Source organism: Chelonoidis abingdonii, chromosome 7 (genome assembly GCF_003597395.2).
Source record: "Chelonoidis abingdonii isolate Lonesome George chromosome 7, CheloAbing_2.0, whole genome shotgun sequence".
Classification (NCBI taxonomy): Eukaryota; Metazoa; Chordata; order Testudines; family Testudinidae; genus Chelonoidis; species Chelonoidis abingdonii.
In genome coordinates, this window is record NC_133775.1 from 111,571,940 (window position 1) to 111,643,848 (window position 71,909).

At 46.6% G+C, this 71,909-nt stretch overlaps 2 protein-coding genes across 2 annotated transcripts in view; one reads left to right on the forward strand and one right to left on the reverse strand.

The window, feature by feature from the left end:
• The window catches only part of KIF20A (kinesin family member 20A), a 13,140-nt gene extending 6,936 nt beyond the window's left edge, over positions 1 to 6,204 (forward strand). Inside the window, 10 exon segments of the mRNA XM_075068316.1 lie at positions 9 to 80; positions 713 to 856; positions 945 to 1,110; positions 1,428 to 1,589; positions 2,424 to 2,563; positions 2,691 to 2,793; positions 3,822 to 4,023; positions 4,525 to 4,616; positions 4,946 to 5,083; positions 5,786 to 6,204. Coding sequence (XP_074924417.1) covers positions 9 to 80; positions 713 to 856; positions 945 to 1,110; positions 1,428 to 1,589; positions 2,424 to 2,563; positions 2,691 to 2,793; positions 3,822 to 4,023; positions 4,525 to 4,616; positions 4,946 to 5,083; positions 5,786 to 6,106 — 1,540 coding nt within the window. The 3' untranslated portion in view covers positions 6,107 to 6,204.
• Positions 6,205 to 11,765: 5,561 nt separating this feature from the next.
• CDC23 (cell division cycle 23) lies at positions 11,766 to 41,892 on the reverse strand. The gene is made up of 16 exons (XM_032794737.2): positions 41,705 to 41,892; positions 41,371 to 41,443; positions 35,206 to 35,343; positions 34,495 to 34,537; positions 33,473 to 33,578; positions 25,326 to 25,458; positions 18,218 to 18,395; positions 18,029 to 18,126; positions 17,670 to 17,751; positions 16,936 to 17,089; positions 16,281 to 16,400; positions 15,902 to 15,977; positions 15,374 to 15,435; positions 14,854 to 14,932; positions 14,637 to 14,756; positions 11,766 to 12,578 (listed from the first exon to the last, which is right to left on the reverse strand). The coding sequence occupies exons 1-16, from the start codon at positions 41,839 to 41,841 to the stop codon at positions 12,408 to 12,410; spliced, it is 1,770 nt and encodes a 589-aa protein (XP_032650628.1). The 5' UTR covers positions 41,842 to 41,892; the 3' UTR covers positions 11,766 to 12,407.
• Between the last annotated feature and the right edge of the window lie 30,017 nt (positions 41,893 to 71,909).

Genomic DNA, 71,909 nt, shown 5'->3' on the forward strand with positions numbered 1-71,909 from the left:
CCCTGCAGTCACAGCATCTTCTCCATTCGTATTCTGCACTTACAGGGAAGCAGCAGTGAGATGCTCCCCAAAATCAGCGAGTGAGTCTTGCATTTCTTTGTATGGAGCAGGGAGGTTGGGGGTTCCTGAAGGCTCAGAGTTCTCACATCTTTGCTGCTGTTTCGGATATCTGGGGTCTTCTGGAGGTCATTCGGTGGGGTGACTGGGAAGGAGCTCGTTCCCATTGCACAGCTTGGGGTTGACAATGGAGAGGGCGTGGGGAACTGCTGTGAGAGGTGTTGGAAAGCACTATCTGAGTCACCAGGACCCCACTGAATTGGTGTGAATATGGATGTCTCGCTCCCATCTCAGGGGTGTGGGGTTCCCTGTGGTTAAGCTGCTGTTAATGGATTTGTCTACCAGCAGTGTAATAAACTACAAATGCAAGCTGGCTCTGTGCTTGGAAAGCAGCTGCCAGCTGGGGATCAGGGATTTCTGGCTGTCTTGGCCCCACATCCTGATTTTGATGGCAGTGTTGACTGGCACAGTTTAATAGACTCTGGGTTTGTGATGACAGCTGCCCAAGCAGCTTCTGCACCTACTCAAGGAAATTGGAAGACAGGCTTTTAAGGGGAGGGTGAGCTTAGAGCAGGGAGCATGGAATGTTTGGAGTGTGGGGTTGGGGCAGGGCCAGTGGGACCAGATCACAGATATCTCCCTGGGTTTCCCTCAGGTTGTCCCTGTGTGACCTTGCTGGCTCAGAGCGCTGCAAGAACCAGAAAAGTGGGGACCGCATGAAGGAGGCAAATAACATCAACACCTCCCTGCACACGCTCGGCCGCTGCATCGCTGCCCTCCGCCAGAACCAGCAGTCCAAGTGAGTGTGCACAGGAGATCTGGGGGAGGAAGGGGATTCCCCAGGTGCTTGACTGTTGGGCTTAGCAGGTTCTCCTCTTTCCCTGCAGGCTGAAGCAGGGTGTTGTTCCCTTCCGGGACAGCAAGCTGACCCGTGTGTTTCAAGGCTTCTTCATGGGGCGTGGGCGTTCCTGCATGATTGTCAACATTAACCAGTGTGCATCCACGTATGACGAGACCCTGCACGTGGCCAAGTTCTCGGCCATAGCCAGCCAGGTCAGTGGGCCAGTGCCTAGGGGCCAGGGTGCCCAGTAGTGCAGAAGTCACTCTGGATTTTCCAAGAGCCTGCATCTCTGGCCTGGATCTCAGGACTCCCTAGGGTTAAGGTCCTATGGGAACAGGTTGCTTCTTTTCACTTTTGAGGGCATGGGGAGGGAAGCAGCGTACCTGGTGGAGTACACTGCCTCCACAGCATTCCTAGACCCTGCTAACCTGAAGAACAAGACAATGGCTGGGGAAAACAGTTGCATATGGGCCACCCTGGTCCACAGTCATTGTGAGGTCATAACAGTGGACTTTTATTTTCTCTTCAGCTTGTTCAAGCTCCTCCCACAAAGCTGGCACTGCCGTCTATCCAATCATTAATGAAGGAACACAGCAGGCGAGACAGCAGGAGTTTAGGGGCAGGCTCAAAGCAAGAAGTGGAGCCTGATGAAGACAGTGAGGATGATGAAGTGTCCATGTATGATTGGGAGGTGAGTGATGGTTTATCTGCTACCCTGTGAAGCCACCCTGACCTGCAGGGATGAGTCTGTCTAACCCGCAGCCTTTGGGAGCAAGGAGGTGGGACAGGGGCTCAGGAGCTGTAAATTATTGGGAACAGGAACAATATACCTATCTCACAAAAGGGACCTTGAAAGGTCATCACTCCAGTCCCCTGCCTTCACAGCAAGACCAAGTACTGTCCCTGACAGATTTTGTTTGCCCCAGATCCCTAAATGGCCCCCTCAAGGACTGAACTCACAACCCTGGGTTTAGCAGGCCAATGCTCAAAGCACTGATCTAGCCCTCCTCCTGCCCCCGCTCAAGGTGGTTGCTAGCACAACTATTGAATCAGTGAACACTGGGAGGGTCAGAGAACCATTAGTACTAAGCCTCCCAGGCTCTCTCAATGCACAAAGGACACTTGAATCCCTGTCTCAAATCAGCTTGGATGTGACACTGTCCCATAAGTGGAGCATCTGCTGAAGGTGAAACGGCAACAGCTGACAGTGAAGGGCTACTGGAACGTCTGGAGTTAGCTTTACTTAACGATCTGACCTTGGGAAAAGGATTCTAAGCAGATCCACTGACTCAGTGACGTGAAATTGGGAGGAATTGCAAATCCTCGTGAGGACAAATAATGCACAGTATGAATGATCCGCGGCCCTTCACAAAGCAGGGAGTGATCAGTAATTCAGTGGCAGAACCGAGACCAAGGGCCAGCCCAGTGAAACCTCTACTGGGCATGGGAAACCTTTTCCATGCTTGGATTCCCTGATGCACAAGCATAGGTAGAAGGCTCACGTTGTTTTGTGCCCTCCTTGCAGGACCTTCCGCGAGCAGTGGAGGTCCTGTGGGATCTGCTGGTGCAGGAGCGGCAGGACAGGTTGCACCTAGAAATGCGCCTCCGTGAGGAACTCTGCAATGAGATGCTAGAGCAGTTGCAACAGAAGGAGCAGTGGTGCAGGTACTGTCATACTGCAAGGGAAATGGGAACTCCTCCCTGCTAATCACCCCTCAACTCTGGGCCGCCCTAATACATCTCTGATCTGGTACACATGGCATCAATGTCACATTGTGCCCTCTCTCTGCAGCCAACACTTGGACACGCAGAAGGAGCTACTGGTGGAACTATATGAGGATAAGCTGAACAATCTGAAGGAGTCAATGACTGATTATTACCAGGAGAGGATTCAGGTATTTGTGTGTATGTGGGGGAAAATGGACCCACTGTAGGGAAGGGGCATGAGGAAACCAGGCTTGGGAGCAGAGCCAGAGATGTGAGAAGAGCTTGTCTGAGCCCAGGAATCTTCTGCTGTGACTCTCACACTAGCAAGGCTTTCCAGCCTCCCATTTGGTACTTTTATGTGACTGTTCCCATTGTATCTTCTGCTCCTCCCTACAGGCTTTGGGCTCTGGCTAGAGCCCTCTGTAGTCCCCAGTTCCAAATTCTTGGCTGCTGTTTTATGTAGCACAGCATCAAGGTCTGCTTGGGCCCAAACTGGACCGAAACTTAAGCAAGTTGAGTTACCACTGGACCTGACCCTGAACTGGAGTTGCATTCACAGCATCTCCTGCCCTGGGGTCAGTATGCTAGGAGCTGCTGCGTGTGCTCTGTGAAGTGAGAGGCGCTGAGACTCCTTGGCCCACTCGCTCCATAGCACACGTAGCACAGCAAAGGGGTGGTGGCAGGCAGGAGCAGAGCACACAGCTGTCACTGACCCACACTTGAGAGGGTCCAGTTGTTTACCCAGCTGAACCAGACTCAACACTTGTGGTCAGGTCCCATTTGGTTGCAGGGCTCTAGCACAGCCACTGCTGGGCAAGGGCTAACAGGCAGCCAGTCTGATGAAAAACAGCATCTTTGCTTCCTGTGTTCTGAGCATGTTGCAAACACACCCTCCATTCTTAGTGTAAATTCTGGAGAAAATAGAAAAATTGACAGATTGTTAAGAAGTGATAGATTTTTCTTCCCACCTATTCTTATTGGCAATGGTGGGTAGCTACAGAACTGTTTGGCTTCATTCCATGGAGCAGGCAGGTGTTTGGGAATATGCTGCAGACCCCTCTTGAAGGTGCAGACCTTTAAAATGCCCAGCTGGGAGTGTTTATTACAATTTAGTGAATTGCAGCCCACGTGCCACTTGGGCTTCCTCATGGGAAAGTTTGGCACCTCTTCCCAGTAAAGGGGCTTGGCTTTGAGCAAATCTGCCCTTCCTCCTCAGGAGCGTGATGAAAAGATTGAAGAGCTGGAAGCTGCTCTGCAGGAGGCAAAGCTGCAGTCAGAAGCCCTGGAGAGGAAACAGCAGGAGCAGCCCCTGCGCAGATCAAAACGAGTGGTAGCTGCATCCACTCTGCAGCAGGAGCTGCTGGAAGTTAAAGCCAAGCTGGAGCAGTGTCAATCAGAGCTGACCAATACTACTGCAGGTGTGGCATTGGTGGCTCTCCTCAAATTGCTGATTAGAAATGTGCTCAGGGCAGTGGGACTGGAAGTCTTGAGACCAGAGTTCTAGTCCCAGCTCTACCATGTGACCAGCCCCTTCACTTCTCTGTCCTGCTACTTCTCCACCCAACCTTTGTTGATTTAGATAAAGATGGTGTTTGGGGCAGAGACTCTCCCTATATGTACATATAGTGCCTCGCATATTGGGACTTCTAGGCACTGCAAGTAAGAGTTGGGGGGCAGAGTTAAGAGAAGACATTTCCCTCACCCAAATAAAAGGAGAAGCCATGAGTATGAGGAGTCTCAAATGGAGCAGTTCTAGATCTGAACTGCCTGACCTGTGCACTTCTAAAGTTTTGGTTCAGTGCACCTGTGGCTGCTTCCAGTTGTTTTACAGGGCCTTGGATTATACAGAACCTAGATCTCTGTGCTGGGATATGTGCATGAGATGTTCTTTTTTCCACTCTGCTCCTGGTTGTTTTCAGAGTTGCACAGGTACCAGAAGCTGCTGGAGCCACCTCCTTCTGCCAAACCCCTCACTGTGGACGTGGACAGGAAGCTGGAGGATGGACAAAAGGTAACCGCACCCCTGTGAGGACATGGGAAATCCTTTGGAGGGCTCTTACCAGTTCACAATGAACACTGTGTATTTCACCATCACTTGTTTAGCTTCAGCCACACCCTTATGGGAGCCAGTGTTCTGCTGGTAACATTCTCCTCTGGAGTGTGGGAGGTATTGCCTCAATAATTCAGGGAGCTGCTGTACTGATCCCTGCTCCAATGGGATCTTTGAGGGGTGAGATGTAGGTCAGGGCTGCTGTGGTATGGCTTTGCCTTGAGGACTGGATGTTTGTGTCCTGCCTTGCTAAGTCTCTTGCTTAGACTGAATTTCCCACTCTCCTGCAGAATGTGAAGCTGCTGCGGTCAGAGCTGCAAAGACTTGGGGAGTCCCTCCAGTCTGCAGAGAGAGCATGCTGTCACACCACAAGTGCAGGAAAACTTCGAGAAGCCCTCTGCACCTGTGATGACATCCTGGCTAGACAAGTAATGTGACAATTGCTTGTTGTGGGGACTGCATGGGATTCAGCCTAGGCACTTGAATGTCACCAAAAACTTGGCTGCCTAAATCTACTGAACTGTACATTTATTGGGGGCAGGATGGAGAACAGAAAGGAATCCCATGTCCATTTCCATGGAGGGCAGATCAGGATACAGAAAGCCACCAGTTAGTACTATCCCTTATGAACTGGCTGCTCCACTAACTTATTTTTTCATGGGATCTGTGTTTGAGCCGCTACATACGCTATCTGCTGAAAAAGTCCCTAACCCCACACTTTCCCCCTTGCACCTCGATCTGGGCCCCAGCACAGTAATGGGTAGCAACTGTTCCTAGCCCTTTTTGTTTACTGGAGGCCCTGGCACTAGCTAGCTATGGTAAAGGTCAACCTGAGGGCAGGGAGGGAAAGTCAGAGGGCAATTTAACTACAGCAGAATGTTGGCAGTGGGGTCGATTCAGCTTTCCCCAGCTGCACTGCCCTCTTGGTCCAACCCAGGGACTGTTAGCTTGCCAAACTAACTGCTGCATCAGGGCCAGCAAGAGCTGCTTGGCACTACATGCTCCTCTATAACAGAGTGGCTTATTGTGTGAGTGGATTGTTCAACTTCTGAGTGCTTAACAGGGAGTTCCCATCACCTGTGATGGGACCATCAATGTAAGAGTAAATATTGCTGGCTTCTCCCTCTCAGGACCAAACACTGGCAGAGTTACAAAACAACATGATGTTGGTGAAGCTAGATCTGCGGAAGAAGGCAACCTGTATTGCTGAACAGTACCATACTGTGCAGAAGCTCCAAGCCCCTTCAACATCTACTTTAAAGAAACGCTTCTGTGCTAATAGGGAAAACCTGCAGCCAAGTCAGCCTCCTGGCAAGAAACCCTTCCTGCACAGCTTTCTATCTCGCTCACCCACACATCCTCATATGGCAGAGAGCAGCCCCTATAGCTGCATCCTGCGTGGCCGGCGATCACCAGCGCTCAAGGCCCTGCCCTCTAGTAAAAAATATTAAGTGGGTGAGTTGATGCACCAGTGAGGAGTTACTGTTACTGTCCCTGTCTGTGTGTATAAACTACCATATTTAGTAATTCTTCACAGGTTTGTGCAAACACTGCATGTGACTCCCAAAGATGGCTTCAGGTGGTCTACTCTGTTTCAGGCCAGCTGCTATTCCAGTCTATATGGAACAGGACCTCAGGTCCAAACTGTAACATTTTTTAACTTGTGTATTCTGTAACATAGGCTATGCATGACAATAAATATACAAACATTGTGTTTTACTTGTACAGAAACCTGCCCACACTAAGTGTCCTAGTTGATAGTACCAAGCCTATGATCCCCCAGAAACATCACCTGTTTTAGCCTTTCTACAGCCAGGTCAGCATAATGTGCCTAAAGTAGGTTTGAGCTGCTGCTGTCACCCTGTAGAGGGGAGGCCAGGACCTGAACCCTTCATCTATGTCTACACTGGCAATGAGGTACCTGTGCCACCTGACTGGCTCAGAGACAGTTTAGGGGCTAGTTAATTGCAGTGTGGATTTTCACACTTGGGCAAGCTGTGGGACTCTCCCACCATACAGGATCCTAGAACCTAGGCCCAAACAGCTATACTGCAATGAAACAGCCCCTTAGCCAGGGCTACCTGTGGGCTTAAGTGCAGCATAGATATACCCTTTCAATCTTACTGTGTAATTGAAATACCTTGCTTCACATCCAATGAGTACTTAGTTCTTAGATGCATTACCAGTTCTTTATTTACACTTGAAATAAACATGGGCCCTCCTTTAATTATTTGATGATGCCAGACTGGGCTCTAATCCTCATGAATAGCTTTAGGCTCTCAGAATGAAATCATGACTAACACAGATGTCCTCAGTCTGTCTATGGGGCAACTTCATGTGAGTCAGGCTGAGATACCAGGAAGAATCTGAGTGGAGCTAGGAAAAGATCAGGACCTCAGGGAACATTCCCCTTCCCACCACTGCATTATTTCTAGCTGTAGTTCCCCTGCCTTACCCCCTGGGGTATTCAGCCTTACTGCAGGAAGCCAGCTTCATCTACTGTAGCCAGACTTAGGTCTCCCTCCCCCATGAGAGAGGGATTCATCCTCAGTCAATGCAGCTGCTCCAACTCCAAACTACTAGAGAGAAAAAAATTCATAGATTCCAAGGGAACAGGGACCATCGTGATCCTGTAGTCTGGCCCGCATAACACAGCCCGTGGAACTTCCCCAAATAATTCCCAGAGCATCTTTTAGAAAAAGGCAAATTGGAATATTCTCTAAGAGAGCATCCAGTCCCCATCTGCAATATCCTCATCTGCTGAGGCAGCAAATGCACCTGTCTGTCACTGCAGCTACATAAGGTTTTCCAGGACTGGAAGTACATGGTGGAAATTTTAAACACCCCTGAAAGCTATTCAAGCAGCACTCCACAAGCTCTTAAACGAACATACTGCATTCACTAACAGCAGGGAGATCAGGCATTCCTACAAACTATGGTCTATTGGAACCCACCAAATCCCTGTGCTATAGGCCTGCTTTCACCTCAGCTACTAATACAGCAGACAGAAGGTAAAGTCCCCATAAAGGGATTTGAACAGTTATTCTCATCCTGCAGCTGGCTCTCTTGTACAAGGAGAGAACAAAACAGCAAAGTCACCCCAAGGAGAAAAATGCCCAAGAACTGGATCTTTTCAGCAAGCAATCATGTCCTACTCTACATATTGCGACACTGTTTAATTTTGTTGATCAGTTACCTGAGGAGCTGAAACAGTTTAAGGCCAGGTGATTGCTCAAACATCTCTGCAGGCTGCACTGGTCACATGAGACAGCAGGGCACACTAGGGCTATTGCAATGGGCAGCAAGAGGCTGTCATGGCTTCGGTCCTCTGGCTTGCTTACAGAGGTACAGACAATCAAGGAGTGGGCAAACTTTTTTGCTCAAGGGCCACATCTAGGTGGGGAAATTGTATGCAGGGCCATGAATGTAGGCCTGGGGCAGGGGGCTCAGGTGCAGGAGGGAGTGCAGGAAGAGGCTCAAGGCAGGGAATTGGGGTGCAGCAGGGGGTTGGTGCAGGAGGTGTTGCAAGAGTGGAGGAGGGGGTTCAGGGCAGGGGGTTGGGGTGCAGGCTTCGGCCTGGTGCTGCTTACCTCAAGCAGCTCTGGGGTGGCAGTGGCGTGCAGCAGGGTTAAGGCAGGATCCCTGTCTGCCCTGACCCGGCAGCGCTCCCAGCAGAGGCCAGCATGTGCTGCAGTGGTTCCTGGGGGCAGCATGGCGCAGGTGGCTCCACCACATGCTGCCCTTGCCTGCAGACACCACTCTCAAAGCTCCCATTGGCCTTGGTTCCCTGTTCCCAGCCAATGGGAGCTGAGAGGGGGAAGTGCCTGCCTGCCTGCCTCCCTCCCCCTTCTTCCCCCCAGAGCCACAGGGACAGGAGCAGTGTGGGGCCAGGCAGGGAGCCTGCCTTAGCCCCACTGTGCCACGGGGCTGGCAATCCCACAGGCCGGATCCAGCCCATGGGCCATAGTTTTCCCTCCCCAGCATTAGAGGGAAAACCTCTTTAGCACTGGGACAAAGCCCTCCATACTTTAAAAGGATTTCAGGGCAATTCTGTGCTCCCAACTCCTCCCAGGATTTCAGGGCAATTCTGTCTCAACTCCTAACAGAGAGCACCCACAGGAAATACTGGTGTTTCCCACTCCCAGTATACAGTTTTGCCCTTCGCCTGCTCTATAGCTCCTACAGTATTCACCGGATACCATGAAGGCAAAAGTCTCCGATGACTGGACATTCGCGCATTCATGGGCATGCATATACTTAGAATGGAATCAACATGAGAAAGCACTTGAAGAAGAATCTTTATATGTGGCAACATCCAGATCGAGATGGTGTTCACCAAATGATGCTATTTGGCTGATGTTCAGAACATTCTACTCCAGAGCAGGAAACCTTCAACCAGAAGGACTGGCAGAACTACATGAAATGTGTTTGCTATCTGGCATTTCAGCACCAGCTTTCTCCCCTGACAGCAACACATTCATCACTATTGCACTAGTTGGTAGTCCTGAAGCAACTGGGAATTTCCATTAGCTTTAATAAGAGTCCACTAAGCAGCAATATTAGGCAAGTCACCCTCCTACCCAGGGCCACACTGCATTTTTCCCTCGCTACAGTGACAAAATTCCTAACTCTCACATGTTTTCCTCCCAGTTTGAGAGGCCCTATGCTCCTTTCTGGGATCTTAGTACCAAGAGAAGGGTCCTTACTTCTGAGCTTACTCCCTTTAACTATGTGCCAACGCCAACTCTTAAGCCTGGATGCACAAAAGAAGTTAGGTGCTTAATCATCAGTTTTAGGTTCCGCAATGATGCACTGCCATTGCATCAGTTAGGAGGTTAGCAGAGATTCAGGCCCTTATACCAGATCCTCCTGATACGGTGTTTCAAGGGATGGCTCAGTGGTTTGAGCATTAGCCTGCTAAACCCACGGTTGAGAGTTCAATCCTTGAGGGGGCTGTTTAGGGAACTGGGGTAAAAATCTGTCTGGGGATTGGCCCTGCTTTGAGCAGGGGTTTAGACTAGATGACCTCCTGAGGTCCCTTCCTACCCTGATATTCTATGATAAAAGGACAGAGTTACTCTTTGACCTCATCCCCATTAAAGGTTATTTCAGAGTTCCAGATAAACCAGCCCATTCACCGCCTGTTTGATTCCCTAAACCTCACTTCACACATTCGATATCGTGAAACCATTCTGTCTAGACAGAAGATCATTCATAACATGCCCAGGGCAACCTATACCATCATTCTATGCTGTCACAGGTTATTCAAAAGAGTGTCTGGTTGCATAAGAACACGTTATGATTTAGCTACAAAAGGTGCCCCGACCATTTTAGAACACATTCTTCTAGGGCAGAGGTGGGCAAACTTTTTGGCCTGAAGGCCACAGTGGGGGAACAGAAATTGTATGGTGGGCCACGAATGCTCACAAGATTGGGGTTGGGTGCAGGCTCTGGGGTGGGGCTGGAGATGAGGAGTTTGGGATGTAGGAGGGTGCTCTGTGCTGGGACTGAGGGGTTTGCAGGGCAGGAGGGGGATCAGGGCTGGGGCAGGGGTGCGAGAAGGGGTGCAGGATCTGGCTGGGGGTGTGGGCTCTAGGGTGGGGCTGGAGGATGAGAGGTTTGAGGTGCAGCAGGGTGCTCCGGGCTGGGATCGAGGGGTTTGGAGAGCAGGAGGAGGATCAGGGCTGGGGTTGGGGCATGGGGAGAGGCTCACAGACTGCAGGCTCTGAGCGGCACTTACCTCAAGCAGCTCCTGGAAGCAGTGGCATGTCCCTTCACCAGCTCCTATGCGGCGGCGCGGCCAGGCGGCTCTGCACGTTGCCCCATCTGCAGGCACCGCCCCTGCAGCTCCCATTGGAGCGTGGAGGAGCCGGACGGGGGCCATGCCGCGGCTTCTGAGAGCCACGTTTGCATTCCCCGACTAGCGCCACAGCCAGAGCAGGGCTGAGCTGCTGGTGGGACTCCTGATCTTGCGCCCCGGCCAGAGCGGGACTGAGCCATTGGTGTGGTCCCCACCCCAGCACCCTGGCTGCTTGGGGAATACATAACTGACATATACAGAGCAACAATGTGGAGATGAGCTACATATTTACCAATGACTGTTCCTTCCTACAGGCCTATAGCTTGGATGCTCATTTTAGAAGGGCTATCCTGCAATCTCTATTCAAGTAGGACTCCGAGTCCTCAGACCCAGCCCTAAGAACAGACACTTGCTTGTTAGTCACCAAGTGAGGAATCTGTGTGGACAATCACTCAAAGAAGAACAATTCCTTACCCTTCAGTAACTGTGGTTCACGATGTGTTGTCCACTCGGTTTCTAGAGCCTGCCATCCTTCCCCACTATTTCCAAGTCCTATTCCTATGAGATTTCATAATGATGAAGGAACTGAGACAGTTGGAGTAGTTCGACCCTTAATGCCCTTAGATTGGAAGGGCACAAGCTCACCCAGAGAGCAGCCCCAATAGACACTGCTAGCCAAAAAAACTGTTCTCATGAGCATGGGGCACATGTGCACCAAGAGTGGGATCTGCATGGACAATCTCCAGAAGAACCACAGTTACTGTAGGGCAACTGTTCTTTACAGCTCAGAAAACAGAAACAGGTTGGTTTCTGTTCTAACAATCTTTCCCAGGCTCTGTCCAACGGAATGCCAAGATCAGATGTAAGTGAAGATATTCGACCCTTCTCAAACCTTTATCTTCTGGGACGTGCATAGAAACTCCAACCATTCAGACAAACCAAGCACCTGTAGAAATAGCTCCATATACTCAGTTTAGAGAATGAAAGTGAACAGCAATTGACTTGGCTGAAGTCAGACTGCAGGTCAATGGTCAAATTGACACTGTTCCAGGCCGATCTAACCACCACTTCTGTCCCAGGCAGTTGAAATCTAAACAAGATGCTGCACTAGTTTGAAGGACTCTGACTGCCACACAGGACACTGAACAGGGCTACTCAAATCTGAGCGAGGTAGCTACTAGCCACCTCCCCCCAGCCCCCCACCCCGCAATGAACTTATGGAAAATCAGATCTTTTCTATATTTAGTTCAATTGTGTTTGTTGTAATGGGAAGGATATTTGTGCCAAGACAATACCCAGGGACAGTAACATGCCTACCACCATTTAATGATGTACTTCCCACTAGCTGGTTTGCCACTCACCAGCAAAGCCAAGACATCTATCTGAGCCATAGACCTAACAGCAACCAGTTACTGGGTGAGGCCACTTAAGACTGACACCACCTCTCAATCCCCAAATGCTGTTTCCCTTTCATGGCAGCAGTGAAGTCGAAATGTCCCTCTTACTGTGCTTGCTTGGGTGCAGCTGCAGAAAAGAGTCCACAGAGAAGCTAGCAAGGGACAATTCTTGCAGTAGGCAGCATCAGTCCCACTGAGGCCCTTGAAAGGAGTTCGGCGAAGTCCAGAGTTAACAGAGCAGAGACAACACTTTCAAACATGTTTCAACTCAGGCAGACAAAACCTCCTCATCTAGGGAGCAGTTGCTTCTTACACACTTGGAGTGAGGCAGTGAGAAGCATAGTGGTTTCTGACATCTCAGCATAGGCACTTCACATTGGTTCCACAATGATCTTTGCCTGCATTGACAACAGCTAGCTTCAGCTATATGTTCTCAGGATTTCTACCTTCAACAGAAGGCAGTACCAGACCAAAGCTTCGCGGGAATGAGGTGGTTGTTTCTGGAGGATGGGTTCAAGTCCCCACTTGCCCTAGGCTGGCCCAGAGAAGTACAATTCATGGGGTAACTGAAGACAGGTTCAGTGGGGATACTCTCCGTGTGGGAGTGTTGTTGGATGACAGAGATGCAGGGAGGAAGAAGGGAGCAGAGATCTCTGTGGAGGAGGTTTCCCCTTGGTTGCGTAGTTGTAAAATCTGTCTCAGCAGGGCCTTCCCTTCTTCTCTTGTCTGAAAAGAGTCAGAATACTGCATTTGATACAGTCTCACATGATATTCTTATTGATAAATTAGGCAAATACAATTTAGATGGGGCTACTATACAGTGGGTGCATAACTGGCTGGATAACCGTACTCAGAGAGTAGTTATTAATGGTTCCCAATCCTGCTGGAAAGGTATAACAAGTGGGGTTCCACAGGGGTCTGTTTTGGGACCGGCTCTGTTCAATATCTTCATCAACGACTTAGATATTGGCAGAGAAAGTACACTTATTAAGTTTGCAGATGATATCAAACTGGGCGAGATTGCAACTGCTTTGGAGGACGGGGTCATAATTCAAAATGATCTGGACAAATTGGAGAAATGGTCTGAGGTAAACCAGATGAAGTTTAATAAAGACAAATGCAAAGTGCTCCACTTAGGAAGAAACAATCAGTTTCACACATACAAAATGGGAAGAGACTGTCTAGGAAGGAGTAATGGCAGAAAGGGATCTAGGGGTTAATAGTGGACCACTTAACCATTTCCTTCCAAATCTACAGCTGGCGCACTTCTGACCTAGACAGCCGCCGTTGTGTGTTGTCAGCTCACAGGTGGTGAGCTACTATCTGGCCGCAGTCCTTGCTGCCCTAAAGCTTGTTGTGTAGCTCTGTGCTGCTTAGGCCTCAGCTGGAGTATTGTGTCCAGTTGTGAGTACCACATTTCAGGAAAGATGTGGACAAATTGGAGACAGGCCAGAGAAGAGCAACAAAAAATTATTAAAGGTCAAACATGACCTATGAGAGAAGATTGAAAACATTTAGTATGGAGAAGAGAAGACTGAGGGGGACATGAGAACAGTTTTCAAGTATGTAAACTGTTGTTGCAAGGAGGAGGGAGAAAAATTGTCCTAACCTCAGAGGTTAAGGAGAACAAGAAGCAATGGGCTTAAATTGAAGCAAGGGAGGTTTATGTTGGACATTAGGGAAAAAGTTCCTAACTGTCAGGGTAGTTAAACACTGGAATAAATTGCCTAGGGAGGTTGTGGAATCTCCATCTCTGGAGATATTTAAGAGTAGGTTAGATAAATGCCTGTCAGGGATGGTCTAGACAGTATTTGGTCCTACCATGAGGGCAGGGGACTGGACTCGATGACCTCTCGAGGTCCCTTCCAGTCCTAGAGTCTATGAATCTATGAATCTATTAGTAGGTCAATTCCACACTTAATGTAGATTGCAGCAAAGCAGCTTCAGAGTCAAATTCAGCAGCAATGTGAACAATCATACAGTAACACTAGTTTGGCTCTCACTGGGGTTGCAAGACACAATATCACATAGTAAAGGACATTGGTTTTCCAGCTATTAACAGTAAGGTTTAAGGTAAAACAGACCCTTTAATATCCTCTTCCCAGCCCTTTGGCATGTAGGTTACTTGCTTTGCACACCTGATTATCTTACATGTCTATACTGCTACCTTCCACAGAACAGACTGGCAATAGCACAGACTTTAAGAGACTCAGGCTCTGGTCTTGTCTTCTCAAATTCTAGACAGCTTTGCTTGGGAGAAGGGGCAAGTTTTAGCCTGGTGATGTCCACAACATCCCTTCCTGTGCTGACATGGAAATCCAGAGTGTCCAACTATGGCCTGAGAGAATCTGATTCCACACATGCCAGGATACCAAGTACTTCTGTATTCTTTGCACTGTCAATGGGGAAGATCACAGATAACAACAAGAAACATGGGGGATTCCAGGAGCACATTGTACAGGAAGTCCATTAGTTCCTGCAGAAAGATGGCAGGGTTTCCTGCTAGAGATCTGCAGACCACTACAAGTCCTAAGTTATTTTTGTACTACTGAATGCCAAACTAGTGCAACCCTTAGCCCCAGAACTTTGACTAGTTACTAAGAAGCAACAGCAGGAAATAGGTGAGCAGCAGCACTGGGGGTCTTCTCACATAGATGAGGATCGTCCACTCCAGGTGGATGCAGCCCACGCTCCTTCAACAGAAGGACTGCTCTGACTCCCAGAAGAAACAGAGATCAAGGTAACAATCCCCTAAGAAAGAGACATTGGATACTGGCTACTCACATCATTGAATGCACAGCATTTCTGAGCACAGGCAGAGGCTTCATCCCAGAGCTTACACTTGAAGTAATATTGGGCTAGGTAACGGAAGGCAGTGCTCACCTCCAGGTGCTCCACTATCTCCTACAGCACAGTAAAGAAACAGCAAGAGCTGATTTGGAAGATAGTTCTACATCATTCTCCCTCACTTCTCCCTCCTGTCTCCCTACTATTGACTCACCCCACAGGAATATATATCCTGGATGTATTTGATGTAGCACTGAGCAGCCTGTTCTGATTCATTCAGCTGTTCATGCAGCCTGGGAAAGGAGAGAAATTGGGTCAAAAACATAGCATGGAAGAGACCCAAAAGCAAGAATTTCTGTCTGCCCTGGACAGGCCTTTAGAAAGGGCCTCTCCCAAACATGAGCAAGTTCTGGACCATGCTTTACTAGCTGCAGCCAGGCCCAGTCCCCTAGAAGCAGATAGACAACACCCCACGCCTGAGGGACAGGGTAACAGATCACCCACCAGGATAGCAACTAGTTACTAACATTGCCTGCCAACATTACTATGGTTTCTAGGTTCCTTAGCTGACAACCCATGCAAACAAGGCTCTTTTTCAGAGCTGAGGCAGGACATTAGGATAGGAGTTGTAGTTTCCATAGACCTAGGGATACCACATCTAAACAATACCAAGCTCTTCAGATCTCAAAGTCCTTTTCACAGAACACTGAGAATAAATTCTGAGCCATACTCACTTGGCTAGTTTCACCAATGCCATTTTCTCCACATCTCCCACAGCATACGCTCTCCAATAACACTGCAAAGGAGGGAAAAAGTCACACAAGCACCTCAGCAAAATGTCTTCTCTAGCATGAAGTGAGTTCACGCTGGTCACATACAGACCCAGTACTGCAATGCTCTCAAGCAGAGATGCATGAAGAGAGCTGGTTTTCTGGAAGGCTGCAGCAGACAAATTCACCAACTGCTCAGTGCAGATGGTTAGTGCAGAACTTCCCCTGAAGTCACAATTATAACAGAAACCTGCTAAGATTAGGCCCAGACTGCACACAGCTCCCTACTCCCACCCTGGGATCAAGGTCATGACTGAAGGAGGACTGAATAGCCATTCTGAGCACTATCCCACATCCATTACTTTTTAGGTATGCAGAGGAAGACAGCTCAGGAGGATCAGAAGTACTAAAGAGACTTGTGCCTCTGCCTGCTTCCCTGGCAGCCACCTGGATGCCCAGCCTGCCCCATAGCACATCTGCGCCCTCACTTACCTTTTTGGCTTCCACCAGCTGATTGAGTTTCTCATAACACTCTCCCAGAGCAACCAGCATACGGGAATCATTAGGTCTGTGAGAAACAACAGCCAGTCAAGCTACCTCAGAACATGGTATTATCTCAAGCTAAGTGAAGGATGGACCCTACCACTGAAATCCAGCCCTACATACACTACCTAACCACATTCTTCTATATCCTGCTGATATATGGAATACTAAAACTTTATTGATGGCTCTGAAGAGACTGAATAGAATCTCTACAGAACGTAATCACTTAAATGACACTGCATACACTAAGTCACTGATACCTCCTGCAACTCAGCTTATAGCATTCACTCCGAACTGCCAACAGTTATGGCTAAGTTCCCAGCTTTACCTGAGCTGGTGGGCCCGTCGGTAGTAATACAGACAGTAAAATGGCATCTTGAGGATCTCATAGGTTTGTCCCAGTCCATACCAGGCTCTGTAGTCCCTCTTGTTCACCTCTATTGCATGTCTGCCAAAGAAAAGAGAAAGTGGTGTAAGTGTTCAGAAACAGGCAGGATCCAAAGCAAGTCAGAGTTCACAGGGTTAGGAATCATAGAATATTAGGGTTGCAAGAGACCACACAAGATCATCTAGTCCAATCCCCTGCTCAAAGCAGGACCAACACCAACTAAATCATCCCAGCCAGGGCTTTGTCAAGCCGGGCCTTAAAAACCTCTAAGGAAGGAGATTCCATCACCTCCCTAGGGAACCCATTCCAGTGCTTTGTCACCCTGCTAGTGAAACAGTGTTTCCTAATAGCCAACCTAGACTTCCCCCACTGCAACTTGAGACCATTGCTTCTTGTCCTGTCATCTGCCACCACTGAGAACAGCCGAGCTCCATCCTCTATGGAACCCCCGCATAGAGGGGCTAGAATATGGACCAACAAAAGAAGGCTCCTAATAAGGCCACACAAGATACTCCTCCCCTTCCGCCCAAACCTGTCATTACTTCATGCACTCCCAGAGGCCATTCTCTGCCTTGCATAGCTCCTGCACACACACCTATAAGCCTGGATAGCTGCAGATGTGTTCTTCATTTCCATGTACTCATGTCCCATGAGGGTCCAGGCTCCAAGATACCGAGGATTCAGTTTCAAGGCTCTCTGGAAATAGAGTGCTGCTTTTTCATGTTGAGAGCGTAGACTATAGTAATTCCCTAGAGGATGATCAGAGGAAATCAAGTGAACAGGAAAAAGAAGCAGGCGATTAGGAAACAGATACAAGCTGCAGCATCTATTATTTTTTCCATATAAATTAGAGAAGGGAGAGAAACCTGTTAAGTCAGATCCAGTTCACTGCATAACTCCAAGCCCCAGTCTGAACTCAGTTTGGTCTCCAGTGCTCTTGGCCAATCCATTTCATTTGTGCGAACCAATGAAGCTCCCACCCCTTACCTTGGAAAACTATCCCACAAACTAATAAATGCAACTTATCTATTTGGGTACTAAGTGCCCAGAACCAAACAACAGTATTCCAGTATCTCAGAGCTGCATAGAGAACCCACCACCAATACACTCTACCAAAGGCCTGCATCATCATCTCTGTGCACTGCCAACACTGCATTGACTTCTTTTGCTGCAGTATCATCGCATCTGCTGTTTTACCATGAGTGACAGCTGCTTCAGCCAGCCTAGCCTCAACAGACCTGCTAACAATTCCTGTGGAGAGGGATCAGTAAGCTGCCTTCCCACTCCCTGTAGCCTGGGTGACAAACTAGAAGAAGAGCAGCCTCTCACCTATCACACAGCAGGTCTCCACACGATACTTGTCAATCTCACACAGATTGTGAGCCAGGTAGCTCAGCTCAGGCTTCATGCTCTGGTAGAAAAGAAGAAGGAGATTGCTGGGGGGACAAGTATGACACCACTTAGAGGGAAGAGGGGTAGGGAGATTAGAAATGCACACCAAGCATACCAGTCCACTGGGAGGAAGGGGAAAGAAGACAGCTGCAAGTTTATGGCCAGAGGGACTCATTAGCATTCATATGATTGGATAGACTTAATTCAGGTATTCTGCTAAGAAGCCATAAAATGCTTGCTATGTGAGCTGATGTAATTTATAGCATCGGAATATGGGTGAAATAAAGTTTGCTCACCCGGACATACAGCAGGTTGGAGAAGGTGTCCATGTTTTCTATCCTGTATGGGTCTTGTTTTCTTAGTTCATTGAAGATAGAGAGAGCTTTGTCTATATCTGCAGATGGAGGAAGGCAAACATCAGTGAGTGCTGCTGATTGATGCAGAGTTTGTAGCAGGAGGCACCCCCCTTAGCTGAGTTCACTGACCTCTGATATTGTGGTAGGCAACTGCAATCTGGGAAATGATGTAGGTGCTCTTGGAGAATCCTGCATCAATGAGACTCTGGTACTTCTGCAGAGCCTCTTCTATCAGCTGCAGCTCTGTGTAAATGTGTGCCAGGAAAAACTCCTTCATCCAGGTATCTGGCAAGGACAGGCACTTCAGCTGGTAACAACCAAACAAGACACACACTAAGAGGACAATCCACATCACCTCAATGCCTCTTGCAGAAAAGGGAAAACATCAGCTCTCTCTTCATCCAGTGGCTGGATCTTTAGAGGACAAAGGGCAACACTTCCCTCCATCCCGCAACAAAGCCTTCTCCTTAGACAAAAAGAACAGGAGTACTTGTGGGACCTTAGAGACAAACAAATTTATTTGAGCATAAGCTAACTCCACTCAGTGGTGCAAAGACCAAGAAACAAAAGTGTGAACTATGGGATTCTATCAACTTAATATCAGACATTCTATAGCAGGAATTCAATCCTGACCACAGATTAATAGATTTCTTTTAAGTCCAGAAGGGACTCTTAGATGATCTAGTTCAACATCCTATATAAAACACAAGCCATAAAATGTCATCCAGTTATTCCTGCACTGAGCCCAATAATTTACTTGGCTAAAATACATCTTCCAGAAAGACATCCAGCACTGATCCGAAGATTTCAGGCGATGGAGAATCCACAGCTTCCTTGGTAGTTTGTTCCTATTATTAAATAACCTCACTGCTAAAAACGTATACCTTATTTCTAATTTGAATTTGTCTAACTTCCACTGATTGTTTCTTGTTCTGACCATCTCCACTAGATTAAAAGGCCTTTTAGCACCTGGCATTCTCTCCCCAGTAAGATATTTGTACACGATAATCAAGTCACCACTTGATCGTTTTGATAAACTAAACTAACCAGATTGAGCTCTTTAAGTCTCTTGCTCTTAGGCATTTTCTCCAACCCGCATGTCATTTTTGTGGCTCCTCTACGGACCTCTCAATTTTTTCAATACTCTTTTTAAACTATGGCCACTAAAAAAACACAAAAACATACACAGTATTCCCATATCAGTCTCAGCAATGTCCTATACAGAGGTAAAATCATCTCACTACTCCCTTGTTTACACAGCCAAGTATCACATTAGCCCTTTTTGCCATACCATTGTCCTGGGAGCTGATGTTCAGTTACTGGTCCATGTGATGGGGTGTACCAACCACGCACTGGGCTAATGGGGATGGACCAATCACTGTGGGCCCAGGAGGCCGCACCCTGCTGCACATGCTCAAGGTAGAAGAGCCAGATAAAAGGAGGAAGCCCAGCTCAGTCAGGGCTGGCTGCAGAGGAGGAAGGATGTGTACTGCAGGTTTCTCCAGAGGGCCCGGTGACTCTTCAAGCAGCAGAGCCCATGGACCTGGACTACGCTATGGGTAACTCACCGACTGCAGAGACTGACAAGGACGCCAAGCTGTCACCAGCCAAGGAGACGCCTGGGATGCAAATTGTGGTAGGAAAGTGGCCCAGGGGCTGTAGTGGAAGCAGATGCCTAAACCTTCAGTGGGGAAGTCTTTGGCTTTATAGGGCCTTGGGTCGGAACCCGGTGGAAAGGGAGGGAGGGGCTGGGTTCCCCTACTACACCCCACAGATCACTAAGTGTGGCTGCTGTTTTTTCTCGGTCCCAACCTGGGAACCCAGGGACCACAGACTGTTTGTTCTGACCCACCCAGGGGCTATAGATGGATTCCTGTTCTGCCCTGCCCCAGAGGCTGATTCCCCAATTGCTACCATCTGCCCCATCCAGGAAGCTTATAGGCTACAGACTAATTGTTTGCCCTGCCCCACCTGGGAGCTATAGACTGACTACTGTTCTGTCTTACCCAGATGACCAGAACTCCAGTTATTACTACCTGCCCCCAGCCAAGAGGCTTGGGGACTATAGACTATTTGTTTGCCCAGCCCTGCCTGGGGGCTACAGGCTGACCATTGTTCCATCCTATCCAGACGGCCAGAACGCTAACTGTTCTTGTCACATGTGCTGGAGAATCGGGCATCAGTCGGGTCCTGCTAAGATGACTAATATGAGGAGAGCTGGGTGAGAAAACCCCACAGCCACTATGGATACCGACAAAATATTAAAATGGATGCTGGAAAGCCAGCAGCAGCAGGCTACACAGCAACAACAAGCCCAGTTGCTACAGCAAATGGCCATCCAACAACAACAGATGGCCCAGCACCAAGAGCAACAGCAGCAGTGGATTAGGGAGCTAGCAGCACAGCACCAATCTCAGCAAGAGCAGCTAGTTCAGCAGATGGAGGTGCTCCTGTAACTGAGGGGACCACTCAGACCTGCTGGGGTGAGCCAGGGTTCGGAGAGCACTCTGACTGGGTTACCAGTGAGGCTGGCCAAGATGGGGCTCGGATACGACCCGGAGGCCTTCTTGGTCACATTTAAGTAGGTCGCCACTGCAGCCTGTTGGCCTCCAGGGCACTGGGCTACCCTAGTGGCTCCATAGTTAACTGGAACTGCACAGACTGCTTATCGGAGTCGAGATCCTACGGAAGCTCTCGATTATGCCAAAGTAAAGGCCGCCATCTCAGACCACAAAGGGGTGAGCCCCGAAATGTTCTGTCAGTGATTTAGATGGGAAAGGTGTCCCCCTGGAGCATGACTTCAGGCAGTGGCTCAGTGGCTCCAGGATTATTGCTGGAGGTAGTTGGAACCTGAGAAGTTGACTGGGCCTCAAGTGGCAGAGGCCATCGTCCTTGAGTTTACACAGAGCCGCCCCCCTGTGGGGAAGGAGTGGGTCCACTGACATCGACTGACGACACTCGCAGAGGCTGTGTCCTTGATGGAGGATTACTTAGCCACAGAAGGTCCCTGACTTCCATCTCCTAAACCATGGAGTTCTGGAGGCTACAAGAGGGACTCAGATGAGAGATAGCTCAACTCTGAGGAAGTGGGACCCCGGAGTAGGCCTGGGCCATGGAGGGTAACCTCCCACCCGGGAATTAAGCGAAAACCCAACATGAAACCCCGAGGGGAAGAGGCACCATCCGGTGGACCTACACCAAACGCCACAGAACTCCACAACACAGATATTGAAGGATCGACGTTATGAATGTGGCCAGGAGGGTCACTTCAGACGTGATTGCCCTTTTATGGACTGCAACTTGGCTAGGTGTGAGTAGCAGACACTCAAGCCTCAAAGAAAAACTCACTCAAATTGATAATCCCTGTGTGGGCCAATGGCATCCAAGTAGCATATCTTGTCGACTCAGTGTGCAGCCAGACACTCACGTGGGCCGATCTAATGAAGTCACTGGATCAGACAGAGGCCCCTATATACCTCCAGAGTATCCACCAGAACATATAGCCATACCCCACCATGAGGGTAAAGCCAGAGGCTGGCTGTCATGAGGAAACCTACCAGGTTGGCCTGGCCAAAAAGCTTGCATATCTCGTGGTCCTAGGTCAGGAATGGCAGTGGTTCAGGGAGGTTATGCAAGAATGGGGGCATCGGCTGCCGGTGGAAACAAATCCAAGATCATGAGCAAGGGGGCTCCTGAACCAAAGAGAATAGGAAGGATGAGAGAAGGAACTCCCTGATCCTTTACAGGGTCCTGGACCATGTCCCATGGGAGGAGAGATGCTAGAGGAGGCGGAGCGTGAATGGCTGATGGTTTGATGGGGACTTCCTGAGGGAGCAAAGGGAGGACCCCATCCTGAGTGGTGCTTAGGAGCAAGTGCCCAATGCTGAGGAGGAAAGGGGCATCAAACTACAAACACCCCAAGAATTCCACTTCGAGGGTCACAATGAATGCCTACACCAGATAGCCAAAGATTGCCAAACCCAGGAAGAGATCTAATAACAAGTTCCGACATAACTTGCTGCGGCTGGCTCACTCGGTGCCCTGGGCCAGACACCTCGGGCAGGAGAAGACTACACCGAGTGGCCTTTAGTTTCTTCTGGCCAGGCATCCATGAGGAAGTGAGCAACTTCTGTGCCTGCTGTCCAGAATGCCAACGTGCTAGTCCCAAAGGGATATGCAAGGCACCCTGATCCCCCTTCCAGTGGGGGGAGAGTACCATTTTAAAGGATAGATATGGACCTGGTGGGACCCTTAGAGAAAAGCAGTTTGAGGTTCTGCTACATACTGGTGGTGGTAGACTATGCAATCCGATATTCTGAGGCTGTCCCCTTATGTTCAAAAACCACAACCGCCATAGCAAAAGAACTTGGAAATGTTCAGCCAGGTCGGGATACCAAAAGAGATACTAACCAACCAGGGAGCCAACTTTTCGTCCTGACTAACGGAGGAGCTGTGCAAACTACTAAACATCCGGGTCCTGAAGACTTCCATCTACCACTCCCAAATGGATGGCTTTATTGAGAGGTTTAACAGGACCCTAAAAATCAGTGCTCCGCAAGTTTGTTGAGGATGATCCAAGACATTAGGATGAACTGGTATCTGCCCAAGCATCTACAGGGTTCTTCCCATTTGAACTGTTGTATGGTAGGCAACCCAGGGGGATCTTGGACCTCCTCCAACAGACCTGGGAGGAACAAGAGTCTCAGGTTACGGGGTCAGTTCCATATTTACTGGAATTGCAGGAGCGCCTTAGGAAGCTCGGAGGATTTGCTCGTGAGAATTTAATGAAAACACAACAGACTCGGGAGCAGAGAGACAATCAGGGAACCCATCTCTGGACCTTCGAACCCAGTGATTGCATCCTGTTATTCCACTCATCCCTGGCCCAACAACAGGGCCCCCTGTCACAGTCCACTAGGATACTTAAACCCTTTTCAGAGTCAGAGGTGTCCAGGATAGAGTCCCCTATTCTGTAGGAAGGACCTGCATTCATTGTTGCTAGATATATGACCTTATACTTGACTTTATTAAAACGCATTTTGTGTGAATGGGTCCAGCTTACCAAAAGATCCAGATTGCTCTACAAACAAGGCTGCCCTTTCCTTATTTACCATTCCATCAATCTTTGTGTCATCTGCAGATTTTATATTTATTTCCAGATTACTGATGAAAATGTTGAACAGTACCAGGCCTCATACCAATCCCTGTGAAACCACATCAGAACCACCTCTATTTGATGAAGACTCTCCTTTGACAGCTACATTTTGAGATCCATCAGTTAGCCAGTTCTTAGTCCAGTTGAGACAGGCTTTACTGAAATTGTACAATGCTCTTTTTTTAAGATCAGAGTGTGATCTAATATCAGACACCTTATAGAATTCTAAGCATGGTGCCACCTTTTTGTTCTGTTTGTAGAGCACGTAGCACAATGGGGTTCTAGTCCATGACTAGGGCTCTGAGCAGTGCTTAATTTGTGCCAGGGCTGAGCCCCGGCAGTTCAAAGCCCTGGAACCTCTGGGCTTGCCACATCAGTTATGAAGTAAATCATTGCTTGAGCCCCAGAACCTGTTTCATTACAAATTAAGTACTGGCTCCAAGGCACTACAGCAATACAAACAGTGAACAATAAGTTGTATCTATGCAGTTACCTTCATCAACCAAATTTATTATCATCACTTTAAAAAAATGAAATCAGGTTTGACAAGACATTTTCCATAATACTATGTTGATTAGCTTTAATTATTTAATTGGATTTTCCATTATTTTGTCAGACCAACTGGTCTATTACTATCTAAGTCAGACAGGTACTTTTTGAATATTGTGTGACAAAGTTCCTCCTCTGCCTTGGTGGGTCCTGCGCTTATTGGCAGATTTCCTCACCTCAGTGTTCTCCTCCTCTGGTGGAACCCATAGTCTGGGTCAACTCCTCCTGTGTCTGATCAGGAGTTGGGAGGTTTAAGGGGAACCCGGGCCTGCCCTCTACTCTGGGTTCCAGCCCAGGGCCCTGTGGATCACAGCTGTCTATAGTGCCTCCTGTAACAACTGCATGACAGCTACAATTCCCTGGGCTACTTCCCCATGGTCTTCTCCAAACACCTTCTTTATCCTCACCACAGGACCTTCCTCCTGGTGTCTGATAATGCCTGTATTCCTCAATGCTTGTACTCCTCAATGATCCAGCAGTACACCCTCTCACTCTCAGCTCCTTGTGCCTCTTGCTCCCAGCTCCTCACACGGGAATCTCACGGACTAACTGGGAGGCTTTTAACTAGTTCCAGCCAGCCCTTGATTGGCTTCAGGTGTCCCAATCAATGTAGTTATCTTAATTGGCCCCAGGTGTCTTGATTAACCTGAAGCAACTGCTGTTTGGTTACCATGGTACCAGGGATTTGTGTAGCCTGGGGCTAACATACCTCACTATTTTACTGTAAGCCATCTGGCCTTGCCCCATCACAATTGGCACAACATTAGCACTCTTCCAGGCTTCAGGAACTTCCTCACTATGCCAAGATTTATCAAGATCTAACATTAACAGGCCAGAGATCACCTCAGACAATTTTTGTAGGACTCCTGAGTTATACAGGCCTGCTGATTTAAAAATATTCACCCCGGCAGATGCTGTTTAGTATCATCCTTAGTCATTAATGCACTGGAAAGTATGGTAGTTCATCCTCATTCAATATGAAATAATTCTGCTTCTTTCCAACAACAGAACAGAAAACATATTAAGCACTTCTGACTTTTTACTAAATTTTACCATTGCCATCTAGTAATGGGCCTAGGCAGTGTTAGGATTTCTTTCATTCCTGATATACTTTAAAAAAAATCTTCTTGATGTTCTTGCCCATGACAGCCAGAGATTTTGCCTTGAAGTTATTAGCTTCCCTTCTCAACTTTCTATACTTCAATAACTTCTAACTTATATTGACCACTGTCTACCTTTCAATTTGTTGTTATCATTTTTTCTAAGTGCTGCCTTCACTTACACAAGGGGTTGGACTCACATGGAAAAGTCAGAGATAAGAAAAATTGGTTACCATATCCTGCCTGCAGTAAAGCATCCCAGATTACGTGGCAGTAAATAGGTGCAGTATAGCAGTGATTTCAAACAATGTAAAGGTTCCCTTGCCTATTTGATGAGCTTCTGAACTAATAATAAAACCAAGGGCAATGCCAATCCCAGGACATTATTCCATCAACCGTTAGCTTTAATTTTGTGGTACAAGACAAGTTTTACCATCTCTTTGTCTGTGATCAGATTACAGAGCTCCAGCCAGGCTCCCCAGTGCAAAGGCAAAACATGGGCAGCTTCAACAAACACATCAATCGCCTCTTTCACCAGGTCCAGCTTCCGCAGCACAACGCCATACCTACGTAGATAAAGAGACCAGTGTAACTCTTTGCATCACCCACCTCTACTAGTTGTACCCATCTAGTCATAACCTCATACAAGTGACAGAGCTACAAGAAGGGAAAAATCAAATTCCCCAGTGACAAATTCCCTATTATGGTGCAGAAACAGCACAAGAGTTCAGTTTAACAGGAGCCTTACATCTTTATTCTGTAAAAATCAAATTGAAATAGCAAAAACCAAACCACAGAATATAAACTTTGAGTCCTATTTGAATTTTTCATAGTGGTTTGAAAAATGGTACAGAGAGAAGCATTAAAAAGTCACCCTTTTGGCAATTTTTCCATCAGTCTCACTTTTCTTTGTCCCTCATTTTGCAAAATACCTATTTTATGCCAGGACCTGTCTTTTGGCCACATGGTTGCTTCTCCCGTGTTGATTCCTTTAATACCAGTTATACATAGGTAATGCGTGTCTATAGAAACTTTCATAAAATTTTAGCAGATAGCTGTGAAATAAGAGGCCAGGAGTTCAAATGCCACACCTAACTAACCTTGTCATTGACTAAGGCCATAAACCCCAACCTAAAACCCAGGGAAGAGTTTCTGAACACATCCCATTTTAAAAAATAAGTTAGCAGAGAGCTTATGCAAGGTCACTGCAGGCCCACAGCCCAGGTCTCTAACAAGATTAACCCCAATTTTATCCACTGCACCACAGAGCCTTTCAGAGTAACTTAACCAGTTTTGGTTATCCTGACTTTAACCACAGTAAACCACTCTCCTGTACCAGAGCCAGGGATACAATCTAGGATTCCTGCATATCAGTGTTCTACAGCTGACTAATAAATGCTTAAGTAACCCTCAGGGAAAGTTTGCATCAAGCCCACCTCCAATGACTGTTTTAAAAGGGGCCTGCACTTCAGCAAGTAGTAAGAGTCTAAGCCATGGATCTAAAGGTCAAGGGGGTTCAAATCCTGCTGCAGTTTGTGGGGATAGGGGCAACAGTATGGTTGCAACTAATTCAAACAGTAAGAACATAAGAACGGCCATACTGGGTCAGACCAAAGCTCCATCTAGCCCAGTATCCTGTCTTCTGACAATGGCCAATGCCAGGTGCCCCAGAGGGAATGAACAGAACGGGTAATCATCAAGTGATCCATTCTCTGTTGCCAATTCCCAGCCTCTGGCTAATAGTCATTGATGGACCTATCCTCCATGAACTTATCTAGTTATTTTTTTCACAATATCCTCTGGCAAGGAGTTCCACAGGTTGACTGTGCATTGTGTGAGGAACGCACAGTCCTTTTATTTGTTTTAAACCTGCTGCCTATTAATTTCATTTGGTGACCCCTAGTTCTTGCGTTATTAGAAGTACATTTCTACCCTGCTATAACGCGACTCGATATAACATGGATTCACATATAGCACGCTAGCAGCGGGGCTCCGGTGGTGCTTTAAAGGGTTCGGGGCTCTGGCTGCTGCAGGTAGCCCGGCCCTTTAAATTACCGCTGGAGCCCCGCCACCGCTACCCAAGGGCTGCAGCAGTGGGGCTTGCTGGCTATTTAAAGGGCCTGGGGCTCTGGCTGCTGCAGGGGAGCCCTAGGCCCTTTAAATCCCGCTGGAGCCCTGCCACCCATACCCATATATAACGGCGTTTCAGCTATAATGAGGTAGGGATTTTTGGCTCCCCACGACCGCGTTATAGCGGAGTAGAGGTGTAGTAAGCAACACTTCCTTATCTACTTTCTCTATACCGGTCATGATTTTATAGACCTCTATCATATCTCCACTTAGCCATCTCTTTTCCAAGCTGCATCTGACTGCTGAGATTCTCGAGTTGGCTGGCAACGCTGCGCGAGATAAGAAAACCAGGATCATCCCTCGCCATTTGCAGCTCGCCATCCGTAACGACGAGGAGCTCAACAAACTACTGGGGAAAATCACTATCGCTCAAGGAGGTGTTTTGCCTAATATCCAGGCTGTGCTGCTGCCTAAGAAAACCGAAAGTCATAAAGCCAAAAGCAAGTAAAAGTGATCGACAAGAAACGGGACATCTGAATCTGTGCTTAAAAATTAAGCTGAAAAGTCCCAGTCTTATTAGTCTCTCCTCATATGGACACCGTTCCATACCCGTTATCATTTTTGCTGCCCTTGTCTGAAGCTTTTCCAATTCCAATATATCTTTTTTGAGATGGGGAAACCACATCTGCACACAGTATTCAAAATGTGGGCATACCATGGATTTATATAGAGGCAACATGATATTTTCTGTCCTATTATCTCTTTCTTAAATATTTCCAGCATTCTGTTCGCTTTTTTGACTGCCGGTGCACATTGAGTGCATGTTTTCAGACAACTATCCATGATGACTCCAAGATCTCTTTCTTGAGTTGTAACAGCTAATTTAGACCCCATTATTTTATATGTATAGTTGGGATTATGCTTTCCAGTGTGCATTACTTTGCATTTATCAACATTAAATTTTATCTGCAATTTTGTTGCTCAGTCCCCCAGTTTTGAGAGATCCTCTTGTAGCTCTTTGCAGTCTGCCTGGGTCTTAACTATCTTTAATAATTTTTTGTCATTTGAAATTTTGTGACCTCACTGTTTACCCCTTTTTCCAAATCACTTATGAATATGTTGAATAGGACTGGTCCCAGAACAGACCCCTGGGGGGAACCACTATTTACCTCTCTCCATTCTGAAAACTGACCATTTATACCTACTCCTTGTTTCCTATCTTTTAACTAGTTACCAAGCCATGAGAGCACCTTCTCTCTTATCCTGTGGCAGCTTACTTTGCACAAGAGCCTTTGGTGAGGGACCTTATCAAAGGCTTTCTGAAAATCTAAGTACACTATATCCACTGGATCCCCTTGGGCCACATGCTCTTTGACCCCCTCAAAGAATTCTAGTCGACTACTGAGGCATGATTTCCCTTTACTAATACCATGTTGACTCTTCCTCAACAAATTATGTTAATCTGTATGTCTGACAGTATTGTTCTTTATTATAGTTTCAACCATTTTGCCCAGTACTGAAATCAGGCTTACAGGCCTGTAATTGCTGTGATCACCTCTAGAGCCCTTTTTAAAAATTGGTGTCACATTAGCTATCTTCCAGTCATTTGGTACAGAAGCTGATTTAAATGGCAGGTTACAAACTACAGTTAGTAGTTCTACAATTTCACATTTGAGTTCCTTCAGAACTCTTGGTGATACCATCAGGTCCTGGTGACTTATTACTGTTTAGTTTATCAATTTGTTCCAAACCCTTCTCTAATGACTCCTCAATCTGGGACAGTTCCTCAGGATTTGTCATCTAAAAAGAATGGATCAGGTTTGGGAATCTCCCTCACATCCTCAGCCATGAAGACCAATGCAAAGAATTCATTTAGTTTCTTCGCAATGGCCTTATCATCCTTGAGTGCTCCTTTAGCATCTTTGTCATCCAATGGCCCCACTGGTTGTTTAGCAGGCTTCTCTATATCCTAGGGGATTCTCTACATCCTAGTAAAGAGGAGAGGATTGAAGTTGATTAAGCACAGGTAGGAACTGCAGAGAAACACTCAAATGTAATTGAATGGGGTTCTTTTTCATCACATGAAGGCAGATAACTAAAACATGACAAATTTTATAAGTCCTCATATACAAATGCTAGAAGTCTAAAATACTAAGATGAGTGAATTTGAATGGTATTAAATGAGGATATTGAGATTATAAACTTGGTGAAATGAGGACAGTCAATGGGACACAGTAATATCGGGGTACAAAATAGACAGGAATGACAGTAGCTTGTGCTGGTGTGGGAGAATGTCACTATATGTGGAAGAGAGCAGAGACACATATATACTAAAAATCTTAAACGAATCTAACAGTACCACAGAACCTCTATGGATAGAAATGCCATGCTTGAATAATAGAGGAATATAGTAGTAGAAATATACTACTAACCACCTGACCAGGATGGTCATGGTGACTGTGAAATGCTCAGGGAGATTAGTGATGCTACAAAAACAAACCCAATAATAACGGGGTTTTCAACTACCCCTATATTGACTGGTACATGTCACCTCAGAATGGGATACGGAGATAGTTTCTAGATGTCATTAATGACTACTTTTTGGAGCAGATAGTCCTAGAACCCACAAGGGTAGAGGCAGTTCTTGATTTAGTCCTAAGTGGGGCACAGGATCTGGTCCAAGAGGTAAATATAGCTAAACTGCTCAGTAATAATGACCATAATATAATTAAATTTAAGATCCTTAGAGGAGACAAATACCAATAAAGCCCACCACAGTAACATTTAACTTCAGAAAGGGGAGCTACACAAAAGTGAGAAAGCTAGTTAATAGAAATTAAATGGAAAAAGTCACAAATGTGAAATGCCTGCAAGCTGCCTGGAAAAACTTTCTGAAAATACTATAAGAGAAGCTCAAATTAAATTTATACTCCAATAAAAAAAAAACACAACAGTAAGAGGGCCAAAAAATAAAAAGCCACTATGGCTAAGCAATAGAATAAAAGGTGGCTAGAGGCAAAAAGGCATCCTTTAAAAATTGGAAATCAAATCTGTCATAAACAGATAGCTAAGGGTTAAGGTCTCTTTCACCTGGAAAGGGTTAACAAACAACACCTGACCAGAGGACCAATCAGGAGACAAGATATTTTCAACTCTGGGTGGAGGGAATTTTGGGTGTGGGTCCTTTGTTCTGTCTCTCTGTGCTCTCTAAGCTCTGAGGGTCATCACATATCTCTACAGGCTCTCTAATCTTCTGACTCAAATTAGTAAGTACAAAGGTAGAAAAACAGTATAGTCTTTTACATTGTTTTTCAGGATTTGCAACTGTGTATCTGGCTGGTGGAGTTTAATGTGTATTTGGCTAAAAGTATTTTAAACTTGGATTCTGTCTGGATAAAGCCGTTTATCCATTTCCTATAAGCTAATCGACCCTGTAAAATTTCATCTTGATTACAGAGACAATTTTTATGTTTTTCCTTCTTTTATTAAAGTTTTCCTCTTTTTTTAGAATCTAATTGATCTTTTGGTTATCTTGTATAAGACTCCAGGGAAGGGGAGTACTCACCAGGGAATTGGTGGGGGGAGAAGGGGGAGAGAAACCTGATCTCTCTGTGTTGTGTTTCAAGGCATTGAAGCACGGTATTCTTTCCTAGTGTCCCCAGGGCGGGAAGAATCTGGGAGGAAGAAAGGAGGGGGGAGGGAAATGGTTTATTCCCCTTTGTTGTGAGACTCAAGGAATCTGAGTCTTGGGGTCCCCCGGGGAGGTTTTGGGGAGACCAGAGCTTATCAGGGGCTCTACCCTAAGTCCTGATTGGTGGCAGTGCTATCGGATCTAAGCTGGTAATTAAGCTTAAAGGATTCATGCTGGTACCCAATATTTTGGACGCTAAGGTCCAGATTTGGGAATTATACCATGACAAAATCCTACTGAGGAAAACAGAAAGGAGTATGAACTCTGGCAAGTCAAGTATAATTAGGAAGGCCAAAAAAGAATTTCAAGAGCAACTAGCAAAAGACTCAAAACAGCAAATACATTGTTAAGTACATCAGAAGCAAGAGGCCTGCCAAACAATCAGTGGGGCCAGTGGACAATCAAGTTGCTAAAGGAGCACTCAAGAAAGACAAGGCCATTACAGAAAAGCTAAATGAATTCCTTGCATCCATTTTCATTGCAGAGCATGTGAGGGAGATTCCTACATCTGAGCCATTCTTTTTAGGTTTCAAAACTGAGGAACTGTCCCAGATTGAGGTGTCAATAGAGGAAGTTTTGGAACTAATTGATAAATTAAACAGTAATAAGTCACCAGGACCACATGATAGTCACCCAAGAGTTCTGCAATTTCACATTTGAGTTTCTTCAGAACTACTATCTGTCATATGTAACTTATCACTTAAATCAGCTTCTGTACCAGGTGACTGGAGGATAGCTAATATGATGCCAATTTTTAAAAAGGCTCCAACGGCAATCCTGGCAATTACAGTCCAGTGAGCCTAACTTTAGTACCAGGCAAACTGATTGAAAAATATAGCAAGGAGTAGAATTATCAGACACAGATTAACACAATTTATTGGGGAAGAGTTAACACAGCTTTTTTAAAGGGAAATCATACCTCATCAATATATTAGAATTCTCTGAGGGGGAGAGGGTCAAACAAACACGTGGACAAGGGAGATCCAGTCAATACAGTGTACTTGACTTTCAGAAAGCCTTTGACACGGTCCCTCACTAAAGGGTCTTAAGTAAAGTAAGCCGTCATGGGATAAGAGGAAAGGTCCTCCCATGGATCAGTAACTGGTTAAAAGGTAGGAAACAAAAGGTAAAAATAAATGTCAGCTTTCAGAATGTAGAGAGTTAAATAGTGGTGTCCCCCAGGGCCCTGTACTGGGACGATTGCTGTTCAACATATTCATGAATGATCTGGAAAAAGGGGTAAACAGTGAGGTGGCAAAATCTGCAGATGCTATAAAAATCACACAAAAACAGTTAAGTCCAAAGCTGACTGAAGAGTTACAAATGGATCTCACAAAACAGAGTGACTGGGCAACAAAATGGCAGATGAAATTCAACACTGATAAATGCAACATAACCCCAGCTCTACAGACAGAATGATGGCATCTAAATTAGCTGTTGCCACTCAAGAAACAGCTTGGAGTCACTGTAGATAATTCTCTGAAAACATCTGCTCAATGTGCATCAGCATTAAGCTAATTTTATTCAAATCAGATATTTATAGTAAAAAAATTTAAAAATAATTTTTTTAATGAAATCTGAATTTAATACAAAATGTGTTAAGGCTTTTATGTATTACACTCTATTAAAACATTTAAATAAAATAAATAAATATGTTGAATCCATGAACCTCTATCAAAGTCTTTGAGTTAATGGCTGTTTTTCTAAATTTTGAGGTCAAGGTTTATAAATATGGTACAATATTTTGTAATAATATAGCACTGTATTACGGTCTTGCTTTGTTTAATAAAAATATATTTTACATGGTATTTTGTGTGTTTAATTAGAGTCCAGTTACTATCCTCATGCCGCTTGGCACAAATTAGGAGCAAAAAGTTAATTATCTAGTACATAAGCAATATGTCATTCACCATTTTCTAACACACTAAAAACAAAATTAAGAAGAACCTGAAAATATTAAGCTATATAATTGCTTAAATGTATATAGTTTTAATGTACTTTCTCTGGTAGTAAAGAGACGTACCAAAGTTAGTATAAAATCTCTATTAGGTTTACAACTAAAGTATTAATGGTTATTTCAACCAATGAGACCGCATCTTTTTTAGAAAATAACAGATGTACAAATGGAAGCATCAATTTAGATCAATTTAAATCAAGACTTTCCATCTGGTGATTTCAATTGTAATTTAAATCAATCCACCCTGTTATAGCAATTTTTAAACAGGGATAAAACGTAGAAAGTAGTGCAATTTCTCCCATATTCCCCAGCAGGGGCAGCTTCCCTTCTCCCCAAATCTAGAGAGCCTTAACAGAGGTAAAACAAAGCTGTAACACACACAAAACAGCACATACACACATCTCTAGGAAATTAGCAGACCAAAAAAAAAAACAAAAACCCTAAATTCAGTGGCATTTACTATTGCAGCAGGACATACTATTGACCCCAAACCTTAAGAGAGCGGAAATAAGTTAAGGGGAAAGACTTATCAATATAGAGATGGAAAGGAATACACAGTGCTGTCAATAACACATCCACACACACATCTCCAGATATCAAAAAGCATCATGAACCCCGCACTCTAATGCAAAATATTAGACAACGATGGATAGGAATACATTAATCTTTCCGTTTAATGTGGATAGGGCATGTCCTGCTGCAATCTTACCAGCCACTAAACAGGATGTTTGTTAATTCTCCAGAAAGATACTACTGCTCCCTTAGGAAAAGGACAGAGGAAGAACAGAGTGCTCCAGAGGTTACTGCATCCCCATCCCACCTCCTCAGGAAAGGGTTCATATGAAAACTCCCAGACACTTACAGATAAAGGCCAAAACCATCCAGCTCCTGTGCTTTGTGTTTCTTGCTAAGCTCCACCCTCAGCTCTCTTAGTGCTTCATTCTTCACCTGTCCTTTCTCCAAGGGGCCTGCAAAAAGAAGCACACAACTGGCTTTCAGTGATTGCCTGCCTTTCAGGATTCTTCATTGGCTTGTGGCTTCACCAGTTTAGAGAGTCAGATTTCTGAAGACCAAAAAAGTACCATTGCAATCACCTAGTCTAATCTCATGCATAACAGGCCACAGAATTTCACCTAGTAATTCCTGTATCAAGTCCATAACTTCTGATGGAACTGAAGCATCTTTTAGAAAGACATGCAGTCTTGATTTAAAGACATGCAAGTAACAGAGAATCCACCACATCCTTTAGTAGTTTGTTCCTATGGTTAATCACCTTCACTGTTAAAAATAATGGTACTTATATACTAATCAAGTCACTTCTCAATGTTTTTGGTAAACTAAACACATTTTAAAATGCTGACACCAGTATTGAACACAGTAGTCCAGTACTGATCTGATCAGTACTGTATATAGAGGTAAAAGTCACCTCCCTACTCCCCTTTTCATACGTCCAAGGATCACATTAGCTATTTTTGCTACAGTATCACAGTTGCTTGTTTATTATGACCTCTAATCCTTTTCAGTAACAGGTATGCAGGCCTGACAGCTTCTAAGGCCAGATCTCCTGTACAGCACAGGCCATAGAACTTCCCCAAAATAATTCCTAGACCATATCTTCTTCTTAGAAAGACATCCAATCCCCCCACCCTCCCAATTACTTAAGTGTGATCTACATTCTTTAGAAATGGGTCAACCATGGAGAATCTGTAGCAAATGCCTTTAGGAATATAAGACCATGCATAGGCCCAGCAGACAGAGCTACACTACCCAACCACAGTCTCTCAGGCCACAAAGCCATTATGGTTTGCACAAAGAGATGATGTTGGCAGTTCTGTTTTCATTAGTTTGAGTGCTCTATTCTCAGTGAGAAAAGCAAATCTTTACCCAGACTATCCACTGTTTCATCATCTTTCTTCTTTTCTCCTGACTGTAAAAAGAGAAGAAAAAAAACTAGTTTTACAATACATTATTTCACAGGTTGGAGTATAATTCTGCTAACAGCACCTGAGTCTAGCTCCCAACAGCACCAACAAAAAATTCCGTTAGGTTTAGCAAGGAAACAAGAGATTAACCTGGTGTCACGGAGTGTGGGGGAGTCCGGCCCTGCACCCCTCTTCCTGGTCCCCACAGTGACTATTAGCCAGCCAGTAAAACAGAAGGTTCATTGGACAACAGGAACGCAGGTTACAGCAGAGCTTGCAGGCACAGTCAGGACCCCTCCATCGAGTCCTTCTGGGCTTTCAGGGTGCTTGGATCCTAGCTAGGATACCCTGAATTCAGCCCACACAGCCCCAAAACCCAAAGACCTGCCCTCTCCTCCCGCCGGCCGATTCCTTTGTCCCTTCCTCAGGGGCAAAGGTGCTTCACCCCCTCCCCCCTGCCTGGCTCAGGTTACAGGCTTAAAGATCCTGTCCCTCACCTAAAGACATCCCCTGCTCTCCCATTCCCCACACAGACAGCCCCTACTCCATCACACCTGGCTTTCTAGATTGTTGCTGGGAAGAGAATAAGTGGAAGACTATAACCCGCAAGGCTTTGTGGGAAGACAGAAGTGGCAAATTCAGTATTAAAGGATGGTTTTCCTCATTGTCTTACCAGGTATCTGGAGTACATGTACAAGAAGTAGGCCTTCTGGCTCTTGCATCCCCGCAGAAAGTATGCAGCCCTGTCATACTCCTTCAGATCAAAATAAGATTTAGCTAATGTGTAAGCATCCAAATCACGAGCATCTTCCTAAAGAGGAGAGAGTTCATTAAATCAACAGTTTTGAGTTCCTTGGAAGTCTTCTCATGGTGAAAAATGGTTAGGAAGGAAAAAAGAAACATACCGCCTTGGAAGCTCAGATTTAATATTCTCTGCTACACCAAATAAAAATTGAATACTTTCAGACATTGTTCCCCACTCCTCATTTCATCCCAACCACCCAGTCCTTTTATGTAAAAAAGATTTAAATTTTAGTTTCAAACTATGTATGAAAACAGTGGAAATCCAGAAAATAAAATATTAAAGTGATCAACCACTAGAATAGATGAGTTAGCTGAATGCCAAGCAGAAATGAATGCAGAGTATAAATTTAGGTGGGGAAAGGGAGAGAAGGGAAAGCAAGTAACTTAACGGAGAATTTAAGACTGCAAATTTAAACTTAAAGCCAGAGAATTCTAAAATCTCCTTTATTATAACTGCCTCCATAAAGCCTCACTGCAAGACTTATATTTAGCCATGCTTTATAAAGCATCAATTATAAACTAAATTGGTGTAGTGAGAAACCAGATTATCTTTTGCAGAAGCACATCTTTAATCATTGCCCAATTATTGCCTCACTCTCCCTACAAAATGGTGGAGGCCTGTACACAATTTGTTTCTTGCAGAATGGTCTTGAGCTACTGAAAATGCTGGTTAACATTAGTCTACAAGTTTCACATTAGGATTTTTTCTTCTAGGATTATACTGATTTGGGCTTTTAAAAAGACTGGGAAAAGTTGTGAATAATATTAATAACCATGATTTCCAAGTTCAATCTGCATAATGTGATTTACTATGTCATTTTATAAATCAGTGGTATGTCCTCACTTGGAAAACTGCTCAGTTCTGATCACTCCAAAAAAAAAAAAAAAAAAAAAAAAAAAAAAAAGATACAAAAGAAACAGAAGGAGTCTAGAACAAGCCAGGAAGTTATCAGAGACCGAAGACTTCCGTGTCAGAAATTAAGATTGAAACAGTCAGAGAAGAGATTATGACAGGAACATGTAGATTAGGAAGAAACTTCTCCTGTAGTTAGGTATTCCACAGCTGTACGTTACAGAATTTATAAGCTTCTTTGAGAGCATTCTGGTATTGATCCCTGTAGAAAACAGGATACCTGTAGTAGAGGCATCCCCTGATTTAGTTACAAGCAATTACTACATTCATATTTTTATTTTTTAACGTTGGCTGCCTTAATGCTGTGTTAACAGAGTTTTTTGGGCATTTGGACGACTTCAAAACTGGAGTAGTAATAGATATGAGGATTAAAATTTAATAGGGCAAAGTTCATGCACTTACGGGACAACAAGATTTTTGCTGTAAACTGGGCGACTCAGCGTTGAGCGACAAAGGAGCAGAGACTCGGGTTGTACTGGTGGATCACAGGATAAAACTATGGTACATCTACCCTACAGGATTATTCCGATTTTTACATTAAACCGGTTGTAAAACAGATTGTATAAAGTCGACGTGAACGCAGGCCACACAAAGCACAATAATTCGCGGTGTGTGTCCACTGTACCGAGCTAGCGTCGATTTCTGGAGCATTGCAACTTGGGTAGCTATCCCGTAGCTATCCCATAGTTTCCCGCAGTTTCCCGCGCCCATTGGACATGCTAGGTTGAGATCCCACGCAGGATGTGCAAAACAGTGGTCGTGGGGTGATTCGGTAGAATGGCCATCACTCATTCCTTCCGCGGTGAAGCAATGGCAGACATCATTTCATGCACACATAATTTCCCTGGATTGCCTGGCAGATCCATAGCATTAGCAACCTGAAGCCCGTTTTGCCTTTGTCACGTCCCGATGTGTACGGATGATGCTGACAGATTGCAGTACTGCAGTGCTACACCAGCAGCCATTCATTTGCCTTTGCAGGGTAGCAGAGACGGTTACCATCCCACTGTACCGTTTGCCATGCCATTTGTAAAATTGGCAATGAGATGACGGTTACCAGTCGTTCGTCTGTCTGCTGCTGTCATGGGTGCTCCTGGCTGGCCTTCACTGCGTTGGCCGGGGGCACCAAGACAAAATAGGGAATGGATACCCGCGTCATTCCCTTCCATTGGCCTTAAATTCATGGGGCAGTGTGGCTAGGAGAACCAGTGTTACCAGAGAACCCAGAGAGACAGCCGCTACGTGTCAGATCTTGCAGAAGATGAGCTGCATGCCTTCTAGGGGGTTCCCTAACAACCCCACCCGGTGCTTCCCTTCTCCCCCAACCTCCTGGGCTACTGTGCACAGTGTCCCCCCATTTTGTGTGATGAAGTAATAAAGAATGCAGGAATAAGAAACATGACTTTTGTGAAATAAATGAGGGGGAGGTAGTCTCCGCAGCTATGATAGTCCAGGCAGTACAGAATCTATTTCTTTAGACATGAAAGGGGGGCGGGGCTGATGGAGCTCAGCCCCCGTTGCTATGATGAAGACGTACCAGCTGTTCTACCATCTACTGGGAATGATCAGGAGTCATTCCCATTTTACCAGGCACGCCTCGGCTGACCTCATCGAGGCCAACCAGGAGCCACTCACCAGGATGATGAGGACCGGCTATCAGCCTTTTGTACTGTACCATGCTGCCACCGGGGGGGGAGGGAGAGGTGCTGCTGTCATGCCGCAGCACTGCGTACTACCAAGCAGCATGCAGTAGACCACAGGTGACATTGAAAAAAGTCAAGAAACGATTTTTTTCCCTTTTCTTTCATGGTGGGGGGGAGAGCGGGGGGGGGGTAAATTGACGGTATACCTGAAACCACCCCGGACATGTGTTTGACCCTTACAGGCATTGAAGCTCAGTCAAGAATGCAAAACTTTTCGGGGACTGCGGATAGCTGGAGTCCTCCATACCCTCTCCCTCCCTCCATGAGCGTCCATTTGATTCTTTGGCTTTCCGTTACACTTGTCACACAGCACTGTGCTGTGGCCTCTGTCTATCATAGCCTGGAGATTTTTTCAAATGCTTTGTCATTTCATCTTCTGTAACGCAGCCCTGATAGAACAGATTTGTTTCCCCATACAGCGATCAGACCCAGGATCTCCCGTACGGTCCATGCTGGAGCTCTTTTTGGATTTGGGACTGCATCGCCACCCGTGCTGATCGGAGCTCCAAGCTGGGCAAACACGAAATGGAATTCAAAAGTTCGCGGGGCTTTTCCTGTCTACCTAGCCAGTGCATGCGAGTTCAGAATGCTTTCCAGAGTGGTCATAATGGTACACCGTGGGATACTGCCCGGAGGCCAATACCATCAATTTGCGGCCACACTAACCCTAATCCGACATGGCAATACCGATTTCAGCGCTACTCCTCTCGTCAGGGAGGAGTACAGAAACTGGTTTAAAGAGCCCTTTATATCGATATAAAGTGCCTCCGTGTGTGGACGGATGCAGGGTTAAATCAGTTCAATGCTGCTAAATTTGGTTTAAACGCTTAGTGTAGACCAGGCCTATGAGTCAATGTGACGCGGCCGTGAAAAAAGCTAATGCAATTTTAGAATGCATTAGGTAAGGTATTTCCAGTAGAGACAGGGAAGTGGGGGATAAATACTAGGGAGGGAGACGAGTTACATTAAGCATCAATGTTGACACAAGAACAAATGGATATAAACTGGCAATCAACAAGTTTAGGCTTGAAATTAGATGAAGTTAACCATCAGAAGAGTGAAGTTCTGAAACAGCCTTCCAAGCAGAGCAGTGGGGGAAAAAAACCCAAAAACCTGGCTTCAAGACTGAGCTTGATAAGTTTGTGGAGAGAATGGTATAGTGAGACTACCTACAATGGCATGTAACCAATCTGAGACTAATAACAGCAAATATCTTCAACAGACAGTAATGGGACACTTGATGGAGAGGGCTCTCTGTTACTACTAGAGAATTCTTTCCCAGCTGTTGGGTCATGCCAAAATTCTCAGGGTCTAATTGACTGCCATATTTAGGGATGGGAAGGAATTTTCCCTCAGGCCAGATTGGCAGAGACCTTGGGGGGTTTTCACCTTCCTCTGCAGCATGGGGCATGGGTCACTCAGAGGTTTGACCTAGAGTAAATGGTGGATTCTCTGTAACTTGAAGTGTTTAACTCAATCAGAGATTATTGGTCTATTACAAAAGTGGGTGGACGAGGCTCTATGGCCTGCAACATGCAGTAGGTCAGACTAGATGATCATGATGGTCCCATCTGGCCTTGAAGTTTATGAATCTACTGTTAGATGTATGGCTTAATATATTGTTACAAAAGAAAGACATAACATTCTGAGAATTCATGCTATGGTTCCCAGAACAACTTTCAGCCACTGTGCATATGCATTCTAAAGCAGTGGTCCTCAATCTTTATTGCACTACGACTCCCTTCTGATAAAAATAACTACATGACTCCAGGAGGGGGTACCGATACCTGAGCCCTCCCAAGCCTGAGACCCACCATCCTGGGTGGGCGAGCCAGCCAAAGCTGAAGCCCAAGGGCTTCAGCCGTGGGCGGGGGCCTGTAACCTGAGCCCAGCCCCCGGAACTCATCTTGGGCTTCAGCTTCAGCCCTGGGCGGTGGGGTTTGGGCTTCAGTCCTGGGCCCCAGCAAGTCTAACACCAGCCTTGGCAACCCCATTAAAATGGGATCAAGACCCATTTTGAGGTCCTAACCCACAGTTTGAGAACCACTGTACTAAAGCATAATTTTAATGTATACTGTTGCCTTAAGAGTAAGTACACATAAATGGAGGCCGAGTTATGGTTGTTATGGGACTCAAATTTGGAATTTCTGAATTTTGTGGAATGCACTTCTATAATGTTGTTTTAATATAGATTTTTGCATTTTCCCTGTTTAAAAATAACTAAAAAAAGCACAAACAATTGCACATTAGAATAAATCTCCCACATGTATCTGGATACTGTCTTTAGTGTGACTTTAGATCATCAAGGATATCAACTAACAGTGCTAGTTCCAACCATTTATATTTTATTTTACAGCCCTGGAAAAGTATTTTCCTCAGTAAGGACGATGAAAAGGCCAAGGTTGAATTTGACGTTGAAGAGTTTTTGGGTAGCTGAATACAAATAAAAACACCTGAAATGTTCTTGAAGTGAAAGACTCCATCATCTCTCATATATATTTACAGATGAGTAAAGAAGAGGTGAAGAGAACGCAACAACTTTCCAATAGAAATTCACCTTTGGGCAGAGAATAAACTTCCCCAAATTTGAGTCAAAGGGTAATTGTTCGGGAAGGTTTAACACCCATCGGAGAAAGAGGTCTCAATGCAAAGCCCTCTACACTACAGGGAGCGGCCCTCAATTAGTTATAATATGATTCTATTCCACAGCAAAGATAAGACTTCAATCGTATTCCCCAGACCAGCATTTTCCAATTTGTTTGGCCATGGAACACTTTTTAGCCTATTATGGAACACTTATAATATTATTTTGTAGTAGTTTGGTTTTCAAGTAAAAAATTGTGTTATTTATGCTCAAATATATTTTATTTTATAAAACAAAGCAAAAATACAAATTAAAAATAACTTGAACTAACAATTTCTAACTGGAAAGTGCGTACAAAATAGTACAAAAATCAAGTGCAAGAGTCTTTCACAGAATACCTATTCACATTGTGCGGAACACCAGTGTTCCGCAGAACACAGTTTGGGAAACGCTGCCCCAGACCAATGCTTTTAAATTTGTGTCTGGAGTTTTATTGTGGTTCAGAACATAGTTGAGGTATTACCTATGCTACAAACTTGGATGGCATTGCGACCTGGTCAAGGAACAACAGTGTGATAAGATGATCCCTGCTTTGGCTGTAATATAGCAAGGGCAACAGCACAGCAGTCCTAATGCACCAGTAAGAAAAATGGAGTTGCCTCTGTCAAATGGAGCATAGCAGGATGCACTACTAGGCCTTGAAGTCTCCTCGCACAGGACCATTCACATATTAAAAGGCATATTAAAATATTTTGGGTGTAAGGCAAGGACACCCAAGAGAGACAGCCCCTTCTGCTCATTGTTGGCTGCTGTCATTGTCTTTGCCATCCATACCTCTGTAAGCACAGGAGCAGCAGGCAGCTCGCTCAGGGGCAGAGGATCCAGGGCAAATGCCAGCTCAGAGGCCCTGAAACCAAGAGACCTCAGACACATTAGCACCCCACAGACCACACCACACACACACACCCAGCCCTCACGCAGGAACGGCGCCAGCTCCCACACCCCAGAAGCAGCTGCAACGCTCAGCAAGGAGCCCAGGCATCTGGCATGCCCAAGAGCCGGGGAGAAGGTATTGGCAGCAGGGCAGACGCACACCAACACCATCCCCACTGCGCTCCGCGGCTCCCCTCACCATTGCCCTCTGTGCCGCGGGCCCCGCTCCCCTCACCATTTCCCGCTGTGCTGCAGGCCCCGCTCGCGGCTCCGTTCCGCCACGCTCAGAAGCTGCTTCTTGATCTCGCGCAAGTCAGAGAAATCGCAGCTTCCCAAACCGGGCACAACCACAGTAGTCGCCATCTTGCCCATACCCTCTCAGACCAATCACAGCCAGACATCCACAACGCGCTTAGCGGCACTAACAACTATTATTCCTATTGGGCAACAGCCCTTGCATCTCATCCAATCAAAGCAAGAGACACAGATTCATGACTGCTGATTGGCTGAGAAATTGAATGCTTTGTGCGAGAAAGCTGATGGGGGTTAATTGCCGCCCTTGGGTGCTTCCCTCCCTAGTTGGGAAGTCGAGGCTATGGGTAAGCTAGGGCTTGTCTGACGAGTCATTGCCCCGCCCATCTACCCTACAGCGTGACCCTGCATCTCTCAGAGCCCTTACCCCACTGGGTGAGCCCACGCCCTTCTTGCGGGGTGAACCTGCACCTTTCATTGCTCCCCCACAGGGTGACCCTGGAACCATCTGCATCCCTCAGTGTCCCTTTCACAGGGTGACCCTGCACCCAGCACTTCCCTCCCCCACAGGATGATTGTGAACCCCCAGGTGCCGCCCTCACAAGGTGACTCCTGTATCCCCACAACTATGGAATAGCCAACCCAGGGAGCTGTTTGGGGGCTTGAGGAACCAGGCATAGGGCCCTTCTCCAAGCATTTTTCTCCTGCAGTCTCTGACTGCTCCATCTGTCCTGTGTGTTCATATCTGTCTCTTTGCCATCCTCCCTTCTCTGATTACCTCAGTTTCTCACCTGTCCTCTCATGCTACCTGCCAAGTCATTCACCTCTAAGTCTGCCTGTCCCACTCAGTCATTCTGTGCACCCCTTTGTCACTCTGTGTCCCTCAGTCATTGAGTTCCCCTGGTGCTTTGCTGTTGCTGCTTGCTTGTATCATCTCATGCTATGGTCATCATCTCACCACCAGGCTTAGCACCGAGACGATCTTTTCAGGGTAAGCTTTAGTCCTTGTTTTTTGTATTTAACTTGTCTCTGTGTTGTAATGGTAGGGTACAGATGTGCAAAAGAACAAGAAAATACTTAAAACCGATAAATTTTTTTACACAACACATAAGCGCTGGGACTCACTCCCACAAGATATAATTGGGGCAAGGATCTTAGTAGTCCTCAAAACAACATTTTATGGATAATGAGAACATCTACAGTTACATTAGACTGGTGAATGTAAGAGATGTAAATCCTCATTTTTCAGGGCATAAACAATCATTAATTGGCCGCAGTCAGGAAGAAACTTCCCCTCTGGGCATGTTATTCCAAAAATGTCTGCTGCAGGGTTTCTTGCACTTCTGTCTTCTCTATCTCCCCTTCCCCTATCACCTCTATTTCTCCCCCTTTCTCTCACCCTACCTGCCAAATCACTTCTCTCTCCTTGTGCCAGGCCTGCTTGGTCACTCTGTGCACCCCTTTGCCATCCTGCTCCCCTCAGTCACTGATTTCCCCTGGAGACAGGATACTAGACTGAAAGGACCACTGTTTTGCTTTAGTATGGTAATTCCTGCATTCCTTGTCTGCTCAGTTTGCAGGTATCCTTGGAAACTAATAGTAGTTATGGAAGCACTGATAGAAGTCAGGACCAACACCTGCAACTCTGTCCTTGTCTACTCAGGAAAATTGCACCCTTTCAGCTTACATCAGTTTTTAAAGCAGTTTAGTTAAACTGTAGAAACCACCTGCATGAACACTTTTCTTTTGGTTTAAGGGTGACTTATTTCAATTTATCTTAAATCTATTCCAAAACAAATTAAGTTAAACCAAAATAAGGCATGCTTAAACTGAGATAAGTGTTCACATGGTGATTTGCATCAATTTAACTATAATAATTTGAAATTGCTCCTTAAATTTAACAGATGCAACTTGTGTAGGCATCTTGTGTATAATCTTACTCTCCCCATATTATTCAACATATATATAAAGCCATTGGTAGAGCTGGAGAAACATGGGCTGAAGCGCCAGCATTATGAGTATGCAAACAATGCCCAACTCTACATTTCCTATACACAAAATACAAATAGCATCCTGTGTTCTCAATGCCTAGTTAATATTAGCAACTAGCTAATGTTGAATCTGGGCACAACAGAGGTGATGTTGCTAAGAAGAGAGCAGCTGCTTTGAAGAACATGCCTCTATAGCATTCCCCATTATCAAAGGCAGAGTAACTAGGTTCACAGCCTGGGAAAAAAGACGGTTACTCACCGTTGTAACTGTTGTTCTTCGAGATGTGTTGCTCATATCCATTCTAATTAGGTGTGTGCCCGCCGCATGCACGCTCGTCGGAAGATTTTTACCCTAGCAACACCCGATGGGTCGGCTGGGTGCCCCATGGCGTGGCGCCACTGTGGCACCGAATATATACCCCTGCTGACTCATCCGCTCCTCAGTTCCTTCTTGCCGGCTATTCTGACAGTGGGGAAGGAGGGCGGGTGTGGAATGGATGTGAGCAACACATCTCGAAGAACAACAGTTACAACGGTGAGTAACCGTCTTTTCTTCTTCGAGTGCTTGCTCATATCCATTCCAATTAGGTGAATCCCAAGCCTTACCTAGGCGGTGGGGTCGGAGTGAGAAACTGCAGAGTGCAAGACTGCCAAGCCAAACCCATCTCTGGATCCGGAGACTGGTTAACCTGCTTAAATCTAACATGAACCGGATGCTACTGTCAATATTGCCATTTATCCTCACGCACAGACGGTACTGTGGTTTAAATGGTACATCATTGACACTCTCACCAGAGATATTAACGGTCCTCAGGCACGTCTCGGGGGGCTGAAAAACCTCGGTTCATCCACTATGGGCTGCCAGGATTGAGCCCCATGCGTCTTGAACGAAGTGTCACTCACTTGATCTGGACACACAGTGAACCGGGCTCCTCCCCCCAAAATGATGGCTCAGAACTTCTGGTAGCCTACCGGAGCCGACAGTCAGTCAGGGCATCTGCCCATATCCACCTCCTCATCATGATGGCTTCTACTATAGGAACCGGTCTGGGAAGGGTATCAGTCCGCACCGGCTCGAGCTCGAGAATGTAGTTCTGCAGGCATCTTGCCATCATGGATGCTTCTATTCGATCCATTCCTTCATTTCTTTCCCGCGTAGAACCTCAGATATAGTAGAGTAGGCACGTCCTATTCGGTCAGCAGATATCAGGAAACACAAGTCGCAAAGGCGAGTGCCCTAAGTCTACCGTATTCCAGATTTGTATGATGAAAGGTTATTACAAGATGCTTGCACACCCCAAGGGATGTGCAATAGAGGGAGCAAAACATGACAATCCATTAAGCTCCAGACCTTTTCTCCAGGTGGTGAACCAAACCCATGGTCGGGGAGAGAATCCCAGCTGTAGAATAATGTTCACGAGATATTAAGTGCTCAATTTGGCCCAATCCTGCTAAAAAACATACTCACCTTAATGTTAAGAGGCACTAGAATAAACCTATGGAACTCAATGCAGGATGGGTGTGGTTCTGTCCCCAACCAAATTTGGGATTATTGCCGGTGGAAAAGATAAATAATGTTAGTATGTAGCAATATAATAAGCAAAAACTATTAGGATAACTTTTTACAAAAATAAATGCAGAAGACAGAAGCTTCATAAGAGAATCCGACCATTCATTGGAGCCAGAACCGATTTCTTATCGACCACGCTCGCATCCAGCCTACTCCCGCTATTCCGGTTTCGAGTCAGTAGCGGCCGCCATTGAAGCCTTCAAGTCCTTCCGACGACTCCCATGCCCCGTGCCTGTCAGTCTCCTGCCATAATGGCTGTGTGCCGTTTTGTGACCAAGCACGCCAAAATTCGCTCGTTCCCTTTCAAGTCTGGCTGGCCTCCATTTAACCGCCCACACAGGGATGACCATAGACCAGGTCTCACGGTTCTCAGAGTGTCTTAAGGCAATCCCTCAGCTGGTGGCTGACACCTTTTTACTGGTGTTGCAGAAGGCATGCCGTTCCACCCGAAGACAACCGTCTGTATGCCTAACAAACAGACGCCCGTCTCTTGCTGGGGAGCTCACATAGGCATTGTCGCAGCCAAGGCCTTTGGTCTGGTCCAGGAGAACCGAGTTGCATCCATAAAATTATTCGGGAAAGTTACGAGCGGTCGCCTTGCTGCCGGCCTTCCTTCATCACGCAGGACCGCTGCATTCTGTGTTTTCTCACGTAGACAACACCACCTGCGATGCACTACATAACAAGATCAGGGAAGGGATCGTTTCTCTCCCCCTCTGTCATGATGGCGATCCAAATCAGTGGAATTTTGTATAGCTCCATTTCTATAAGACCAAGTGGCGTCCTTCCTCGGGAGTCCAGATGACACTCTAGCAACCACTAAGACAAGTCATTTATCGGCATGAGTGGTCACTTCGCCCGGACTAGTTCATTCGATCCCCAGACGCGGGGCTTTCCCCTCATAGACCTCTTTTGCCTCCCGCGCAACCGAAGTGTCAGAGGTTCTTGCTTCCTTCAGGGCTCGCATCCCGGGATCGATATCTGACGCCTTCCTAAATGTCTTGGTCGAACCACCTGCTTTAACCGCCTTCCACGCCTTTCCGTTGGTGCACAAGGTTCTCATGAACTTCGCAGGGCAGGGCCATCTGATTCTTCATCGCACCCCGCGTGGCCCCAGGCACACTGGTACACCCACGTTGCTAGAATTTCCATCGGTCACAGATAGCCACAACATCCGATCACCCTGCGCGCTCTATAGGACCTGATAATGCAGGACCACGGCGAGGCTTGGCCCACCCCATGTACCTTAAATGCAATCACTTCCATCTTACGGCATGGCCCTGCTTCTCGTTACTCAAGCGAGTTGCGCTGCTCTACTCCGGTGCAGGAGGTACTCCTGGCAGACAGGGAAACCCTCATCATTCGAGCTACATACTTGGGCCAAGTGGAAAACGGTTCTCCTTGCTGGTGTTCAGGGCGGAACGCAGGCACCTACCGGGGTTCCCATCTCCGCGAATATCCTAGATTACCCTCTTGAGATCTCAGCAGCAGGCCTCGCGTTATCTCATCGAGTATCTAGCGGTATCTCTAACCTTCACCCCAGAGAAGGCTCTAACTCGGTTTCATCACACCCTATGGTCTCGAGGTTCTCAAGGGTTGGAATGCCTTTTTTCCCCTGGTGCGACGCCCCATCCCCTGCCGGACTCATTTGGGTTTGCAAGACTAGCCCCCCCGTTCGGCCCTTGGCGACTGCCCCTATAATTTCGTGGACGGGTTCCTTGAGCCATTCATCGCTAGGAAGAGTCTCAGAGCTTCGGGCCTCTAATGGGTGGACCCGCTTTACACCAATATTCCACAAGGGACAAGTTGCCGCCGCCCAGCATCTTGCGTTCTCTCAAGGTGGTTCGTCTTTTCAACCTTAACCAGGACATATTCCTTCCGGTCTTCTTCCCCAAGCCCCCACGCATCACGTAGGGACCAAAAAGTGCACTGCTGGAAACGTCCGTAAGGGCGCTAGCCTTCTATATTAAGGCACGAGGTCCTTCCATAAATGCCCCAACTCTTTGTTGCGGTGGCGATCCAAGATGAAAGGACAACCCGTCTCTTCCCAGGGATTTCGTCCTGGGTGATGGCAAGCATCCGGGCTTGCTATGACCTTGCTCACGCCTCTCGGGCCACTTACGCCATTCGCTAAGAGACCACCTCCGTCGTCCACCTTCCTAGCTCGAGTGCCTACCAGGAGATATGTCGGAGCGGCTACATGGTCTTCCGGTACAAGACACGTTTTACTTCTCATATGCCTGGTAAACACAATCAGAGATATGCAGCTTGGCTGGCAGTCTTGCACCGCAGTTTCTCACTCCGACCCCACCGCCTAGGTAAGGCTTGGGAATTCACTAATTGGAATGGGATATGAGCAAAGCACTTCGAAGAAGAAAAGACGGTTACTCACCGTTTGTAACTGTTGTTCGAGATGTGTTCCTCACATCCATCCACACCCGCCCCTCCTCCCACTGTCAAGAATAACGCCGGCAAGAAGGAAATGAGCAGACGGATGAGTCAAGCAGGGGGTAATATATTCGGAAAGCCCAACATGGGCGCCAAGTTAACTGTATAAACGCCATGGGTTCTCATCAAACACAACGAAGGAGAAGAGATCCCCATGGCGGTGGCGCCACTGTGGCACCGAAATAACCCCTGCTTGCACTATCCGCTCCTCAGTTCCTTCTTGCACGCTATTCTGACAGTGGGGAAGGAGGGCGGGTTGTGGAATGATGTGAGCAACAACATCTCGAAGAACAACAAGTTTACAAACGGTGAGTAACCGTTTTTCCTTCTTCGAGTGCTTGGCTATATCCATTCCAATTACTGAATAATTCCCAAGCCTTACCGTAGGCGGTGGGGTCGGAGTGAGACTGCAGAAGTGCAAGACTGCCACGCGTGAGGTGTTGATCGTAAAGATCTGTAAAGAAGAGGGGAAACTTGTCCAGGGGCCCAGGTCGAGGGGGAGCCAAAGGCTGCATCATCTCTGGATTGTTGTACCAGGGCATAATGAGAAGTAAACGGTGTACGCGAAGACCATGTACCGCTCGACATATTCCTGGATAGGCACCGGAGTAGGAAGGTGACGAACGAGGCCTGGTCCTAGTCGAATGTGCATTAACGTGGCCGCAGAGAGGCTGAGCAAGGTCATAGCAAGCCCGGATGCAGCATACCAGGACGAAATCTCTGGGAAGAGACGGGTTGTCCTTTCATCTGGTCCGCCACCGCAACAAAGATTGGGGCATTTTATGGAAGGAATCGTGCCGTTAATATAGAAGGCTAGCGCCCTACGGACGTCCAGCGGTGCATCTTTTGTCCCTACGCTATGCGTGGGGCTGGGGAAGAAGACCGAAGGAATATGTCCGGTTAAGGTAAACGAACCACCTTGGGGAGGAACGCAAGATGCGGGGTAGCTGCACCTTGTCCTTTGTGGAATATTGTGTAAAGAGGTCCACATTAGAGCCCGAACTCTGAGACTCTCCTAGCCATGTAATGGCTAACAAGGGAACCCGTTTTCCACGATACAATATAGGAGGGAGCAGGTCGCAGGCTGAACAGGGGCTGTAAGTTCTTGCCAAAACAAATGAGTCCCAGCAGGGGTGGGGCGTCGCACCAGGGAAAAGGCATTCCAACCCCTTGAGGACCTCGGAGACCCATAGTGGAGAAAACGAGACGTAAAGAGCATTCATCTGGTGAGGATAAGTGATTCAAGATTGACTCAAGCTAAGGTATAATCCGCAAAGATGATAACGCGAGGCCCTGCTGCTTCGAAGCACGCAAAAGTATGGTACATCTCTAGTATTCGGTCGGGAGATGGTTAACCACGGTAAGGAGTGTCGCTGCAGTTCCGCCCCATAGGTACAAACCAAGCAAGTAGCACCTCGCATCCGTTTCCACTTGGCCAGTATGTAGCTAGTGAGGGTTTCCTGCTGCCCCATCAGAATTACATCCTGCACCGGAGAGTAAGAGCAACGCGCAACTCCGCGAATAACGAATGCAGGAGCCATGCCGTTAAGAATGAGGGATTGCACAGGTCTGGTGGAGGAAGCCTGCCGTGGTCCTGCATTATCAGGTCCTGATAGAGGGGCAGGGTGATCGGTTGGCTATCGAGTGGTCTAGCAACGTGGTGACCAGTGGTTGCCTGGGCCACGCGGGGCGATGGAATCAGATGAACCTGTCCCTGCGAAGGTTTCATGAGAACCTTGTGCACCAAACGGAAAGGGTGGGAAGGCGTAAAAGCAGGTGGTTCGACAAGACATTAGGAAGGCGTCAGATATCAGAGCCCGGGCGAGGCCCGGAAGGAGCCCACCAACCTCTGACACTTCCGGTTGCCTGGCGGGAGGCAAAGAGGTCTATGAGGGGAAGCCCCGCGTCTGGAAGATCGATGAACTACGTCCGGGCGTAAGTAGACCACTCATGGCCGAGAAAATACTTGCTGAGCTGGTCTGCTAGAGTGTTCTGGACTCCGGAAGGAAGGACGCCACTTGGTCTATAAGAAATGGGCTATACAAATGGGCTCCCAGTTTGGATCGCTTTCACTGACAGAGGGGAGAGAACGAGCCTCCCTGCCTTGTTTAAATAGAGGTGCATCGCGGTGGTGTGTCCGTGAGCACTAGAAGCTCAGAGGTCCTGCAGATATGAAAGGAAGGCCTGGCAGAGCAAGGCAGACACGCTCGTAACTCCGAATGTTTAATGTGCAACGGTCGGCTCCTGGACAGACAAAGGCCTTGCGCTGCGACAATGCCTATTGAGCTCCCCAGCCAAGAGCCGACGCGTCTGTTGTTAGGGATACAGACGGTTGTTCTCGGGTGGACACGGCATGCCTCTGCACACAGTGGCAATGGTGATCAGACACCAGCTGAGGGAAGCCAAGAACTCTTAGAGGAACCGTGACGACCATGTCTATGGCATTCCCTGTGTGGGCGGTAAAATGGAGGGCCAGCCAGAACTTGAAAGGAACGAGCGAAGTTTGGCGTGCTTGGTCACACAGTGGCAACACAGCCATATGCTGAGGAGGACTGGAGGGCACGGGCCGAGGTGTCGGGAAGGAACTGAAGGCTTTCATGGCGGCGACTATTGACGCAGAAACCGGGGATAGGCGGGGGGTAGGCTTGATGCGAGCGTGGAGTCTAGAACGGCTTCCCAATGATTCGATTCTTTGAGTGGGATAGAATGGACTTGCCTATATTACCATGAGGCCCAATCGCCGAATAGGTCCATGACATGGCAACATGTCTGGAGCTGACCCTCGGAGATCCCGCGGATGAAGCCAGTCTCTAGGTAGGGGAAATGCAGATGCGCCGACGACGGAGGGAGGTGGCCACCACAGCCATACACTTCGTGAAGAGCATGGGGCAAGTGGAGAGGCCGAACGGGAGGACCGTAAATGGTAGTGTAAATGATGGTACCATAAACCACAGGTACCGTCTGTGCGGAGGATAATGGCAATATGAAATATGCATCCTTCATGTCGAGAGCAGCGTACCAGTCTCCCGGATCCAGAGATGGATCTGATGGTTCCCAGGACACCATGGCGGAACTTCAACTTCTTTAGGAAGATTGAGACCGCAGAGGTCCAGGATGGGTCGGAGACCTCCTTTTGCCTTGGGGATTAAGAAGTCGGAGTAAAACCCCTTGCCGACTCCTCGGCACTCCTCTATAGCTCCGATTTTGAGGAGCGTGCGGATTCCTGCGAGAGGAGTTGCCCGTGAGAGGGTCCCTGAAAAGGGACAGGGAGGGGGGTTGGGAGGAGGGGGCGAAAATAAACTGGAGGTGTATCCAAACTCCACCGTGCGGAGGACCCAACGTCTGATGTTAATTGGGCCCCACGCAGGCTCGTCGATGAGGAAAGAGGAAAGACGATTGGAAAACTGGAGAATTCCGGGAAAGGAACTGTGCTCGCTCTCGGTTGCATCTTCAAAGTTTGCTTTTTGTCCTTATGCTGCATGGTTTGGCGGGACCATTTATTTTGGCCTCCTTGAGAGCCAACTGCCATCTGCGGTCCCGCGATCCCGCCTCCTACTAAAAGTCTTGTCGAGTCAGGCAGGGGGTAGGGCCCGCTGTGGTTGGGCCCGGAAGGACCTGCGTTGGTCTGCAGGGTATGCATCCCAAGGAACGCCTGATAATACGATTGTCTTTTAGACTCTGGAGTCTAGGGTCCGTTTTCTCTGAGAAAAGGCCCCTGCCCTCGAACGGAAGGTCTGAATAGTAATGTGCATCTTTTTTCTTGCCAGGGGGTAGACCCGAGACTGCAACCACAAAATTCTCCGCATCGTAATCCCAGACGCTATGGTTTATGCCGCAGAGTCAGCAGCGTCAGAGAGGCCTGTAGGGAAGTCCGAGCTACTTTCTTCCCTTCATCCATGAGGCTGGAAAATTAATGGGCCGGGAAGTCCTGTGGGATCAGTTCCAGTGAACTAACCCATCGACTGCCAGGTATTATAATTGTACATGGCTGAGGAGGGCCTCTGGTTTAGGCAACACCCAGTTGAGGCCCCCGGCGGAGTAGACCTTATTTCCAGCAGATCCATCCGTCTAGCCTCCCGCGATTGGGCAGGGGCTTGTTGCCATGAACGCTCTCTCTCATTTACAGTTGCACAAAAACCAGGAGAGGACGGAGAGGGTGGGTTAGAAGAATATTCAATACCCTTTTAGGGGTACCATATATTTTCTTTCCAAGCCTCTGCCGTAGAGGGATAGATGCTGGAGACTGCCAATAGTGGTCTGCTTTGGCTTGGGATGGACGAATAAAATGGAGAGCCACGCGAGTCGGGGCATTGCGGATAATATGTCTACGACCGGGTCCTCCACTCCGGAAACCTCCTCTACCGGCAGATTGATAATTTAACGCAACTCGCCGGAGAAGATCTGGTGGGCTCGGAGTTGATCGGGGGCGGGCCTGATGCTGTTGTACGCAGCACCGCTCACGGGGCGAGGACGACGAATGACAGGCCCGGTACGAGTGGGCTCGCGCTGGGCTTCTGTCGCATGGGGGAGCATCGAGTCCAGGAGGACCTGAGGGTCCTGTGCCAAAGTCGAAACGACCGTATCTGCTGGAGGAGGACTGCTAATAAGTGGCCTCCAGTTGCCGATGGTCTGAGGGGCCAGACCGAGATGTAACTGTGGGTTTGCCCAGGGCCCTGGTGGTATGCCCAGGGCATCCCAGAATGACCATGCGGACTTTGTTCGTGGCCCCTGGGCCTTCCGGGAGGATGCTCCCTGTGGTCCAAATAACCAAGTAGACAGCGTTGTCATCGTGGGAAGACCCCGATGGGTGTCGTATGGACATGGCGGAGCCGAAGAGTCCGTGAAGAGGACCCCGTGAGCCAGGTTACAGGACATCGGCCACAGCTGGAGAATGGTACCGGAAGTCGTACCGTGCTGAGATGGGAGACCGGGACCTGACCAGCGCGTGGCCGCGAGGTTCGACCGGGAATCGAGAAAGGTCTGTGGTAAGGCGACTGCGGCGGGAGAAGTGCCGGGAGCTGGACCACCGTGCAGAGTATCTGTCCGAATCGAGACTGAACGGTGGCGCGAGTAGACCGTCCGAGAAGGGGAATCTGGACCGGCGATGAGAAACAGGGAATGAGGGGGGTCGGTGCTTGGGATCTTCGATTTGAAGGCTGCCCTGCGGCAGCTTCTGTGTGAGGAGTGGCCTGATCCAGTAGCATGGCTTCTCCCACTGAGTAAGAACCCGCACCGGCGGCTGCAGGGCGTGAGCAGGGTGCGCTCCGTCCCAGATCAATAAGTTCCCTCGCCGTCAGAAGGTCTCTGGCGGTAGCTCGGGATACGAGAAGCTTCAACGAGGCATGTGCCGGGGAGCTGTCGTCACCGACTCAACGGCTCTCTGCAGGCCCGCGAATCAACGGTGTCCGATGCGAGCCGGAGTGCGCGCGGCAGGCTGTTCGGCCAGCAATCTCGGCTGTGGTTGGTGCTTCAGACGCGGTGTGAAGAGTTGTAGCCGCGGGGCTTTAGCCTGCCTTGCGACACCTATTGTCGGGAGCAAAGGGAGCCGGGGGGGCTCGGTTTTTTTTTTGTTTGGTGCGCTTTCCTTCTGGCGAGATGAGCTGCGTGCCGGGTAGTCTCTGACGGGCTGCCCTGGGGTCGCTTGGGTGCCCAATTGAAGCCCTCTCTCCCTTGGCGCGGGCTTGATCCTTGCGCACGCAACTCGGTTGCCGAGGGCTGGATGGGTGAGGATGCTTCCCCATTAGGAGCTGTTTATTAAAACATGAGTCTCGCTCTTTTGTCCGCGTTTTTGAGATGATATAAAAGACGGCGGCACTTATCAGTCAAATGAAGATTCCCCAGACACTTTAGGCAGCGTCGTCGGGGGTCTCCCTTGCGTGCATCGCGCCCAACGCAGGCCGAAGCACTGCTTGAAGCCGTGAGCCCGGCATGGGCCCGGGCCTGGGAGAGGGGAAGGGCTAATCCCCAACCCTCTAAACTATATACACTAAGTATGTTAACAAAACTAATTACAACTATAAAACTATAAAACTACATACACAGAAAGTACAAGAACGGGTGAAGAGCTAGGTAAGTGGAGAAAGGCTAAGCCGCGCTCCACTGTTCCAACGACCAACACGGGCGGTAAGAAGGAACTGAGGAGCGGACGGGTCGGCAGGGGTATATATTCGGTGCCATGGCGGCGCCACGCCAGGTGTTGCTAGGGTAAGAATCTTCCGACGAGCGTGCACGCGGCACGCACACATCTAATTGGAATGGATATGAGCAAGCACTAGAAGAAGAATTTTTGGATTCCTCAGTACTTCTGGATGCCTAAATAACCATGATGACAAAAAAGCATCCGCTTCCATTGTGACCGGCCTGCTTATTGTGCCTAAACCTGTTGGACACAAACCATCTTCAACAAACGAGCTTTTGCCACCTTCAGGCTTCAGTTTGTTATAGCAAAATACAGCCACAGTCTGTAAAGCCTCCAAGTAATACAACCTCTAGTAGTTTCTCTGTTTAGCAATATGTATTGCTGTGAATGCAGCACCCTGGTGCTCCATTCTCTCGACTGGCTCTATAATGAATACAGAGTCAGCATTCTCAGAAGTTTCCACGTTTGGTCTTAGCCTAGACACACTCCATAGACCTACCTGATGTTACACTAGAGCAGGGGTCTCAGAGATGCGGCCTGCAGAGTTATTTCCAGTGGCCCACTATAGGCACCAACTCCACCGGCAGCCAAGCTCCCCTCACCCCCCGCCCCCCTCCAAGGGTGCCACATCCTCACTCCTCCACCTACCTCCCAGTGCTTCCTGTCGCCAAGCAGCTGTTTGGCAGCACTTAGGACTTTTCAGGAACGAGGAGCAGGTATGTGGCATGCTCAGGGGAGGAGGTGGAGAAGAGGCCAGGCCGGGGTGGGCTTTTGGGGAAGGGGTTGGAATAGGGGCAGGGAGGAGGTGGAGTTGGGGCGGGGACTTTGGGGAAGGGGTTGGCAGAGGTGGGGCAGGGGCGGAGCCTCATGGACTAGATGAGCAGTCTGAGGTATGAAGTTCAGAATGTATGATTCTTTGCTGTGCGTAGCTGGGAAGAAAGTTTGTTAAAAGTGGCAACGAATTTTGTATGAATAGTTACTTTAAAAAGTTCCTGCCATAACAGCTATGTTGATAGACTGTTAGTGTAGATCATCATCAGTGTTACTGACCACATAAGGAATACTTACAGGTGTTTATATTTTATTAAAACCCCTCTTCGCATTACAGTTTTTAGAAAGTAAATACACTGACTTTTAATAGCATACTATATTACTCTTCATTTTTTACTATACTTTTGTATCGTTGTCTGAAAAGGTTTCAGTGATGCAGCCCTCGGGCCAATGTACTCTGTCAGTCCTCATGTGACCCTCATGGTAATTTGAGTTTGAGATCCCAGCACTAGAGGTTAATTTGGCCTAGCACGTTTTTACGTTGGTTATACCATTACAGAAATCTGAGCTGTGTAAAGCAGATGTTTCCAAACCATTCTACACAAGTCTTCCACTGCACCAACATCTTGTTAGCCCTTTCTCTCAGAAAGGTAGTTAGTATGTTAATGTGCACAGGCTGGTCTAGCTGCATAGAACAGCAGCTTTGCTTATTCTCTAAAGAGAGGTGATAAAAGAGTATTATGGAAATATTTTTTCCTGTTTGGCTGCAGTGTCGCATCCTAATCATGCTGCCATCTCTTTTCATGACCATGAAGGCTCCATGTTATCTGTATCAGGGGAGGCATCGCTTCCTCGACTCTCCTCACGTGTCCTTTCTATCATAACAAAAGTGACTTCAGTCAGAGGTCACAGAACATGAATTGGTGATAAAAGGAGAATAATTGATTAGCATGATGTCACCACACTTTATTCATAATTATCATAATGGGGGAATTTTTCTATGATCTTTTGTAAAGCTGCTATTGCTGAATGTCATCTGTTTCTTATTGCTGTGAATCCAAATTAACTTCTATGACCACCACCACCGGTTATTCAAGTGTCTGTTGATGAGAACTGTACAGAGATATCGCAGTTGTAATTGTACAGTGATTCAGGCCCATGTCATCTGGAGCTGACTGCTGAAATTAGGGTTGTCTTGTCTTTTACAGATTGACAGAAATGGATAGCTAATTTGTCTTTAAAATGGAAAATTATGAGGTATTTTTAGTCTCTCGCTCTTTCAAATAGACCAAACAAATCAGTCTGGTGGATGATGGGGTCTGTTTTAATACTACATTTTTGTTTCTATTTCAGATTAGTTCCCATGTCTGATTGCTGTTAAAGATTTAACAGAACTTGCAACATAAATATATATATTGCTTTCCAGACTCTTTCAGCCTACACATTGGAAATGTAAATAGAATCTTAGGTGCTTGTGGAGTGGCACATATAACTCTGGTACAGAGAGTACCAAAGGATCTGTCTCAGTCCCCCCACAGAATTTTTTAAATAATATATTTATTTGGGAATGTGAAGTTTAAGAAGTTGGTGATATATTCTGTTCTGTAGGTAATTAATGTTGTTGTCATTCTGCTTTCTGCTCTCTCTTCACTGTGCATTCCAAAGTCGTGGACCACGTGCTAGGGCAGCTCCCGTGCTCAGAAGTTTAACTCTCAAGTCTGATAATTTCATTGTTCTAGAATAGATGGTCTACAGATGGCTGATTTGAAGGAGCATGAATTTTGACTAGTATGGCATGTATAGATGAATTTAATAGAAAAACTTTTTTTCAGTTGACAACCAGATAGATCAATTATGTCAGCAATTCTTCTCAGAGTCCGTTGCCTACATCATTAGGTTTGGTTCCAGTTATTGAGCAGAAGGTGGTGCTCTAGTCTTTTATTTGGAGCTGCAGTAAGAGGGTGAAAGGGTACTGATTGCTAAGAGTTCGGTAATTCAATTTCTTAAGACTGGCTTCATAATGAGAAATCGTAATTCATTCTGTCACTCCATTGTGTAATAGATGCATCTTTTAAGTGACACCCAGGGCTGGCTTTTAAAGCAGGAGGCTAATTAAATACTCTGCATGAAGATGATAACATCTCAGAGAGCTGCAGATTAACTTAGCTGACACTAATTGAGGGACTATTGGAAAAGCAGAAGTTTCGTTCATCACATCATTGCACAATTGCATGATTTAGACTAATAAACTCTAGTCTCCCTTAGAAAATCTGGTAACAAAAATCTACTGGAGATCAATGGAAAAATGAAGGCTAATGCGTCTGTTAGAGAAATATATTGCTAAGGACACAGTAATTATCATGTTACAAGGGTTCATTTTTAAGGTTTAAGTCTTCAAACCCACAGTGTTAGCTAAAAGAAATGGGACTGAACTTTATAAGTGGTAAAGAGCATTTTGCAGACATGGGGAGCATCATACAGTTATAAACCTGATTCCTAGCCTTCTTAGAGAATTGGAAAATTGTGTTCTTTTTCTGTAGCTAATAATTCACATTTATCTACATTAGGATTGTTTTGTTAGTTAGGTGGCTTACATTGTAAAGTGTTTTCTAACCTGTGCAGAAAAACTACAGTGAATGGAAATTCTTGCTTCATTATACCAGATTTCTCAGTGTGAAATTGCACATAATTTTTTGTCTGATAGTGTTTGCATTCCCTGTTTGGTATAGTCATGTGACTGTTATCAGTACTTGTAATGCAGTGTCTGCCAGGATACGATTCAGATTAGATCTTGGAAACCACATGACCCTAAAATGTAAGGGAAACCATTTGTATTTGATTTACACCCTGACTGAGGAGCAAACCATCATAGATCAAGGATGGTAACTACAATTTACTGTCTCTTGTGAGCCAGAGCTGAAACAGGTCATTTGGGAATCTGTCTCAGCACTTTGAAAATTCCTATTTTATGGAGGGTTGTTTGTTTTTAAAGGGGTGAGATTTTTCAGGTTTTTGAATCCATAGGGACAGGTCTTTCCTTTCCCACTGCCACCACTCTAATCTGCCCCCATGTGGTGGGGCTGCTTTTTTTCCCCAACAGGAGGCTATGGAATATGTAACTATATATACATAATACATTTTGTACTAGCCCTTCCCCGAGTTGGGACATGTTAGAGTTGGGAGAGGTTCTGGTTTTACCAGGGTGTCACGGAGTCACCGGGCGATGCTCTGGAACTGCTCGCCACCAAACCAGTCAGGACTTTGAGGGAGCCTCCTCTCCCTTGGAGCAGACTTGTTCAGGGCAAGAAGCTCACACGTCTTCATCTCCTGGGTTTTTTCTTGGAGCATTCAGCATCCTCTGCCCCTCCATGCGCTTCCTACAGCGAGCCTGCCCCAGCGGGGTCCTGGGGAAGCCAGAGGGTCCTGCACCCCCACTTTGCAGTCAGATGTGACTCTTAGCCAGCCAGTAAACCAGAGGTTTATTCGATGACAGGAACAAGGTCTAAAACAGAGTTTGCAGGTACCGCGAACCGGACCCCTTGGCCAGGTCCATTCTGTGGGGGCAGTGAGCCAGACCCCCACGTCTGCACTTCACTCCTCGTCCCCAGCCAGCTCCAGACTAACAACCCCCTCCAGCCTCTCCTCTCTGCTCAGCCCCTTTCCTGGGCTGGGGGGTCACCTGACTTCTTTGTCTCCAACACCTTCAGTTGGCAGCTTTGCAGAGAAGGGGCCAAGGCCATCAGTTGCTAGGAGACAAGAGTGCCAGGCATTTAGGTGCACTGGCCCTTTGCTTTGTAGCAATCACACACCCTTATTCCACTACCTAGATACTTAAGAACTGCATAGGGGACACTGAGGCACCAACACAGTATTCAGAGCAAATATTAAGAGCATTTCCAGTTCATCACACAGGGTAGTCCTGATTTTTTCATATGATGTCTTGGAATCTTACTTTGGGATGTATGAAATATCCTGGTTTGTAATTTTATCAAACTACAAAATGTTTTAACCAATATAAAATATTGTGTTCACTCCCATATCACCCTCATGACAGAGTGTTTTTTGCACCACCCATTGTTTGAGGCTAGAGTATGTCATAGCTTGTCAGGCTTAAGCACAGTGGGGCTCCGCCATTCATTGTGTGATTCCTACTTTTGACTTCTCCAGCTCAAGGAATATTTCCACTGAACAGCATACTAACCCACAGAAACCTTCCTACCAATACTTCAAAAAGAAGGATTCTGTGTGGACTCCTGAAAGATGAAACAGACTGGACTTCTACATACAGTGCTTCCGCCGACGTGCACAGGCTAAAATTGTGGAAAAGCAGCATCACTTGCCCCATAATCTCAGCCGTGCAGAATGCAACGCCATCCACAGCCTCAGGAACAACTCTGACATCATAATAAAAAAGGCTGACAAAGGAGATGCTGTCATCATCATGAATAAGTTGGAATATGAAAGAGAGGCTGCCAGGAGCTCTCTAACCCCACATTCTCTAGGTCATTACCCTCTGATCCCACTGAGGGTTACCAAAGAAACTACACCGTCTACTCAAGAAACTCCCTGAAAAAGCACAGGAACAAATCTGCACGGACACACCCTAGAACTCCAACCTGAGGTATTCTATCTGCTACCCAAGATCCATAAACCTGGAAATCCTGGACGTCCCATCATCTCAGGCATTGGCACCCTGACAGCAGGATTCTCTGGCTATGTAGACTCTCTCCTCATGCCCTATGTTACCAGCATTCCCAGCTATCTTTGAGACACCACTGACTTCCTGAGGAAACTACAATCCATTGGTGGTGTTTCAGAAAACACTATCCTAGCCACTATATATGTAGAAGCTCTCTACACCAACATTCCACACAGAGATGGACTACAAGCTGTCAGGAACAGTATCCCTAATATTGTCACAGCAAACCTGGTGGCTGAACTTTGTGACTTTGTCCTCACAACAACTATTTCACATTTGGGGATAATGTATACCTTCAAGTCAGCAGCACTGCTATGGGTACCCGCATGGCCCCACAGTATACCAACATTTTTATGGCTGACTTAGAACAATGCTTCCTCAGCTCTCGTCCCCTAACACCCTTACTCTATTTGTGCTACATTGATGACATCTTCATCATCTGGACCCATTGGAAAGAAGTCTTTGAGGAATTCTACCAGGAATTCAATGTTTTCCATCCTACCATCAAGCTGAGCCTGGACCACTCCACACAAGAGATCCATTTCCTGGACACTATAGTGCAAATAAGCGATGGTCACATAAACACCACCCTATGCCGGGAAACCTACTGACAGCTATACTTACCTACATGTCTCCAGCTTTCATCCAGATTACATTACACGATCCATTGTCTACAGCCAAGCTCTGAGATACAACCACATTTGCTCTGATCCCTCAGACAGACAAACACCTACAGGATTTTTATCAAGCACTCTTAAAACTACAATACCCACCTGCTGAAGTGAAGAAACAGATTGACGGAGCCAGAAGAGTACCCAGAAGTCACCTACTACAGGACAGGCCCAACAAAGAAAGTAGCAGAACGCCACTACCCATCACCTTCAGCCCCCAACTAAAACCTCTCCAGCACATCATCAAGGATCTACAACCTATCCTGAAAGACGATTCATCACACTCACAGACCTTGGGAGACAGGCCAGTCCTCACTTACAGACAGTCCCCCAACCTGAAACAAATACTCACCAGCAACTGCACACCATACAACAAAAACACTAACCCAGGAACCTATCCTTGCAACAAAGCCCGTTGCCAACTCTGTCCACATATCTATTCAAGGGACGCCATCATAGGACCTAATCACATCAGCCAGGCCATCAGGGGCTTGTTCACCTGCACATCTACCAACGTGATATATGCCATCATATGCCAGCAATGCCCCTTTGCCATGTACATTGGCCAAACTGGACAGTCTCTACGCAAAAGAATAAATGGACACAAATCAGACGTCAAGAATTATAACAAAAACCAGTCGGAGAACATTTCATCCTCCCTGGTCACTCAATAACAGACCTAAAAGTGGCAATTCTTCAACAAAAAAACTTCAAAAACAGACTCCAATGAGAAACTGCAGAACTGGAATTAATTTGCAAACTGGACACCATCAAATTAGGCCTGAATAAAGACTGGGAGTAGATGGGTCATTACACAAACTAAAAAACTATTTCCCCATGCTAGTTTTTCCCCCTGCTGTTATTCACACCTTCTTGTCAACGGTTTGAAACAGGTCTTCCTGATTACCACTACAGAAGTGATCTTCCCCCCTCTGATAATAGCCCACTTTAATTGATTTGTCTTGTTAGAGTTGGTAAGGCAACTCCCATCTTTTCACGGGTGTGTGTGTGTGTGTGTGTGTGTGTGTGTGTGTGTAATTTTCCTACTGTATTTTCCACTCCATGCATCTGATGAAATGGGTTTTAGCCCTTGAAAGCTTATGCTCAAATAAATTTGTTAGTCTCTAAGGTGCCACAAGTACTCCTTGTTCTCTTCTACCTTGTGGTCCAACGTGGCATGCAGCTGTTTTCACACTCTCTCCCACGTGTTTCAGCAGTGTCTTAAAATTCTTTCACACCTTTTTTCCTGGCTCAGTCTCTGTGTAGTGAAACATCAAATGAGTCTGTCCTGGCACTGCTGAAAACACCACAGAAAAGGACTGTGCAAGCTTTCGAATCAGACGTTCTTATTCTTTCCACAGGTCTTCTCCCACTGGCACTTGGTTAGAGGTTGGGGGATGTGGCGGCCTGTGGCCCAAGTTCCTGGGAAAAACAGTTTTACCAGGAGCCCTTCTCAATTCTCTGTGCCTTCAGCAAATTGACATAGAATCACAGAAATGTAGAACTGGAAGGGACCTTGTTAGGTCATTTAGTCCAATCCCCTGCACTGAGGCAGGACTAAATATTATCTAGACAAGCGGTTCTCAAACTGTGGGTCAGGATCCCAAAGTGGGTCACAACCCTGTTCTAATGGAGTCGCCAGGGCTGACATTAGGCTTGCTGGGCCCAGTTCTGAAGCCTGAGCCCCACCGCTCAGGGCCAAAGCCGAAGCATGAGGGCCTCAGCCCTGGATGGTAGGGCTCAGGTTACAGGCCCCCAGCTTGGGGCTGAAGCACTTGGACTTCTGGTCCCCCTCCCGCCTGGAGTGGTGGAGCTTGGACTTTGGCCCCCCCACCCCCCCGAATGGGGTGGTAGGGCTTGGATGGGCTCAGGCTTCGGTCCCCTCTCCTGGGGTCATGACATTTGAGAACCCCGGATCTAGACCATCTGTGACAGGGTGCATCTACCCTGCATCAGCCCCAAAAGGGTTAACTGTGCTTTGCAGGTTGAGGAAGCCCCATTACTCCGACTCTGCTGCACATGCTCAGCCAGTAGGCAGAGTATAAAAGGAAGCACATAACTCAGTCTGGGCAGCCTGTTGAAAGGGGAGGACACAGACTGCATGCTCTCTCCAGGAAGCTGCTACAGGCTCTGACTATAGGGCCACGGCTCGCAGAGTTCCAGATGGAGTCAAGGCTGCCTGACGAGCCCAGAGAAGGGACTGCGCCAGCATGAGCTATGCCACTTGAGGACTCCAGAGACCCGGGGGAACCATGGAGCCTTGCTGAGGGAGAAAGGGTAGCAAGCAGCCCAGAGGACTTAGACTTTTCTCTGGTGAGTGAACCAGTCAGCATGTTCCAGGAGGATTCTCAGTGACTTGCTGGTGAGCACCCCCATCACTGCCAAGGACCTGGGCTGGGATTCAGAGGAGCAGGGAAGGCCTGAGTCCCCCTACCCTGCATGCCACAGATCTCTGAGTGATGCCCTACTTCCACAATCAGCCACACAATCTTTACTGACTCCAGCCATGAGGCCACACTACCGTGAGTAGAAAGGCTGCTTTGTGGACTCTGGCCACGTTTTAGAGTCAGGGTCATGAACAAAGGACCTAACTGACTGCTATACAGTTTCTCTTCTTATCACCATATGTGACCTGGCACATGAGATGGATTGTACCTTCCCCACAACACCATCCCTGACATGTCTTTGACTAACCGGTTCTTAAAAACCTGATGAGTGATGAAGATTCCACAACCTTCTAGGTAATTTTTCCAATATTTAACTACCCTTACAGTTAGGAAATTTTTCCTAATGTCTAACCCACATCTTCCTTGCTGTAATTTAAGCCTATTACTACTTGTCCTGTCCTTAGTGGTTAAGGAGAACAAGTTATCACACTCCTCTTTATAAGAACCATTTATGTACTCGAAGAATGTTATCATGTCCCCCCTCACACTTCTTCTCCAGACTAAATAAACCCAGTTGTTGTTGTCGTTTTTCCAATCTTTCCTCTTAGGTCATGTTTTCTAGACTTAATAATTTTTGTTGCTTTCCTCTGGACTTTATCGAATTTGCCTATATCTTTCCTACAGCATGATGCCAGAACTGGGCACAGTACTCCAATTGAGGCCTTGTCAGTGCTGAGTAGAATGGAAGAATTATTTCGTGTCTTACTTATAGCACTTCTGTTAATACATCCTAGAATGATGTTCGTGTTTTTTGCAATAATATTACATTATTGACTCATTTAGTTTGTGATACTGCTTCTTAGCAGTCATTTCCTGTTTTGTATTTGTGCAATTGATTATTCCTTCCGAAGTATAGTACTTTGCATTTGTCCTTATTTAATTTCATCCTATTTAATTCAGGCCATTTCTTCAATTTGTTAAGATCATTTTGAATTGTAATCCTGTCCTCCAAAGTGCTTGCAAACCCTCCCAGCTTGGTATTATCTGCAAACTTTATAAGTATACTCTGTGCCCTTATCCCAATCATTTATGAAGATATTGAATAGAACCAGATGTAGGACAGATCCTGGTGGGACCCCACTCAATATGCCTTTCCAGCTTGATTGTGGACCATTGATAACTACTCTGAGTATGGTGTTCCAGCCAGTTGTGCACCCACCTTTTTGTAGGTTAGGCTAGGCTATATTTCTGTAGTTTGTTTATAAGAAGGTCATGTGACACAGTATCAAAAGCCTAAATAAAGTTGAGATACCACATCTACCGCTTCCCCTCTCCCCCATCCACAAAGCTTGCTACCCTGTCAAAGAAAGATATTAGTTTGGTTTGACATGATTTGTTCTTGACAAATCCATGTTGACTTTTACTTCTTACTAAGGCCCTACAGGAATTGCCAAATTATCAAAAAAATTGCAGCTGAGTTGCGGACGAGCCATGGAAGATTGCAGAAAAGTAATAATGGACTTTATGATTGGTGGTAATAAATTCCATTATTACTTTTCCGTGATTTTCTGCTGTCGGCCGTCCAGGACTGAAAGCAGGGGCTCCTGCTTTCATTGAGGAATCATAACTGAATGAGAGTGTTTCTAATGGGGTCCTGCAGGGACTGGCATTAAGCCTGACAATATTCCACTGTTTCATCAATTATCTGGAAGTAAATATAAAGTTGCTGAGGATAAAATTTTGGATGACACAGATTGACAGAATGGTGAATAATGCTGAGGATAGGGATGTAATAGTGATCTGGATCACTTTGTAAGCTGGACCCAGTCAAATAAAATATGTTTTATTACAACCAAATACAAAGTTGTACATCTAGGAACAAGTGCACAACAGGGAACTGTACCCTGGAAAGCAATGGTTCTGAAAAGGTTTTGGGGTCATAATCCACCAGCAACTGTACATGAGCTCCCAGTGCAATGTTGTGGGGAAAAAGGCTTAATGTGATCCTGGGATGTATAAACAGGGGAGTAATGAATAGGAGTAACAAAGTGATTTTACTTCTGTATATGGCTTTGGTAAGACTGATACTGGAATATTGCATCTGGTTCTGGTGTCAATATTTTAAAAAAGAATATGAAAACATTAGAGATAGTGTACAAAAAAGAACCACAAATTTATTTGAGGGCTGGAAAAAATGCCTTACAGTGACACACTTAGAGCTCAAGCTGTATAGCTTATCAAAAAAATTAAGATGTGACTTGATTACAGTGTCTAAGAACCTTCATGGGGAAAATATACTGGCTATGAAATAGTTATTTAATGTATAACCAGGTACTGGAAGCTGAAACTAGACAAATTCAGATTAGAAATAAGACATACATTTTTAACAATGAGGATGATTAATCACTGGAACAAACTACCAAGAAAAGTGATGGATTCTCCATCTCTGATTTCTTCACATAAAGACTGGATACCTTTCTGAAAGATATGCTTTAGCCAAATATACATAATGCTTAGTCAAGCAAGCGCAAGTTATTAGTCTCAATACAGGGGTATTTGGGTGAAATTTAATCGATTGTGATATACAGGTTAGACTAGATCAGGGGTCTCAAACTCAAATTTTCACAAGAGCCACATGAGGTCTAGTGCATTGGCCCGTGGGCTTCATCACTGACACCACCCCCCTCACTGCCCCCGCCCCCACTCCGCCCATTCCATGAGGCCCTGCCCCTGCCCCACCTCTTCCCTACCCCTTTCCACCCCCTTCCCCAAAGTTCCCACCCCAACGCTGCCCCTTCCCTGTCACCAGGGGGTGCAGGGTGTGGCAGGGGCTCACGGCAGGGAACTGGTGTGTGGGGTGCAGGGTGCAGCAGGTGGCTCAGCACAGGGAGTTCAGGAGGAGTGTGGGGTGTGGCAGGGGCTCAGGGCAGGGAGTTGGGGTGCAGGATGTGGCAGGGGGCTCAGGGCAAGGAGTTGGGTGCAGGAGGGGTGTGGGGTGTGGCAGGGGACTCAGGGCAGGGAGTTGGTGTGTGGGGTGCAAGGGGGTGATGGATGCGATGGGGGTTGGGGTGCAACAGGTGCCTCAGGACGGAGAGCAGGAGGAATGCGGGTTGGGCGGGAGATCAGGGCAGGGAGTTGGGTGCAGGAGGGGTGCGGGATGTGAGAGGGGGCTCAGGGCAGGCAGTTGGGTGCAGGAGGGGTGTGGGGTGCAGCAGGGGGCTCAGGGCAGGGAGTTGGGGTGCAGGAAGGGTGCAGGGTGCGAGCTCCAGCCCGGCGCCGCTTATCTAGAGTGTCTCTGGGGTGGCAGTGGCACGCATCGGGAGCAGAGCAGGCTCCTGGCCCCACGTCGCACTGCACCACTCCACTCCAGGAAGCATCCGGAACCACGGCCCCTGTGGGAGTGGGGGTAGCCACGGGGTTCCGCTGCTGCTCCTCCAGGTACTTCCCATGAAGCTTCCATTGGCAGCGGTTCCCTGTTCCCAGTCAATGGGAGCTGCGGGGGGCGGTACCTTGAAGCGAGGCAACACAGGAGCCCTCTGTCTCCTCTCCCCTCCCCTCCGGCCGGAAGGGACGTGCTGCCAGCCGCTTAAGGGAGTGGTGTGGGGCTCGCGGCGCACGGGTGGCAATCCGGCCTGTGGGCTGTAGTTTGCCCACCCCTGGCCTGGAGGTAGACAGAGGGGCGGGGGGGCGAGGGGAGTTTGGCGAGCCGCACGGAAGAGCCCCGCAGGCCGCATGGACTGGATGATCTAGTGATCCCTTCTGGGCTTAAAGTCTATGAATAAATCCCAACAAGGCTTTGACATTAACAGGTGAATGGGGTGGGGGGAATACTTCAAATCTTAAGAAAATTAAAATATTAGGATTATTTTCCTTAGGAGACAAATAAGAAGGTGCATGATTAAGGTATACAAAATTATGAGTGACTTATAGAAAGTGGATTGGGCACTGCTAATCGCCCTTTCTTATGATACAAGAACAAGGGGACGTTCAAGTACATTGAAGGGGAGAAAATTTAAAATGATACACCCCTACCCCAATATAGCACTGTCCTCGGGAGCCAAAAAAATCTTATAGGTGAAACTGCGCTATATCAAAGTTGCTTTGATCCGCCGGAGTGCGCAGCCCCGCCCCCACGGAGTACTGCTTTACCAAGTTATATCCGAATTTGTGTTATATCGGGTTGCGTTATATCAGGGTAGAAGTGTAGTTGAGGTCAAGAGCTTAGCAGGATTCCAAAAGAACTGGGCGTTTATATGGATAACAGGGATATGCAGAGTTGCTATAGAAAGATTAAGAAAATCATTTTGGGTGGGATCTAAATCATCATGTTTCAGAGCACAAACCAAGCTCTAACTAATGAGGGTTTAGGGTTAGAAAGAAATGTTTCCTCTGGGCAGGTCATCCCATAACTGCCTATTGCAGGATTTCTTTCACCTTCCTTGTGGCAGCTGGTCCTGGCTATTCTCAGAGGCAGGATACTGGACTAGATGGACCACTGACCAGTATGGCAATTCTTGTGTTCCAAAAAGCCCTTTACATCATGATATCTGCACACTATTTTCTCACCTGTAACACTGGTCTACAATTTTTGAGAAGTCGTCTGCTTCAGAGATAAAATGTGGTAATTTATTATACGTATTTTGAGTGCTGAATCAAATATGACAATTAAAACAATCTGATTGCTACTGTTTCTAAGATATTTAAGTTTTTACATTTTATGTTCTATGTATATTATGTAGAAGTAGAGTTTTAATCATAAATGTAAACCTAGGTCTTTTCATGTGTTATGGTTGCTACATGATAATATTTCACCTGTCCTGTTTATGTAACACTTTAAAAATCAGCAGAAGGGTTAATAAATAAATTTATTATGAAACAAAAGGCAAAAAACTATTATTAACATAGTTTAGTCCTATTCAGTGTCTACTCGGCGCTTCTTGACTTGTCTCTTGTATTCATAATGGAGCACTCTGTCACTGTCCAGGCAATAGTCTGCAAGCATTGATGGGCCTCCTTTGCCCTGATAGCGTTCTCCATTGTTGCAATGTCCTGATGAATCGCTCGCCATGCTCATCGCTCACTGCTCCGCAGTTCGGTGGAAAAAATCTAGATGAAGAGTGCAAAAAATGTATCTTTAGTGACTCGTTGCAACAAGGCTTTTGTATGCGCTTGAGGAGGTTTTCTACCAACAACCTGTAGTTGTCTGCTTGTTGTTTCTGAGAATAATTATTGCCACTAACTCGAAGGCTTTCCATGGCGTCTTTTCCTTGCCACGCAGTGCATGGTCAAAATGCATCATCTCGAAGAAGTTTCACGAATCTGAGGACCGACAGAGGCACCTTCCTTTATCTTAGCTTCACTACCTGGAAATTATCCACGAGGTCTTGAAGCTGCTTGTGTTTTTGCAATGGCCTTAGCACCAAAGTTCTCATCGACCCAGCTTGAATGTATGTAAGGGTGGTAACAAAATTATCCTGTGTTCAAACAAGGTGAGATGCTGAACCACTTCCCTCCCAGGCTCCACAATGACTGTACGGAATGAGCCAATCTTTCTTGAATGTGTGGGGAATCTCTTGCACGACTGACCCATTTGCAGAGAAAAACAGCAGGTACTTTGGTATCCGTCTGCAAGACCAAGCAAGAGAGCAACAACCTTCAAAACGCACAAAGCGCCACTGATGTTGGTCATGTTATGCACCTCAAAAAGTGGTTTCATTGTTGATCATAGGTTCCTTATATGGACTGCATGACCAACGGAATTACGTGCAAACATTGCATTATGGCAAGCAAAACGGCTTAAGACTCGTCCTTCAATGAATCAATGAACAGTCTCCACTCATCTGGATCTGAACGTGTGTGAGGGCTGCCATCCCACCATCGATGTTTGGCAGCTACAAGATCACCTCGCATGGAAGAGATGGTACAAGATCTCTTTGCACGCGTTCACACCGGAACATGGAAACCCTACATCACCTGCCAGGAGATTCCACTGCTGTAGTCTGGAGCCCAACAGCTAGACTAGAGCCAATCAACAATTTTAAGCATCATTTTCAGTCTCAGTGACCCAGAATTAGTAAAGTTTGACTACATTTATTTCAGAAGCATTTTGGCTGTAGAGCAGTGTAGCAAATGTTTAAGGACAGTCAGTGCATGTCCTCTGAAATAGACAGAATACAAACTAGCTTCCCTTCTCAGACTATAACCAGCTGTAATCTAGATTGTCCTCAGAACAAAATTCACTGCCAGAAAGCCTCAAAGGAGGTGAATGTAATCAAACAAGGTGTGTATGGCTCATTATACCGCTGGCCATGAGATCGGCAGGCTCCTCAATCAACCTAGACAGAAGGAAACCAGAACGCTAATGACTTCAGCATCACAGGAAGCATGGAACCCCTTAATAGCCCTGTACGTTTATCTTGTTTCTCATTTCTGATAGAAACAGTTCTACCTTGTGTTTCCTCTCTCCATTCTCTCCAGGGAAGCAATGCTGTGGAGAGGCCCAACACAACAAGTTCTCTTGCTCAAGAGGGGAACTCACTGCAGGTTTCTATCTTCTTTTTTCCTACAGTTCTAATGAATAGCACTAATCTACAGTGTTTATTTTATTCCTGCTGAACTGCATGGAGAATATACACCAACCTAGCTGATTGTTAGAAGAATACTAGAGATATGCTTTTTATTTTGAACAGGTCAAGTTGTCCTCTTTTGCCATTAAAAAGTCACTTTGGAAGTTCTTGTAACAAAACATCATTCCCATTTTTCCAATAGTGGTATGATTTTTCAGCTCCCGCTGTAGTTTTGAAAATCAAACCACAAAATTAGTGCTCATAATGATACACAAGTCTGCCATAAAAGCTGCTAATGGCCTGCAAGTCACACAAAGTGATATCCTCCAGCTGTCCCAGATGATAATTTAAATTACTGGGGCAGAAGGGTGAAAGGGAGAAATATAATTGCACAGGGTCTGGAAACGCCAAATACTAACAGTGACCTTCAAAGGAATTTAAGAGAATTCTTGCTACTTTAGAAATCTGTGTGGGCTTGCCCAGTAGCCAGCCTCTGAGGCACAGTCACAGTGTTAGCAGCTTCAAGGGCACTACTCAATCTCCATGTTTAATTCCTGTGATATCACGACACATCAGTAACTCCTGCTGCAAGTAAGACACACCAGTACGGAGAGTGCTATGCCATTACACCAGCTGCCAAATCTCATGGTAGCTACTTACAGTGATCAGGTAAACACCTCATATGTTGTCTTCAGCCTAATTTTTTCTGCATTGGCTTCCAGAAGTGTAAGAGGGTGCTCTAGATATGATCCAACAGAGCTTTTTCCTCTCTGATGTCTATTACCCAGCCTTCCCTTCTGATGAAAGTTAGTTTAATTCCCTTAGACAAAGACCAAGACTGTCCAGTGGCACCAACATTCTAGGCAGCCTGGGCATAGAGGGACAAGCACAGTACCACTAAGATCCAGCAATGTGAGACCACTATATTGGACTGTTTTAACAGTGATGTTTAGTCTTCAGAAAAGAAGACTGAGGGTGGACCTGAGAGAGCTGATACAAAGAGGATAGTGAGCAACTGTTCTCCATGTTCACACAAGGTACAACAAGAAGTAATAGGCTTAATCTGCAGCAAGGGAGAATTAGGTTAGATAGTAGAAAACCTTTCTAACTATAAAGGTAGTTAAGCTCTGGAACAGGCTTCCAAGGCAGGTTGTGGAATCCCCGTCATCTGAGATTTTAAGAACAAGTTGGACAAATACCTGCCAGGAATGGTATAGGTTTACTTGGTTCTGTCTCAGCACAAGTTACTGGACTAGATGGCCTCTTAAGGTCCCTTCCAGACCTCCATTTCTATAATTCTATGGTTTTTGGTGGGCAAAATGCTGAGCAAATAGAGCCCACTGAGGCTGTCCTCAGGAAACTAGTCTGTCTGTTTCTTAGACTGAGCACTCACTATAAATGGTGATAATAGTAACAAAGTCTCTTTCCTGACTAGTTCACTCACCTCAGATATTTAAATGGAATAATTTAGATATGGTAAGTGCCCTTGTATTGCATGACTTGTGGGTCCCCAGAGGCAGCTCCTATGGCACTACTGGCTTAGTACATTAACTATATCACTCACCTCACCACGGAGCAGTTTTGAATGAAACAGAGATGATTTGTAATATTGATGACATGTAAAAAGCCTCCCATGAAGTCATAATGCTGTAATGCTGAAGTCATAGACAGGCCACTGGCTGCCTGTAGTTAAGTGCTGAAAGTGGAACAGTAGAAACAAACAGGATCCAAGATAGCAACAGAGGAAGAGCCACCTAAGCTGCAGTGAATCAGGACCGTGATGAACTCATGAGCCCTTGATGAAGATGTAATTGTTTCATAGATTCATAGAATATCAGGGTTGGAAGGGACCTCAGGATGCCATCTAGTCCAACGCCCTGCTCAATGCAGGACCAATTCCCAACTAAATCATCCCAGTCGGGGCTTTGTCAAGCCTGACCTTAAAAACCTCTAAGGAAGGAGATTCCACCACCTCCCTAGGGAACCCATTCCAGTGCTTCACCACCCTCCTAGTGAAAAAGTTTTTCCTAATATCCAATCTAAACCTCTCTCACTGCAACTTGAGACCATTACTCCTTGTTCTGTCATCTGGTACCACTGAGAATAGTGGATCCAGCCTCAGGAACCCTTTTTAGGTAGTTGAAAAAGCTATCAAATCCCCCCTCATTCTTCTCTTCTACAGATAAACAGTCCCAGTCCCTCAGCCTCTCCTCATAAGTCATGTTCCCAGCTCTCAATCATTTTGTGCTCCAGCTCCCTAATCATTTTTGTTGCCCTCCGCCGGACTCTTTCCAATTTTTCTGCATCCTTCTTGTAGTGTGGGGCCCAAAACTGGACACAGTACTCCAGATGAGGCCAACGTCGAATAGAGGGGAATGATCACGTCCCTTGATCTGCTGGATATGCCCCTACTTATACAGCCCAAAATGTCAATTCATATCCAGCTTCTCGTCCACTGTAACCCCTAGGTCCTTTTCTGCAGAACTGCTGCCTAGCCATTCGATCCCTAGTCTGTAGCAGTGCATGGGATTCTTCTGTCCTAAGTGCAGCACTCTGCACTTGTTGAACCTCATCAGGTTTCTTTTGGCCCAATCCTCTAATTTGTCTAGGTCCCTCTGTCATTCTATCCTTATTCTCCAGCGTTTCTATTGCAAGTAAAATAAATGTTTTAATCGGCATCTTTTTAACACAGGATTTAGCCTTTACATGTTCCCCTTTCATTTTCTGTATACATTGCGTGAATGAACAACCTTTCTTAAACAACTGTTCTGCCTTCTCTCCTATCTCTGTATGTGCTGGAACGCTTTCTGGTTATCTAAACCTGGAGTCTCTGTTCTAGAACAATGATGAGATGGCAGAATTACATGCATTGTCTTAGCTGAGTACAGAGTCTTGAACACTTCTTTCCATGCAAAGAAAACTCATTACTTTCAGTCAAGCTACAGA

Coding starts and splice junctions, on each gene's coding strand:
- CDC23 (XM_032794737.2), bottom strand. CDS start 41,841: ATGGGCAAGATGGCGACTACTGTGGTTGTGCCCGGTTTGGGAAGCTGC. Junction 18,396..25,325: donor TGATCACAGACAAAGAGATG/GTAAAACTTGTC, acceptor GGTTGTTACCAG/CTGAAGTGCCTGTCCTTGCC. Junction 14,757..14,853: donor AGGATATATATTCCTGTGGG/GTGAGTCAATAG, acceptor ACTGTGCTGTAG/GAGATAGTGGAGCACCTGGA.